The sequence below is a fragment of the Pinus tabuliformis genome, chromosome J (assembly GCF_031772625.1).
Source record: "Pinus tabuliformis cultivar Carrire ecotype Pingquan chromosome J, CPIR1, whole genome shotgun sequence".
NCBI classification, from domain to species: Eukaryota; Viridiplantae; Streptophyta; class Pinopsida; order Pinales; family Pinaceae; genus Pinus; species Pinus tabuliformis.
The window spans coordinates 1,337,485,982-1,337,558,070 of NC_142295.1; positions in this window are offsets into that span (position 1 = coordinate 1,337,485,982).

Below are 72,089 nucleotides of genomic sequence, written 5' to 3' on the forward strand. Positions count from 1 at the left end.
ATGATTCCAGAGTGGAAATGAGAGGTTATTTCCATGGACTTTGTCACCGAGTTGCCAAATATAGTGAGACAACATGATTCCATCATGGTTATTGTGGACAGGTTAAAAAAGGTTGGTTGCACACTTCATTTTGGTTAAGTTTACATTCTCAGCTAGTGATGTAGCACAGGTATTCATCATAGATGTGGTCAGATTGCATGGTGTTCCAAAGAAGATTGTGTTAGACAAGGATGCAAAGTTCACTTCCATATTTTGGAAGGAGATATTTACAGATTTGGGAAAGGAGTTGGCCTTCATCACAACTTATCATCCACAGATAGATGGATAGACAAATAAGGTCATCAGGATATTGGAGGACACGTCGAGGATGTATGTGATGCATGAAAAACAGAAGTAGGAAGAGTATCTCCCTCTGGTAGAGTTCGCATACAACAGCGGTTATCAACAATCATTGATGATGAGTCCTTTTGAGGCATTGTATGGGTAGAGTTGTAAACACCCATCACTTGGAGTGATATAGATAACAGGGTGTTGATTGAACCAGATATGTTGGCAGACATGGAACGGGAAATGCAGGTACTCAATAAGAATCTAAAGGAAACATGGCATAGGTAGAAGAGTTATGTATATAGGAACAAATTTTTCAAGGAGTTCTAGGTTGGGGAATAGGTGTACTTACGCATCAAACCAAAGAATATCTCCTTGTTCATTGGATCATGTGCCAAGATGGCATCATAGTTTTGTGGACCCTTCAGTATCATTAAGAGGTTTCACCTAGTAGCCCATCGACCTGCACTGCCACCGACAATGAAATTCCATGATGTTTTCCATGTGTCATTTCTTAATAAGTATGTTAAGGATGTTGATGTTAGGTCCCTATACTAATAGTGTAACCCCTTGTCATGCCCATGTAGTCCCCATATTGTTATTATTGTGCCCCCTAGAAGCCCACTATTGTTATTATTGTGCCCTTACATTATTTGGCTCTAGTTATATTATGACCCTTTAGACAACTATATATAGAAAGGAGGTCTTGTGATTTGTATCATCCAAGAATTATTCATTTCTGTAATGTAAAGGAGGTTGCCCCCTCCAAGAGGCTGAATTCTAAGGTGTTGATCTATATTTTCTATCTTTTGTGAGCTAGTGTTTATAACAATTGAGAAAAAGGATGTGAAAGGTCACATGTTGCATGTGAGGAGGAAATTGAAGGAAAATAATGCAAAATGAAGAAAACATAGGCCTCATCCATAAAAAGGCTTATGAGGATCAGTTGGTAACTTGTCAATTAGTGTTGGAACTCTCTTCTATTCTCTCTCTCTCATACTCTTGAAGACTTAGAGTTTCATTGGAGAACTCTTGGAGTGTGTGGCATACTTGGATTTTTGGAGAAAGAAGGCAAAGGAAGTGAAGGAAAGCATAAGAGGGAATCACGATTAGTAGCTACATCATGTTTGCTTGGAGGTACCAATTTGCATGTTTGTTTCCTTCACTAGTTTTGTCATCCATCACAAATGCATGTGGTTTCCTAGCTATGATCTGTCATTGGCATGGAAGATTGCATGGATTGACAGTGGATTTCCAATCCTTGGCATTTCCTGGATAACCATGGTGATTGTGGGCTTGTTTTCATTGTTTGGTTTTAGTTGGTTCTCATGTTTCCTTAGGTTGGGTTGAGTTATTACTTCCTAGAGCCTTGGTTGGACAAATGATCTGAAGCCCTGTAACATATTGGGTTGAGTTACTAGTGCTTTAGCCTTGGTTGGAAAAATTGTCTAGAGCCCTTGGTGGGTTGAATTACTAGTCCTAGAGCCCTTGGTGGGTTGAGTTACTAGTCCTGGAGCCTTGGTTGGACAAACACTCTAGAGCCTGGTGGAAGCTCTGGCTTGGAGTATTAGTCGTGGAGCCTTTGTTGGAACAAACGCTCTAGAGCCTTGGATGGCTGGGATATAGAACAATCAGATGATGGTTTTGTTGGAAATAATACTGAGAGGGGGGGTGAATCAGTATTATCAAATTATTTTAAATATGCCTTCCAGATTTATACTTTAATTTATTCTTCAGATATTGATCATTAATTTGTATGTCAGTACCATATAATAATGAACAAGAACAAGAAAAATAGATAAGCACACCAAAGAACACCAGATATAAGGTGGAAACCCAATGTGGGTGAAAACCACCTACTGCAATATGTCTCTATCTTCTTTCAATTAGAAACTTCTTTTACAAGGATTTTGTACTGGTGCAGTCCTTTACCAGTACGCAGGGTGCAACCTGTAGAGAGCTACAACTCTCTCTTGTTTTCCAGTCTCTCCTGGAAGGGAGCTACAACCCCCTGTGCTCTTCTTCTTCTTTAAGGACCACGTTTCATTAATTTTCAAACTAGACCCAAGAAGATCCAATAATCATCAAGTACATGCAAATCACCCAATCTCCTTATACAATCAACCAATGAATCACCCAACTTCTCAGAATGCTGTAAATAGAAAAGTGATACCAGAAATCTAAACCTAGAACTTTGCAGCAATAGATAAAAGATAGCCAACAAATGTTTCAAGACAGGTCCGCAACTTCACCGATATAACCTTGCGGATATCCACAGTCTTTCTGTGCCTGAACTGCGCAGATCCGCACTGTATCCTTCTGCTGCTCTGCATACCACCGCACCTTCCCCTTCTGCTGAATTGCGTACCTCAACTCAGATATGCACTGCACTGTGTGTCTGACCACATACCTCCACACTGTTCCTTCTATTCCTCTGCGTATCTCCACACTTTCCTTTCTTCTGTGCTGCATACCTTGCACTGTGCCTTCTGATGCGCTGCGTACCCCCACACTACGTCTTCTCCTGCACTGCGTACCCCCGCACCTACGCCGTGGATCGCCTGCGAACCTCTGATTAGGGCCAAATTAACAGTCCTCCAATGTGCCACAGTTAGTCAGATCCACAGATCTGATCATGCGCCCGAGAGTTCACGACTTATCAATAGATTCGCCTTAAGATTTCTCCTTGATTTAGATCTAGCTTTGTAAAACCAAACACCCAAAATTTCAGATCTTAAGATATTCAATTTTCACAAGTGTCTAGCCAAGTGATCTCCTTCCCCTTTTTATAGTCAAACCCTTATCCACACCATGGGACAAAACCATCAAAAATCAATACAAGGGACCCAAAACCGGGGTTCAATAAATTAAATCCTATACCACGGGCCAAAACCATAGGATGGTAAAAGATGGGCTAAATACCAAGGGCCAAACATAGGTTACCCCATGTGAGCGCGCTTCTCTGCATTGGAGTGAGTGAACTGGGGGACCGCACCTTATGAATGGTGAACCTGCGGGTATGTCCGCACTCCCTGGATGGTGAACCTGCGGGTCCGCACCTTTTGAACGATGCACCTGCGAACCTCTTATTTTCCATCATTTTAAGAGCCTGAATAGAGATTTGCCACTTGAGTGAGTTGCCATCAAGTACAACACCTGTACCATAGAGCCAAACCAGAATCATAATGCCAACAATCTCCCCCTTTGGACTTGATGGCAACCTCAAGATCCTCATCGTCATTCTCCCCCTTTGACATCAAGGGCAAAGGGTTATGCTCCCCCTGAGACCATGCTTAATTCTTTGATCATGCTCCCCCTGACGGTAAACCAGATCTACAAACCATAATCCACCATACACCATAAGAGAAAGAGATAGAGACATATTGCAACAATATTTAGATCAGCATCCATGTTCTCCTTCTAAGCTACCATAATGCCAACAATGCATTATATGTGCTCCCCCTGAATCTGAGCCATTCGATCTTCGACCAATCCATAAGCCAACAAATGTACGCGTATACCCCATATGAACCTCACGTACAACCAACAATCTCTAAAACAGATGAGATTCAACAACAAGATGATACATCAACAACCCCCAGCTTTTGCCTGAGGTATTCAAAGGTCTCCCTAGGCAATGGTTTGGTGAGTATATCAGCAACTTGTTCCTTAGAAGGAACATACTACAACTTGACCTTTTGTTCAAGCACTTGTTCCCTGAGAAACTGATACTTGATCGGTATGTGCTTTGTCTTTGAATGCATGACTGGGTTCTTTGAAATGTTGATTGCACTTGTATTATCACATAAGATGGAGATAGGTGGAGTACAAGTGATCTGAAAATCCTGCAAGGTATGCATCATCCAAAGGAGTTGAGTGCAACAAGATGCAGCAGCCACATACTCCGCTTCAGCTGTAGATAAAGCAATCGAACTTTGTTTCTTGCTTAACCAAGATACTAATCTGGAACCCATAAAGAATGCACCACCACTTTTGCTCTTCCTGTCATCCATGCTTCCGGCCCAATCTGCATCTATATAAGCATGAAGTGTGAGATCTGTATCTCTAGGATACCATAAGCCATAGTTTTGAGTTCCTTGAAGGTACTTGAAAATTCTCTTCACTGCCTGAAGATGAGTTTCTTTTGGATTTGCTTGAAATCTTCCAACTATTCCCACTGCATGCATGATGTCCGATCGGATACCTGCTAAATAAAGTAGACTTCCAATCATAGATCTGTAGGTTGGTTGATGCACTACTGCTGATTCATCATTTGCACTGAGGCTACAACCTGTGACCATGGGGGTACATACTGGTTTTTCATCTTCCATGCCATATTTCTTCAAAATCTGCTTGAGATACTTGGTTTGAGACAAGAAGATCCCGCCTTCATTTTGTTGGATTTGCAATCCAAGAAAATATGTCAGTTATCCAAGCAAAGACATTTCGAATTCTTTCTGCATCACCAAGGCAAAGCTTTGACTGATAGCTTCTTCATTGCTGCCAAAGGTAATAGCATCTACATACACAACAAGTATTAGTAATTTGTCATTTTCAATTTTTATGTAAAGATTGCTATCTGCTGATCCCTTTGAAAAACCTTGTTGATGAAGATATTTGTCCAAACGGTAGTACCAAGCCCTTGGAGCCTATTTAAGACCATAGAGAGCCTTCTTTAGTCTGCATATGAGATTTGGATCATTCCCAAGGATGAAACCATCTGGTTGCTCAATGTACACTTCTTCTTCTAAGTCCCCATTCAGAAAGGCTGATTTCACGTCCATTTGAAAAACTTTGAACTTCTGAAAGCTTGAGAGAGCAAGGAACATTCGGATGGCCTCAAGTCTAGCAACGTGAGCAAAAGTTTCTTCGAAGTCTATTCCTTCTTGTTGAGCATACCCTTTACACACAAGTCTGGCCTTGTTTCTAATTACTTCTCCATTTTCATTCAACTTATTTTTGAAGATCCATTTTGTCCCTATGACATTCTTATCTTTTGGTCTAGGAACCAATTCCCAAGTGTTGTTCTTTTCGATCTGCTCAAGTTCTTCATCGATCGCCTTGACCCAGCATTCATCTTTGCATTCCTCTCTTACATTTTGTGGTTCAGTGGAGGAGAGCAATACCAAATAGCTTGAGGCTTCTGCAATTGTTCTTCTTGTTTGTACACCTGCTTCTTTCTGCCCCAAAATCTGAGATTCTGGATGATTCTTTTGAATGTAGCTGGATGGAGCCTTCTCTTCTATCCTTATTTGCTCCTCAGGTGCCTCCTGAGGTTCTTCTTCATCATTTGTCTGATTTGGAGAGTAGTCTTCATCCTCTTTGATATTTTCATGATTTACTTGCCTAGGGATGTATCCTTTTTCATCAACCACTACATCAATGTTGTCAACAATTCTTCCAAGTGTTTTATCGTAACACTTATATGCTTTGCTGTGGGGAGAATAACCAAGGAGACTGCCTTCATCTGCTCTAGGTTCAAGTTTGCCAAGCTGTTCATCAGTGTTCTTGATATAGCATTTTCTCTCAAAAATTTTGAAATGCTTTACCGAAGGAGTCTCACCATACTAGAGCTCATGAGGAGTTTGAGTGCTGTTCACTCGGACATTTGTTTTGTTGAGGATAACAACCGCAACAAATGCTGCTTCACCCCAGAAGGTTGTGGGAGTCCCAGATTCATCAAGCATAGCACGAGCCATTTGTTGGACCGTTCTTTTCATCCTTTCCACCACTCCATTTTGCTGAGGAGTCCTAGCCGTAGAGAATTCACTTCTTATTCCATGTTCTTAAACTCCCCACCTCTGTCGGACCCGAGGCACTTAATTTTGTGATCTGATTCATTTTCAGCCAAGGCTTTGAAAGATTTGAATTTTTCGAATGCTTCGTCCTTGTGTTTCATAAGTCCCAACCAAACCATCCTAGAGAAGTCGTCAATGAATAATATAAAGTATTCTTCTCCTCGAGGTGACCTTGTCCTAAATGGACCACATACATCTGTATGGACTAGTTCAAGAGGCCTTCTGGCTGATCCTTCCTTCTCAGGGAAGTTAGTTCTGGTTTGTTTACTAAACTGACATGATTTACATATGGTGTTGTCTGGAATTTTGATATCTAGAAGACCACGAACTGCCTGGTATTTGCATGCTTTCCTTATTTGTAAAAAGCTTAGATGCCCCAACCTCCGGTGCCATAACCAATGTTCATCATCCTTGCTCAAATAGCATTGTTGTTGTCCTTCTTCAATTATGTATAGATTATTTGGAGTTCTTCTGCCTTTGATCACTGTTTTTCCTGTATCAAGATCACAAACGCTACATCCATTTGATCGAAATATTACCTCGGTTCCTTGATCGCACATCTGACTGACACTCACTAGATTATGCTTCAAGCCATCAACATACAAAACATTTCCAGCTTTGACCTTTTCTTTCAAATGAGCAGTGCCTTTTCCTTTTATGGATGCAGGGGTATCATTTCCAAAAGAAACTGTCTTACCCTTTTCTAAAGCAATATATGATTCAAGTTTTTCTTTATCACCTGTCATATGCTTCGAACATCCACTGTCGATGTACCATAGATTTTCCTGTCCTTCTTCATAAAAAGCTATCCCACATCTTTCTGTTTGTGGTTCCTTTATTCTCCATGTTCGGGTGCTTGAGGCTTGTTCCTTTGTCTGCCGAAACCTGCTCCTACATTCAGAATCTTCATGACCGAAGTTATTACAAATAGAACATTCAATTTCATTTTCAAGGGCCGAAAAGTTGTTATAGGTCCTTTTCGTAATCCTGGTCATACTTCTTTGTTTTTGAGCTTCTCTAGTCATGATTGTCTTATAGGAAACACATTGAGCTACTTTGTGACCAATGTTATGGCAAGAGAAGCATTGGCCATTGAAGAAACTTCTGTGATGATTGTAATTTCTATTGTCATCCATTCTTGAAGTAAATTGAGAAGTTTTTACCTGTGGCTGGTTGTAGATTTTGTTCACCCTTAAGATGGATTGCCCCTGGTTTACCTGGTAATATCTGTTTGTTCTTGATGTAATTCGTCCCTGCTTTACCTGATGATCTCCATTGGGCTTTTGTTCATTCCTCCTTGCTGCATCAAGATAACTCTTTGAGGTGGATGATTGAGATGTTTCTCCATTATAACCCAGACCTGTCTTAATTAGAGGAGAACGCTGTACATTGATAATCTCATCCAGAGTTTCAGATCCTTTAACAAACTTAAGATTTAGAACCTTTGTTTTCTCAATTTATTTTCTAAGGCCAACAATTTCACATTCTAACTTCTCAAGAGATTTTTCTTTTTCATCAAGTTGAAATTGCAGAGTATCAATGATCACATTCTTTTCTTCTAAACATGTCTTGAGTCTAGTAATCTCTTTATAAAAGTCATCCACATCTATAGCATCCATGTAATCATCATCTTCAAAATCCATTAAGATTTTATAATCATTACCTTGTTCATCTTCATCACTATTTGATAGGCCATCACTGTCTTCATGAGTGTAGTAACTTTTCTTAGTTGCATTATGTTTCTTGTTCCATATAACAAGTTCCTTCCCTTTTTCAATCTTATCCTTGTTAGGACATTTGGTAGCATAGTGACCGACTCTTCCACAGACAAAGCATTTGAAAGGTAACTTACCTTGGAACCGTCCAGTACCCCGTTGAAGATTTCTGACAAAATTTGATTCTTCTTCTTCTTCTGACACGTGTCCTAACTCGTAGTACTCGCCTTTGCATGAAGCCTTGAAGGAAGCTTCTCTCCTGTCCAATGGACCTCCTTTCCTCATTTCATAAGCAGTTAGAATTCCGTGCAGCTGTGACATTTTAAGGCTTTGTAGATTCTCTTTTTCTTCTATAGCGAAAACTTTAGATTCAAACCTAGGGGACAAATATCTTAAAACTTTTTCAACCACAGCAGCCTCTTTTATTTCTTCACCCAAAATTTTCATACAATTAACAATCTCATCTACACGAAGAAAATAGTTAGCCACACTTTCATCATTATACAAATCCTGAGATTTTCATACTGAATCCTGAGGGTTTGAAGTTTTGCTCTTTTTACCTAATCATCTCCTTCATAGCTCAGAACAATCTTGTCCCATATCTCTTTTGCAGATTTAAACTGCATTACCTTGACAAATTCTGATTGAGATAGACATCCTAATAGAGTATTGACCGCCTTTTCATTTGTTTCATATTTCTTTTTCTCAAACGGATCTATAGGAGTTGCTGATGGAAAAGTATGCCCTATATCTATGATATCCCAGACTTCTATACCAAGAGATTGAAGATAGGCAGTAACTCTTACCTTCCAATAAACGAAGTTTGTCCCATCAAAAATCGGTGGCCTGATTGATGCTTCCCTCTCGTAGTTGCTCATGATGCAAGATCCTCCTTCAAGCGATCAAGCTTCTTCTGAAGAACCTGGCTCTGATACCAATTGTTGGAAATAATACTAAGAGGGGGGGTGAATCATTATTATCAAATTCTTTTCAATATGCCTTCTAGATTTATACTTTAATTTATTCTTCAGATATTGATCATTAATTTGTATGTCAGTACCATATAATAATGAACAAGAACAAGAAAAATAGATAAGCACACCAAAGAACACCAGATATAAGGTGGAAACCCAATGTGGGTGAAAACCACCTGCTGCAATATGTCTCTATCTTCTTTCAATTAGAAACTTCTTTTACAAGGATTTTGTACTGGTGCAGTCCTTTACCAGTACGCAGGCTGCAACCTGCAGAGAGCTACAACTCTCTCTTGTTTTCCAGTCTCTCCTGGAAGGGAGCTACAACCCCCTGTGCTCTTCTTCTTCTTTAAGGACCATGTTTCATTCATTTTTAGACTGGATCCAAGAAGATCCAATAATCATCAAGTACATGCAAATCACCCAATCTCCTTATACAATCAACCAATGAATCACCCAACTTCTCAGAATGCTGTAAACAGAAAAGTGATACCAAAAATCTAAACCCAAAACTCTGCAGCAATAGATAAAAGACAACCAACAAATGTTTCAAGACAGGTCTGCAACTTCACCGATAAACCTTGCGGATATCCACAGTCTTTCTGTGCCTGAACTGTGCAGATCCACACTGTATCCTTCTGCTGCTCTACATACCACTGCACCTTCCCCTTCTGCTGAACTCCGTACCTCAACTCAAATACGCACTGCACTGTGTGTCTGACCACGTACCTCCGCACTGTTCCTTCTGTGCCTCTCCATATCTCCGCACTTTTCTTTCTTCTTCGCTGCATACCTCGCACTGCGCCTTCTGATGCATTGCGTACCCCCGCACTGCGTAGCCCTGCACCTACGCCGTGGATCGCCTGCGAACCTCTGATTAGTGCCAAATTAACAGTCCTCCAATGTGCCACAGTCAGTCAGATCCACAGATCTGATCATGCGCCCAAGAGTTCACGACTTATCAATAGATTCCCCTTAAGACTTCTCCTTGATTTAGATCTAGCTTTGTAAAACCAAACACCCAAAATTTCAGATCTTAAGATGTTCAATTTTCACAAGTGTCTAGCCAAGTGATCTCCTTCCCCTTTTTATAGTCAAACCCTTATCCACACCATGAGACAAAACCATAAAAAATCAATACAAGGAATCCAAAACGGGGTTCAATAAATTAGATCCTATACCACGGGCCAAAACCATAGGATCATAAAAGACGGGCTAAATACCAAGGGCCAAACATAGGATACCCCATGTGAGCACGCTTCTCTGCATTGGAGTGAGTGAACTGGGGGACCGCACCTTATGAATGGTGAACCTGCGGGTATGTCCGCACTCCCTGGACAGCGAACCTGCGGATCCGCACCTTTTGAACGATGCACCTGCGAACCTCTTATTTTCCATCATTTTAAGAGCCTGAATAGAGATTTGCCACTTGAGTGAGTTGCCATCAAGTTCAACACCTGTACCATAGAGCCAAACCAGAATCATAATGCCAACTGTGATGTATGACCATGAGGTAGAATCATTGTTTGATGGGTTGATGTGGATGGCCTCTACAACCCCTGGATGCATTTTGAGTGATGTATTCTATGATATACCACATTCATGCTTGGAATATGGCACGGGGGTGAATGGCAAAAGAGAGATTTGGCTCAACCATTCTATAGTCGGGTGGAACGTGGAAGTCCCATCTCAAGTTTGTATTTTGCATCACTAATGAAAGGTTATTTCTACTTGTATTTCTATGCGAGTTTTGATGGATTGTATGTGGTCTATATGGTTGTACTTTCATGAGTATTTATGTCCCTATTATGCTGGCTATGTATGTGTTTGATGACAATAGCCATGTATGGATTTCCTCATGTTTCTACTTGTAATTGAATGATCAATGTCTCAATGACCTAATGGATGAAATGGCGGTTGATGTGTTGAGGCGTTAATGGTTCTTAGCGATTCTTATCTAAGTATGAGACCCCTTATGCTCAGAACTGTTAATTACACGTGTAGATTACACATTTGCAATATGTTTGAAGAAATGTTTGTCATGGCTAGTAGGGGTCTAGTTAAGATATTCAACAAGTATTTGATTTAGTACTATCATTGCCATGTTATTTTACTCATATGAAGAGATGGTTTAATTCTTGGCAATGACCTGGGCTTTAGGCCAGAAAAAGTTGCTCAAATAATGAGGTCATTGGTATAACACTAATAGTTTTTTTCCCTGGTCATTGGCAGGCAAGACTGTGAGAGCGACTTTGGGTTGCTAGTAGCACTCATGCCTATAGCATGGGAGCAACTAAGCCTTCAATTGTCCAAAATCTCAGTGGGACCCCAAGGCAAGCTGTCTAAATTATTTGATTGGTTCCTGAGGGTCCTATAGTTGATAATTAATGTTTGTATGGTGTGTTTCCATCGATTCCACTTCCTTAACATGAGAATCATATCATAGAGGCCTCTCGTCGCATGCTTACCTCAGATGGATGATTTCTTGGCTAGATGTGGGAGGAGGGTGTTACAAAGTGGTATCAGAGCATAGTTCACTGCTTAGACTAGATGGGATATGTGTTGGTCATGCATGTGTGTCTCTCACCCTTGCATTCCATGTGCTTGCTGCATTTACATGTTGTTTTTCATGGTTCTAGTTATGTCATCATGTGAAATTTGAGGTGTGATTGTGGAATGCATCATTGTGAGAGTATAACTAGTTACATGTTGATTTATGTTTCTTACATGTATCTTTGCAGTATGTTTGGTTACATTATTGTATGCTTGGTTGCATGTATCATTCTTTCAAGTTTGATTTCAACTATTGTTCATTCATGCTTGGTCATTTGTATTTATGCATATGTGTGGATGGCTATGCATCACTTACGCATGTTCATGGCTGCATGTGGTCAAGTGTATAGTGGTGTAATGATGGTCTTTGTTATGAACGTGTGTGTGGTTTTTGAGGTCATGCATTGATGGCTGGACCCTATCTAGAATGGTGATTGCCTGGTCATATGCTTATGTTTTATGTTTCTATATGTTGTCATGATTATGTTATACATGTGTCACACTGATTTGTTGATCTTGAAGACAAGGTATCCTCCCCGAGCTATACTAAGGTACATTAGTTTATTGTGATTTGGTTTAGGTTACATGATACACCTTATAGGAAGAAATATCAAATTGCTAGCAAGATGATTGACTACTGTTGATGGTGTTGGACCCACCAACATGTTCGGGGATCTCCCCGGTAAGAAGTCCCAAGTTGACCTCAGACTGTTTGGTGTAGTAGTCCCAGCAGTGGGTCGTACGGTATTGACTTGACCGCGGTTACGCGCAGAGGCAAGTAAGATGTCCATGTTGGTAGCAAGGGTGTGACACGTGTAGCAAGCCAAGGAAGGTGCATGAACGGTTATAAGACAAAGAAAGTGAGGTGAGTGTGCCCCTTGGACACCTGTGAAAGCACGCAGCTTGGAAGGGAACAGACGAGAAAAGATGCATCACAAACTAGAAATAAAGTTAGCTAACAATCCAATGTGATGGTTAAACCAATAGCACATTTCATTAAGATTCATACATAATTATACGGAAAGAGTCCATACATACATATGTAAGCAAACAATACATATATTATTAGAGTAACCAAGATAGTTGAAATACAATAACAACATATGCATGAAACGTGTTGGCTCTGTTATATTAAGAAGCGAAAGTTCCAATCATACAATACAACTACGACGAACCACTAGTCACGATGTGGAACATTACAGTCACTTCTACCTACTCCTCCAAAGAGATGTACTAGATCTTCACTATGGAGAAGCCAAGGCTCGTTACAATACTCTCCAAGCCTTCTCTAAGATATTCCTCTTGGAATATTGGTTGACAAAAAGCCTATATGATGAGTTATGAAGTACTATATATAGCAAAGGGTGGGGTGACCCTTGACACTCCCCTTTGTGACTATTCATTTACCTTCATGACTCTTCAACTACTCTATGAATGTTACATTTAGCTATCAACACTTTAATTGACAAGACATTACATACAATCTGCACATGTACCCATGTGAGACAAAATAGGCTTGAGAAAGCCATGCAAGACATCTTATGACTCGGATAAATGTGGGAAAACCAATTCTTCTACATCCTCATGATGGTCAAAAGTGGTGAACTGATGCCAAGCTCGGTAGTCCACAATAGTGTCTGTGTACTCTTTGGTGACATCTTTCTGGAAACGAACTCTTGCCTCTATTGCATCTGGGTACACTACTTTGGCTCCTTTTTCCAACTCGTCTGATAACATGTGAATCATTATATTGAGTGCGGTAAGACCAATGACATACTGATGCATGGTGTCAGCACTAATTGCTAAATCTACGCTCGTGGCTATCCACATCAAGTCGTCAAAGTACGAGTCTAGCTCCAGTCGGACTTGTGCCTTTGTCTTTGTCTTCGTCAGTGTCCCAACAGATGGGATCGCATGTGCATGCACAACAACATCCATGCTTCTGAATACCTGTGCATGGGAAGCCTGCAAACCAATGATGAGCTACAAGATTTCTTCATAGTTCTGGATCTTACTGCGAATTTGTGCCTTTAGGTCAACCGCTCTGGGCTTCATCATCTTTGGCAAGTGTAACGAGGCTCCCTTGTATCTCATTGTCCATGTTTTCATGTAATTGACAACATCACACAAGTTTGATAAGATACGTGCTCTCCTCTAACATCACTGCTGCCAACCATTGAGATGGACAACTACCTTATGCATGGTACCAAACCTGGAATACAACGCCCACATGACTATCTCAAGGGATGATATTTCAGGAAGTATCGCCTTCTTCAACTCTGATCGGGCGGGTTTTGTAACCAGTTCTCCTCCCTCCTTGGTTGTCTATAACTCCTTAGCCATTCGCTCATTCTTTGTTATCAAGAAGAGAACACTCGATCTAGTGGCTTCGGCATATGCTCTAGTAGCATCAGCCAATGTTGTTGAATGCTTGCACATGTCTGATACGATCACGCATTCCTCAAAATGCATAGGATATGTGTGGTCATCCAGAGTACACAATTTGTGTGATTGCACAACACGATGCTGCAACTCGTTGAATGATATGTTGTGCACTTCTTCTTCTGGATTGTCTCCAAGGATCTAAGTATCTCCTTGGTCGCTTCGGACCTACTCTGCTTCCAGATTTGGTGAAGCTGGTGGGTCGACCTCTTGGTGGTAAGGCATGAGTTCGATGTCCTGCTCTAACTCTGGCTACTCCATCTTTGTATCCATCTACTCAAATACCTTTTCAATCTCTTGAGCGAAGTCCTATTCCTGCGATTGATCACCTTGCTTGCTTCGTTCCAGCTGCCAGGATGAGTTTGCCACCTGTACAGGTGTAGTTTCATCAATCAGTGTATGTTATGCCCCCTGCTGTATTTTTCCCTGTTGCGCTTCCTTCTCATGTCGTTGTATCTCCTGTTCCTTCCAGAGCTGCTCCTTCAACTCATGAAACTCCTTCACTGTTTCCCTCATCCTCTATTTTTCTCTCTTCCTTTACGCAGTCCTCCTATCATGCTATTGCCTCTTCACCTCTATTTCAAAAGCTTCTTTCTGCACATGTGGGTCTGCTCTGAACTTGCAACTTTATTCTACCTCTGCACTATCGACAATCTTTCTCTTGCCTTTGTCACATGTCGATATGTTTACCTCTGCTGCTAGTGCTCTCCTGGATGCTACTTAGTTAACCATTTCACAACGATTCCTACTGGTTTATTGGGCCTGGAGAAGTGGTGACAATATCTCCATGGGTCTTCCTTACCCCAATGACATGCCCCGTGGATCCATGGAAAATGTACTCTTGCGCAACGATCCTTCACAAAACAATTTGGGTCATATGGATTGAAGCTTTGTGTGCCGAAAGTAAATTTATTGAACTCTTTTGTCTCAGCGTCCACATGCTTGAGATTCCATATCCCGCACAACCTGATCCGCAGCGGAAGAGTGGGACAAGGTGCCTTCTTCTTCTGGTGTAGTCTAGCAAACAATCCTGCCGAGATGTGGTATGAAATTTCTTGCATGACGAGATTGTCCATGGAAAAATTCAACAAAACATGAAGAGGCTTATGCACATTGTACATCCATATGAAGGTGCCAAGAGGCGATGCATACCAATCAACTATGGTGATCGATGCCTCCATTTATGCCTTCATCATGCAAGATGGATCATGCTCAAATATCATCTTGTACACTGGGGTGAAAAAATGGTCTAACAACTATGTGATGACTCCATTGAAGCTACATTCGTAAAACAATTTACAATAAGTGTTCACAAAGGTTTCCACTGATGTCCATGCCCACATAAAACCAGGGAACTACTGACAGGCATAGATTGCATCCAAGATGTAAGCAAACATGTAGATTTCTTCTTGCTGACCTTTGGGTGGCTGTCGAGCTCCTATTACCTATTCCTTTAGCCTGTGAGCCAACATGTTGGACTAGTAGCATGCTTTGCCTTCACTGGCCAATTGGTGCAATGTGATCACCCAACTCTGCAGGAAGGCCTCTATGCTCTCTTGTTCATACAAGCAACAAGAAAAGATAACCAAGTAGTGATACTCCTTCCACAGTATCTTCATCTTGTAAATCTGGTTGGGTTTCATTCTGAATTTGGTCGACTCCTTCACCCAGTTCTTCAAGATATCCCTGGAGTTTGCATTGTTGCTGGGTATGCTGAAGGGTGTCTACATGGTGATCACTCACTTCAGCAAGTGGTAAATATGCTGATAATATTCTACCCTGAAGGTAGCAATCTTTGCCCGGGTGACACTTCTCAATACCATATTCTTGGGGTCAGTGTGTGAGACGATTCAATGTATCATGTCGGTGCATGGGAACGCAATGTATCTACATGCAATCTGGTACAAGTCAGACTTTCGAATGTTCACCTAGACTTGAAGGTATTCACGATATTCCCCAAATGTGCCTGAGAATGCATCATTTACATCTTTCCATTTAAACTTGATGTCTTTGTCTATGATCAGCTTGGTGTCTTCGTAAATCGGCAAACTCATAGACACTCGCTTAACTGCATCTCCAGTTGCGCTTCCATCGTGTCTTTTGACCCTCCTCTCTTAGAGGCCATTGATCCTGAACTGATGAGAGATGGATGAAAACCTATTATTTTTGGAGGCATTGAGACATGCATGGCAGGAAATTTGTTAGTTAAAACCAAAGAAAAATTGAGGACTGACATCTAACATACCCGACGAAATGATGGCAAGGATTGCACAATTTTCACTAGGAGACTAACTTCTAGAACTGTGCAAAAGGTAGTCTACAGTATTGGGAGGCTGGTTGACTGCTCGAATTGCACAATGTGCAATCCAAACTAGCCTACTGGGTGTTGGGATTGCGCAATGCACAATTTAAACTGGCAAGTGATGTAGGCCCAGGGACTGCATTGCATAATTTTCTGGGATAGTAGGCACTGTCTCTCAGAATTGCACAAACCAAGACTGGAGGAAACTGTCTAGCCAAATTTGTGCATTTTATGGGAGGAAAGAAAAGCCTTCCCTCTCAGAATTGCGCAATGTTGTCCGGGCAAGGCAGGGTCCTAGTTAAGGTTGCCCATACTCGCCGACGGGAAAATAAAAGCATATGAAGATATAAATGCATTGCGATACTAAGTGTAAGTAGGAGTGAATGATCATGCATGCAAACAGTGAATGCAAGATTCAGAAAACGGAACAACATGCATGTGTCTGAAATGAGTCGTTAAATCAATGATTGTTCGTGAAAATGGTATCATGCATGCGGCAGCAATGAGATGCAAATGGAAACTGAAATGGTGCTTGCATAGGCTAATATGCATGCAAACGATAGCAAGTGTTCACCGAAATCAAACAGAAAACACTCACACAAGCCAAAACATACAAAGCAACATAAATGCTACAAAATAAATGTAAAGCAGACTTACCCAGATATAGTTGAGCTGGATGTGCCGAAGACTCCTGGATGTGCTGTGGGATGTCAGAGCTCGAAGATCGATGTGAAGAATGAGCTATGAAGCATCGAATAAATAAATTTGAGGCTCATGACGTGCATGCCAAAAATCTAGGAAAAAGCAACACTTAGAGGAAAGTTTCTAAAACGATGCTTGCATGTAACCTCTAGCTGCTAAAAATAGCTCCCTAAAATCTAGGGATGCTGTTTGCATTTTTCTTTTTTCTATTTTGGAAAAAAGAAGGCCATGCATGCAAATCAATTTTTCTGGGTCTCTTGTGGAACCAGTCAACCTGAAGGCACATGAAACAACCTACTTGACTAAGAGGGATCTTTGCGCAATTTCTGGGAGCAGATGAGCTGCCTGTTGAGAGGGATTGTGCAATTTCTAGGAGGAGTAGCAGACTACTGCCTAGAATTGCAGAATTTTTGGGTTGCGCTACACTGCTGGGTTAAATTACACAATTTTCCCAGGGAAGGTTGTCTGACTGCATTGCGTAATTTCTGGGATCAGCAGGCTGCCCAACAAATTTGTGTAATTTCTTGAGGGAAGGATGGCTCCCCTCCAAAATTGCGCAATTTTCTAAGGGAACTTCTCAGCCAGCAGAAGGTCCAGGTTTGGAAAGGCAGCCTATGAGGGGAGTGAAACAAACTATCATGCACACACTGGAAAGATGCTAAAAAACCAATGAAGCTTATGTACATGACAGAGCAAGACATGATGCTAAGGATGGTTGGTAGGGAGGCTCCAAAATGAAGCTAAGGAAAAATTTTGGAGGGTGGTTGTAGCTACTACAACAACTACAAAGACTCTCCCTATGAATCTTAAGATCATTATGGTGTTAATAATCCTTCTGACTTGGCAGTTACACTGAGAAGATTAAAGTAATAAATAAGGAGTTGTAAGGTAGATAATGACAAAATCATACTGACAAAAGAGAAACAAGTAGAGATAAATGCAGTAATACTTCAGAGTTTTTCATATTTGCAGGTACATGGACCACGTTGGATTAGTTATGAGAAGGAGGATAGAAGTAGTGTCCCATTTGGTAGTTGGTCGCATGGAGGTCATAGATCATATATAGATGACACAATTAGAGATGCCAACTTTTTTGGATACTCTGGATAGGAGAGGGAATAGACATAGCTATGACTCTAGCTCTAATTCAGATAAGCACTATGATGGTCATCGATGTCATCCTTACAAGAGGAGTGACATGAGATATTTTATGGATGAAATTGAGAAAGAAAAGCCACCAACATTTTATGGAGAGATGAAAAAACCACAAGATGCAGAGGCATGGTTGCTTGGCATGAGGAAATTCTTGAGGTTGCATTCCTATTTAGAGAACATGAAAGCTAGATTGGCTACATTCAGTCTCAAAGGTAAAGAAGACATTTCGTGGTAAGATGTGAAGAATGTCAGATTTACTCATGAGGAACATTTTAGTTGGAGTGAGTTTAAGAGATTATTTAAGAAGAAGTATTTTTCAGAAAGATAATTCGATGATAGGGAAAAGGAATTTTATGAGCTAAAAATGGGATCTATGATAGATGATGAGTACAATAGCAAGTTCTTGGAGTTACTGAGGTATGTGCCTTATCTCACAGAGGAAAATGACAAGATTCAAAGGTTCATTAGTAGGTTACCAATTGCATTTAAATATAGAATTGAGTTCGATGAGGCTAGATCATTGGAGGAGGCCATTCGAAAGCTAAGCCATTGCTATGAACAATCGAACTGCAAAACCAACACTAACCCAGATGGTAGAGGTAATGAAAAGAACAAAGGAAAATGGGATAGAAAGAGAGCAAGGCCTCAGGATATAGGTAAAAAGGAGAATGTCGCACCACCTACAAGGTTCAATACATTAGACAAAGGACAGGGACACTGATTTGAGGAATAGAATAAGGAGCCCATGTGTTTTTGCACTTATGGAGGAGATCATTGCAGGTGAGACTGTCCACAGTACCAGAGTGGTAGGCCTAAGATATACAGTGCGCAGGAGGCACAAGCCATTGGAAATGTTGGTCATCATATTCCACGTATCTATGCAACATTGGATAACAAACATGCAGAGCATCAGACATCTATCATTGAAATGGGTGGTAAGTTTTGTGATCAAGTTATTTCAATTTTGATTGACCTTAGATCTAATTATAGCTATGTTAGTCGTGACTTGGTGGATAAGTGTGGTTTTAGTAAGGAATTGCATGTAGAGTCTTTGTTAGTGTAGTTGGCTATAGGTACAAAGAAACGAGATCATCATTGGGTAAGAGCTTATGCATTTTACTTGAATGGTATGCATACTACAACACATTTGAATGTATTACTGTTGGGTTCATATAGTATGTGTTTGGAATGGACTAGTTGTATCTTTATAGAACCAAGGTGGATTTTTATGATAAACTCATTAAGTGTGTTGATGACAATGGGAACCAAGAGTCTTGTAGGGTAAGAAGAAAGCCACATCAGTTAGGATGGTGACAGTTATGCAAGCAAAGTGTAGCCGCAGGAAAGGGTGTATGTTATTTTCAGTACACATTTCTAGTAATAAGGGTAAGGAGGTTGAGGATATAGGTGTGTTGAGCAAGTACCCAGTTTTACAACAATTCAAGGATGTATTTCCTGAGGAAATTATAGAGTTGCCACCTCATAGGGAATAGAAGTTTCTAATGAGTTAGTGCCATGGGAATCTCCAGCATCAAAAACACCTTCCAAGATAAGAACACATGAGCTAGTTGAGTTAAAGCTACAGTTGAAGGAAATATTGGACAAGGGATACATTAGGCCAAGTTTATCATATTGGGGTGGACCGGTCTTATTTGTGAGAAAGAAAGATGGAAAACTTAGATTATGCATTGACAACAGGCAGTTGAGAAAAGTGACCATCAAGAAGAGGTACCATTTTCCGAGGATTGATAACTTGTTTGATCAGCTGAAGGGAGCAATAATGTTCTCCAAGATCGACTTTAGATCCGGATATCATCAGGTATAGATCAAGGAGGAAGACATTTACAAGACCGTTTTCTGACTAGGTACGTGCATTATGAGTTTGTTGTTGTACCATTAGGCTTAACTAATGCTCCAGCTACATTTATGTGTTTGACGAATAGTATGTTGCTTCCATATTTGGATAAGTTTGTTATTGTGTTCATTGATGATATAGTATTATATTCTAAAATTGAGGATGAGCATGTTGAACATTTAGCAGCAGTGTTGAGGTTGTTGAGAGAGCATTAGTTATATGCTAAGCTTAGGAGATACTCTCCATAGTACCAGAGTGGTAGGCCTAATATATCAAGTGCGTAGGAGGCACAAACTATTGGAGATGTTATTCAGAGTATTCCACGTATCTATGCAGCATTGCATAACAAATAGGAAAAGAATCAAACAATTATCATTGAAATGGACAGTAATATTTGTTATCAAGTTATTTCTATTTTGATTGAAACTAGATCTAATTAAAGCTATGTTAGTCTTGACTTGTTCGATAAGTGTGGTTCAAGTAAGGAATTTCATGCAAAGTCTTGGTTAGTACAGTTGGCTACAGGTATGAAGAAATGAGTTCATCATTGGGTAAGATCTTGTGCATTTGACTTAAGTGGTATGCCTACCGCAACACATTTGAATGTATTACCGTTAGGTTCATATAGTATGTTGTTGGGCATGGACTAGTTGTATCTTGATAGAACCAAGGTGGATTGTTATGATAAAACCATTGAGTATGTTGATGAGAATGGGGAACCAAGAGTCTTGCAGGGTAAGAAGAAAGCGACATCAGTTAGGATGGTGATAGATATGAAAGCAAGGAGTAACCATGGGAAAGGGTGGATGTTATTTTCAATACACATTTCTAGTGATAAGGGTAAGGAGGTTGAGGATATGGATGTGTTTAGAAGTTACCTAGTTTTATAGCAGTTCAAGGACGTATTTCTTGAGGACATGACAGAGTTGCCACCTCACAGGGAAGTAGACTTTTCTATTGAGTTAGTGCTAGGGCATCTCTAACATTAAAAACACCTTACAAGATGAGCATACCTAATTTAGTTGATTTAAAGCTACAATTGAACGAAATGTTGGACAAGGGATACATTAGGCCAAGTGTATCACCTTGGGGCACACCAGTCTTGTTTGTGAGAAAGAAAGATGGAACATTTAGATTATGCATTGACTACAGGCAATTGAATAAAGTGACCATCAATAATAGGTACCCTTCGCTGAGGATTGATGACTTCTTCTATCAACTGAAGGGAGCAGTAGTGTTATTGAAGATCGACTTGAGATCCAGATATCATCAGGTACACATCAAGGAGGAATACATTCACAAGAATTTTTTCCAGACTAGGTATGGACATTATGAGTTTGTTGTTGTTCCATTTGGCTTAACTAATGATCTAGCTACATTTATGTGTTTGATGAATAGTTTGTTGCGTCCATATTGGGATAAGTTTGTTATTGTGTTCATTGATGATATACTGGTATATTTTAAAAATGAGGAAGAGCATGGCTAACATTTAGCAACAGTGTTGAGCTTTTTGAGAGAGCATCAATTTTATGCTAATCTAAACAAGTGTAGCTTCTTTGAGACTAAGGTACACTACTTTGGGCATGTTGTCTCTAAGGAGGGAAATGTAGTAGATCCAGAAAAAATAAGAGCCATCATGGAGTGGGTACGTCCTAAGAATGATGATGAGGTGAGATCTTTCAATGGGTTTGGAAAACTACTATAGGAGGTTCATCAGGAACTTCTCACGGATTTATTATCCTATCACATCATTTCCAAGGAAAAGTAAGAAGTTTGAATGGACTAAGGAGTGTGAGGCTAGCTTTGAGAAACTCAAGCAGTTGTTGACACCTGCACCAGTGCTACAAATTGCAGATCCGGATAAAGATTTTGTGGTATGAAAAGATGCTTGCAAGAAAGGGCTTGGTGGAGTCCTTATGCAGGATGTACTAGTGGTATTATATGAGTCCTAGAAACTAAACAAGCATGAGAAAAACTACTCGATACATGATTTGGAGTTAGAAACAATCATACATGCATTGAAGATGTGGAGACACTATCTTCTTGGTAGGAGATTTGTAGATATGAGTGATCACATTGGGTTGAGGTATTTGTTTGACCAGCTGAATCGGAATGCTAGGTAGGCTAGATGGTTCTCCACGATCAGCGAGTTTGATTTTGAGATCAGGTGCATCAAAGGTAAATAGAACAGGGTGGAGGATGCTCTTAGTAGAAATGTACAGTTAAATCACTTGGCAGCTATGATCTCCTATTGAATGAACTTACAGGATATGATCTTGCAGGTAGGTTAGCATGATGTCAGGTATACAAAGATAGTGCACAAGCTATAGCAGGATGTTGGTATAGGTATAGGTGCAGGTACAATTATAGGTAGCGTACATGTACAGGTGGCAGTATAGGTACAAGTTTGGGTATAGGTACAAGTGCAGGTGGATAGGGTATGGATTATTGTCTTACACCAGATGGGTTGGTCAAGTTCCGAGATAGGATAACTGTGAGCTCAAGAAGGTGATATTGATGGAGTTTCATGTGAAACCTTATTCAGGTCACCCAAGTTATTAAAAGACATTAACTGTAGTGAAGAAATTTTATTATTGTCTGAATCTGAAGAGAGATGTAGAAGAGTTCGTGGTTAGATGTTTTGATTTTCTACGAGTGAAACCAAAATGTAAGCATCTAGTTGGAAAGCTACAACCGATCATGATACCATAGTGGAAATGGGAGGTTATTTCCATGGACTTCATCACAGGTTTGCCAAAGATAGTGAGAGAGAATGGTTCCATCATGGTTATTGTGGACAATTTGACAAAGGTTGCACAATTCATTCCGGTTAATTCTTCATTCTTTATTATCTTCTTTATTTAGAGTTATCGCCACACTAGACCCCAATTTATAATGGGATGGAAATGTCACCTATTTGATAACTGGCAGGGGGGTCAAGGAGGCGGCAACTATAAGGGGTCCAGGGGGGCGATGTAAAATTTTCTTATAAAATATTCAAATATCATAATCAATCTGAGGCATTCATTAGCCAGATGATCTAACGGTAGAAATTATGTTTAATTTAGGGTTTTTTCCCTAGAAGGGAACCCCTTACTATATATGAGGGAATTGTATTGCCGTTATGTATATGTGTATTCTGAGCAAGAAAGAGAGAGGATATTGTGTGAGAGCGAAGAGGGAATTACAAGGTATATGTTGTAGGTTTTATCTCTAGAAGGAAGGACTAGTTGTTTCTCTGTGGACGTAGCCCAAATTGTATGAACCACATATATCAATGTCTCTCTTGTTTTATGAGTTTTATGTGTTTATATTTCTGCAATATTTTATGTGTTCCATTGCACTATAATATATAATTTTCTAACAATTAATGTTTGTATGGCGTTTTTCCGTCAGTTCCACTTCCTTAACATAACTTAGGAGGTCGAATCATATCATAGTGGCCTCTCGTTGCATGTTTACCTCGACTGGCCGATTGCTTGGGTAGACATGGGAGGAGTGTGTTACAATGTGATACATAGTCTAGGATGCCTCACTCTAGGGGAGTATCATGTTAGGATTAGAGATGTTAAGAAGGTCTGAAAGCTCCATCTAATGGAATAAAAAAAATAGGTAGTACAAGTGGTAATCTTCTACCCCATTCCTCCAATTTCAAACGAAGGGGTCAAGTAATTTATAAAGTGGTATCACAGCATCCAGTTTCAATACTTGGATGATATGGGACTTTTCATAGCAAAGTGGGGAGGTTTCATTAAATAATTATAGAATACTAACTCAATTTGGAGTATGCTTGCTGATTGTTGCTAAAATTATGCTAGGATAAGTTAGTTGATGGCTAACAGCACTATGGGAATAGGATGGTGATTTTGGATACATTTTTTCATTAATTTTGTACCAATTACATGATTGAATGACCGTCGGATATGATTTTTAAATGGTTTGTATGTTAACATGGATGTTTTTTTACCACGGGAAGCCCCATGATACTTCGTGAATGCAAATTCATGACCCTGAATTGTGTTTAAATGTTGTTTTAAAATGTCTAACAATGTCTGTGATTGAAAACACATCAGAAACAAAATAAAATAGAAAAGATATTGTGATGAGAAACAAAATGGTCGAATATCGTTCTGATCATTCCCGACATGGAATTTGATGGAGTTAGAACCTGTGAAGAAGAGAGATCAGTTAGAAAAGGGGGAGGAGATCAATCCCTCAATTGGATGGACACCCTAAGAAGTACTTGAGATGAGGTGAGGAGATTTCAGGCCGATAATGGGAGGCTAGTAAGATCCCATGAGATGAAGGCCGAGATCAATGCAGTCATCCTGCAAAATCTCTTGGCCTGGTAGAGGAAAAGGCAATCTTAAATGATGACCAGTCGTACAGATAGGAAAATCCATTGAGAGTCAAAAGAAAACACCAATGGATAAGATGGTAGTGGATCCCGAAAGAGGCCTAGGAAAAGAAGTGAGTACATTATGCCAGGGGAAAATCCTTTGAGTACTCTAAAAGGAAGGGCTAGAATGTAGGTTCCTTACTCAAGAAAATTATCTAGTTTTTCCACCTAGAGACATCATCACTCTCACCACCACTGTCGCTCAGAGAGAAATGAAAGGGAGCATATGCCTAAAGAGTTTAAAAAGGAAATTCCACCCACATTCGATGGGGATATGAAGAATACAGAGGACGTAGAATCATGACTATGAGGGATGAAGAAGTTCTTTAGAATACATGACTACTACGAGAATATGAAATCCAATGTTGCCTCTGATAGTTTAAAAGAAAGAGTTGACATTTGGTGGGAGGACCTAAAGAATAATAGAGCCATCACCAAGAAGGATCTGACATGTGAAGAGTTTGATAAGATTTTCAGAGAATATTACTTGTCTCAACACTACTATGACAATAAGGAAAAGGAATTCTGTGAACTTAGAATGGGTCACATGACTAGTGATGAATATGTCACCAAGTTTTGGGGACTATTGAGGTATGTCGCATATCTCAAGGATGAGAATATTAATATTCAGAGGTTCATAAATGGGTTACCTATGGTATTCATAGATAACATTGAATTGTTAGAACCCCAGAATCTAAACAATGTGATTAAGAAGTTAGACAATTTCTATGAGAAATGAAGGCATTAGCCTAAGACTAGGAGTAACTGGATTGTAAAAAGTGCCACTAGACAAAATGTGAGTTGGACAAGGAAGAACCTAGAAGGAAAGGAGATGAAACACCCAAATTAGATAACACAATTTCAGGAGAAGGCTAACATTTCCATTAAGGGAAATTTATTGCAATCGGTGTTATCACCACCCATTGTAGCGGATACAAACACCCTCCAAAATGTTTCCTTATCTTTGTTTTGGAGCCTCCCTACCAACCTTTCAAAGTAGCATGTCTTGTCTTGTCAAGTACACAACCTTCAATGATTCTCTTGTAGAATGACAACCTGTCCATCAAAGCTTGTTGCATCCCCCTCACAGGCTATTTCACTAGACTCAGTCCAGCTGCAGGCTGAGAAGATCCCTTAAGAAATTGCACAATTCTGGATGGAAACTAGCCTTCCCTCTAGAAATTTCACAATTCTGTCTAGCAACATGGTGGGCTCTAGAATTGCGCAAATCTGCCTGTCACTGTTCATTGAGGAAATTGCACAATTCCTCCCAACAAGGTTGCTCAACCTAAAAATTGCACAATTCTGGACAACAGTTAGATACTCTACCCAGAAATTACACAATCCCTCTGGGTAGACAACCCATCTCCCTCCCAGAAATGCGCATTTTTTCCTCCCAGTTGAGCAGACCATTGCATGTGTAGTTGAGTTTACTGATTCGCTCCAGGACCAAATAAAACTAATTTGCATGCATGGGCTGCTCCTCCGAAGACAAGATGCAAACACATCCCTTATTTTATGGATCTGTTTTTAGCAGTTGGAGGTTACATTCAAGGATCACTTCAGAAACCTCCCACCAATTGTCGCCTTACCTATATTTGTTGCATGCGCGTCGCAACCTTGATTTTATCAAAACTCATCAACCAGATGCTGCAGAGCTCATTCCTCAGATCGATCTTGTATTTTTGACATCCCACATTGCATATAGGAGTCGTTGGCACATTCAACTCAGCGATTTTGGTGTAAGCCCACATTGCATTTTTAGCACTTTTTGTGTTTCGATTCATATGAATGTTGTCTATTTGATTTTAGAGAGCTCTTGTTGTCGTTTTGATACATACCAACTTGTACTAGTGTTGGGCAAGGGATCCCCCAAGGGAATTTTTGGGGCTAAAAGCCCATATTTTGACTAAATCCGATGTAAAGAGTCCGTGTTCTATGGGCGCGGAGTGCGAGCTTGTAAATGAGTCATATGGTTGTCCACCCTCATTTTTGTAATGTAGTGTCAGCTTTAGAGATCTACCCTTGGTCCGCGGACCATGGGATTGTATAAATAGAGCAAGGCTCTAAGTAGTAAATTAGTTAGAAGACAAAAGGAATTCATGAATGAATGATGAAGAATTGAGTCTTATCTAAGTGTAGAGTCAAATCTTGCGTCGCAGAGTAGGAGAAGGATCTGTAGCTGAGTGCACAGAGACATAGTAGTCTGCAGCTGAGTGTGCAAACCCCTGCAACTAAGTGCGCAGGGCGAGTCGAGTGTGTAACCTTTGGAGAAGTAATAAAGAGAATTTTCATATCATCTCTGTCTATCTTTTTCCTATTTTGTACATTAAACGTATTAGGTATAAATTGCAATTTCACTGTTCATATGGTGCACAAATTTATATGAGTGTGTTGATTAAGTGAATATAAGATAAAGTATCTATTACGCAAAGTTAACTAACAGTTATAAGAAGATAAGTAAGATCTGTGGTGTAACTTGGGAAAATAATGCATATCGTTGTGTTAGCAGTGCGAAAGCACCTCAGCCCCTGGTAAGGGCTACGCGAAGGAGATTATAATAGATCATGAAGGTATCGCAGGTCAGGATAGTGTGCGAAGTGACTTGTGCAGAGGTATTTATAGTTGGACTAAATTGACCACTCAAACATCTCTAGGGTGCAGAAACTTGGTTCCAGCATACCCCATACTACTTTGGGTGAGACTTCAGTGCACGCTCAATGGGCTGATGCAGAAAGGGCCAGTAGTGTAGGGATTTGTTTGGTTAATTAAATCCGAACCTGGGTTAGGCCCCCTCAAGCCAACAAATGGTTTTGTTTCTGGGACCAGAATCTGCATAGAGATGTCTGATGTTGTATCATTGGAATCCAACTAAGAAGGAAATTGAAGGTTGGTTGGACAGAAGAATTCATGAGTTCGCGGCACAGGAGAACAGGGATCCGCGATTGACAAAATGAGAGTGGTTAGATTGCTACCTATACACCGAGATCCACGAAATCTTCTTCGCATCTTTCCCTACTAAGCTGTACGAGTGGATCGCGAAGCTAGAAGATAGCTAAGGAAGGTGGAAACTTGACAGTCCTATTGTGTTCCCCAGACTTGGTGTGCAGATTGGAAGCATCAGAGGATCAGATCGTGCGTTGATCACTGGCTCGATCGGATTATAGGAGGATTCATTACTGAGTTCCCGGTAGATACTTCAATCAGCTATAGCGAGGTACATCAACGCTTTCTCAAAGGACTGCGAGGTAAGTACGTAAAGTCTTTGAATACTTGGATTAAAATGCTATTGCATGAAAAGATGGTTATGCAATCACCTTCATGTTCAGAGCTACACAAAGCAGAAAAACCTACAAAAACGAAGGAAGTAAGGGACCAGAGAATAACCCTTTGATTTCACCTCTGTAAGGGGATGAGGAAGAGCTCGCAAAGGTCTCACCATGAAGTGTGATCCATTTGATAAGGAAAAGGATTCCACACATACCACCCCCACCCACACCGCCACCAGCTTCACCACCATCACCTCCATATTCACCCGTACCACCTCCGCCACCACCACGAGTCAATATGGCAAGCACAATAAAGTTGCATGTGTTCAAGGGAGTGGGAAATGGGGATCTAGACCAATTTTGTTTCATCATAAGAGCCGTATGGGAAACGCAGGGAGTTAGAAATGACAATATAAAGAAAGCAACATTGGTTAGCACCCTGAAGGACCATGCATTGACTTGGTATATTAAGCATTCTAATGAAAATCTGAATGTGGGAATCGCGAATATCTAAGTAGTGCTAAACAGAGAATTTAGCAGGCTGAAGTCTGAAGCACAGTCAATCATTGGGTTCAAAGAAATCACAATGCTACTGTTATGAAGCCAGCTCAAGAAAAAGATAGTAAAGATAGATCAATGCCTTAGAATTCAGCCTCTTCGAGGGGGCAACCTCCTTTACATTACATAAATGAACAATTCTTGGATGATTCAAATGACAAAACCTCCTTTCTATATATAGTAGTCTAAGGAGTCACAATATAACCCAGCCGACCTAACAATAATAATATAAAGCCACAAAAATAACAATAGAGGGATTCTATGGGGCACAGTAATAACAATATGGGGATAATAGGGGCACAACAATATTAATAAGGGGTACAACTACAATAGTAATGGGGTAATCACTAGTATTATAGGGACCCAACATGCCCCTCTCCTTCCAAATAGTGTTGTCCTCAATGCTTGAGAAGTTCTAGATGCTTCTGTATAAAATTCTCATCCTCCCATGTGGAATCTTCAACAGATAAGTTCTTCCACTTGACAAGATACTCTGAAATTGATCGATTTTGTAGCTGTCGAGTTCTTGTTTTTGTGACTGCTTCCGGTTCCAATATAATTTTTCCTTCCTCGTCAAGTTCTGGAAATATTGTTTGAACTGGGAGCTTGTCGCCTATAACCTTCTTTAAACATGAAACATGGAAAACTGGGTGCAATCGAGAAGCTGCAGAAGCTCCAATTTGTATGCCATAGTACCAATCTTTTGCAACACCTTGTATGGACCATAATACTTTGGTGATAATTTATTATCCTTCTTAGCTTGCTTGAGGGACATTTGCTTATATGGTTGTAGCCGTAGGAATACCCAATCACCTACATCAAAACTTCTTTCACTACGATGTTGATCTGCATGTTGTTTCATTCTATTCTGTGCCAACACGAGGTTATCCTTTAAGAGTTGGAGGACTTCTTTTTGATGTTCAATGTGATGTTCCAGTGCCTGAACCTTAGAATTTTCTCTTAAATATGATGTGATGGATGGTGGCTGATACCCATAAAGTGCCATAAATAGGGTCATTTTTGTTGCTGTATGGAAGGAAGTGTTATACCACCATTCAACTAGAGGCAACCATTTGACCCATTGTGTCTGTTTATCAGATACAAAGCAACGAAGATATCCTTCCAAACATTTGTTTACTATCTCAGTTTGCCCATCAGATTGAGGATGATAAGATGAGCTATGAGCTAACTGAGTACCAAGACAAGAAAATAATTATGTCCAAAAATTTCCAGTGAAAATGGGATCTCTGTCACTTACAATAATCTTTGGGTTTCCATGTAGCTTTTGAATTGTTTCCATAAATGCAGTAGAAACTGTACTGGCTTTAAATGGATGTGATAATGCACAAAAGTGTGCATACTTGGTAAGTCTACCAACTACCACCATGATGACACTCTTTCCCTCAGACTTGGGTAAACCTGTGATAAAATCCATTGAAACCTCCTCCCAACGTTGGCTTGGAATGGATAAAGGTTGTAATAGACCTGGTGTCTTAATTGTTTCAACTTTATTTTTTTGGAAAACCAAACATTCCGCCACAAACTTTTGAATATCTGCTTTAAGGCCATCCCAAAAAAATTCCTTCTTAACCCTGTGGTAAGTTTTTAAAAATCAAGAGTGCCCTCCTAAGGGAGAAGTGTGCAATTCCATAAGAATCTTTTGTTTTAGCTGGGAATTCTTACAGAGGTATAAGTGATCTTTGTACCATAACGAATCATTTTGCCAGCTAAATGTATCAGAAATACTGGAATCTTGTTGTAACTTTCGAATAAGTGGCCACACTTCTTCGTCATTCTTCCATTCCTCCCTTGCTTCGTTTATCCAATTTGGTTGGATAATAGAAATGGCGCACAACAATGCTTCCACATCCTCATCCTTTCTTGAGAGTGCATCTGCCACCACATTTTGCTTCCCTTTTTTGTAGATGATTTCAAAGTCATAACCCAACATCTTTGTGACCCACTTTTGTTGCTCTTCAGAGGATAATCTTTGTTCTAAAAAGTATTTAAGGCTATCATGATCCGTTTTTACCTTGAAGTGTCTTCCCATTAGGTAGGGTCGCCATTTCTTAAGTGCATGGAGTATTGCCAACATTTCCTTCTCATAAATAGCTTTGTGTAAAAATTTCCCTTGATTGGACGACTTCCAAAAGCAATGGGTCTTTCATCTTGCATTAAAACAACACCAATTCCATTTCCTGAAGCATCACATTCCACAATAAAGGTTTTTGTGAAGTCCGGTGTAGCTAAGACCGTTGCTTGGCACATTGCCTCTTTAAGATGTTTGAATGCCTTTATTGCTTCTGGAGTCCATGAAAATGCATCTTTCTTAAATAATGTTGTTAGAGGTGCTGCTATTCTCCCATAATTCTTAACAAACTTGTGATAATACCCTGTCAACCCGAGAAATCCTCGTAGATGCTTTATGGATGTGGGAATTTTCCATTCCTTAATGGCTTTAATTTTGCTAGGGTCTACCTTAACTCCTTCATGAGATACAATATGACCCAGATATTCCACCTCTTGTACTCCAAAGAAACATTTGGATCTTTTTGCATATAATTGTTTCTCCTCCAATAGTTGTAGCACCCTGTCAACATGTTCAACATGATCCTTCCAAGAGTTGTTGTAGATTAGTATATCATCAAAAAATACTAACACAAATTTTCTAAGGAATGGTTTGAAAATTGAATTCATCAAACCTTGAAATGTTGAAGGTGCATTGGTAAGGCCAAAATGCATGACCAAAAATTCATAATGACCCTCATGAGTTCTAAATGTTTTTTTCGGAATGTCTTCAATCTTCATTCAGATTTGATGATATCCTGAACGAAGATCCAACTTGGTGAAGTAAATTGATCCATGCAATTCATCCAGTAATTCATCAATGACAGGAATGGGAAACTTATCTTTAATAGTGAGCTTGTTGAGCTCCCTATAATTCGGACACATGTGCCATGATCCATCCTTCTTGTGCACCAAAACGACTGGAGCAGAGAAAGAACTTTGACTTGGTTGAATTATACCAGCCTCTAGCATTTCTGCAACCATACGTTCAATTTCACTCTTTTGGGCATAGGGATATCTGTACAGCCTGATGTTTGGAGGAACACTTCCTGGAATCAGATGAATAGCATGATCATGATCACGAATAGGTGGGAGACCTTTGGGAGTCTCAAATACCTTGGAATGATTGTCCAAGACTTTTTGGAGATCTGGAGAAATAGATGATTCCACCGTGGACACATCTAGCGAACATAATTGTGCAATTACACCTCTTTGTTCCTTTTTTAGAAGCTTTGTCATACCATTAGAGCTGATTATCTTTCCCGGTTTCCCTGCAATAACCCTTAATTCAACTTCCTTTCCTTCCATAGAAAATTTCATGAAAAGTTCTTGAAAATTAAAAGCTATTGTACCCGAGGATTGTAGCCATTGGACTCCTAGTACAACATCAGCACCTCCCATTGGAATGGAAAGCATTGGGCTAGTCAATACATATTCTCCCATGGATAGCTTGATATTATGGCACTTTCCCGAGCAATTTATTGTTCCTCCATTTGCAACCATCACTTGACACTCTGGTGCTGGATATAAGAAGCAATTCAATTCTCTTGCTACCTTACAATGAATAAAATTGTGGGTACTTCCTGAATCAATCAACACTATTACCTTTTTCTTCTTGATTTGTCCTTCTATCTTGATGGTTTGAGGAGTGGTAATTCCCGCCAATGCATTACAAGATATGGTCGGATTCATTTCTTCTTTATCTAGGCTTTGTTCCTGGAGTATATCCTCTTCTTTTGCCTTTCTTGCTCCTTTTCTTCTTCCTCTTCACAATCTATGTAGAATAATTTCTTCTCAGCACACTTATGACCTTTAGTGTATTTGCTATCACAACTGTAACAAAGCCCTTTTGCTCTTTTTTCTTCCAATTTTTGTGGTGTCAACCTTATAGGTTGTGGAAGACTAGCGGCAACAACACTTCCGTCTTTATAGTTGTGAGTGGTATGCTTCCTGGTTGCCATAATTTTGCTCTCCATTTTTCTTGCTAACCTGAATGCCTTCTCTAATGAATCAGGTTCCCAAAGGCGAACATCATGTTGGATATTATCCTTTAAAGACCCTATGAACACATCAATCCTATGCTCCTCTGGAATATCTTTTACCCTTATGTTCAATTTTTGGAACTCCTCAATGTGCTCCATTATTGAACCCTTTTGTTTGAGACTTATCAATTGGCTAAAAAAAGTGTTGCTTTTTATATCCTCATAATGTGCTATCAATTCTTCTGTAAAAATTGCCCAAGTGATAAATTGTTTACGAGAGCAAATCCATTGATACCATACAAACTGATTTGGTTCCAAATATAATGTTTCCATACGTACCTTTTGTGTGTTTTGCACATTATTGAGATCGAAAAATTGCTCCATCTGTAATATCCATGTTGCGGGATCCTTGCCATCAAACTTCCTCATATCGATTTTTGGAATATGCTGGGTGTTTGATCCAACATTAGAGTCTATGGAATCATGATTAACATTTATTTTGTTCTCATCATGAGTTTCCTTTACTACCCTTTCACCATTAGTGACCCTTTCTTGTAGCAACTTATTCATATTTATCTTCAATTCTTCCATGTTTGTCTTCAAATCTACCTTCAAATTATCCATCTTAGCTTCCACGTCATTCATCTTAGCTTCTACACCTTTCTTTAGACAATCCATATTAGCTTCTACGGCTTTCTTTAAACCATCCATCTTAGATTTTGTTCCTTTTTGTGCAAGGGACAGTTGTTGCACTTGGTCTTGTAATTTTGATATATCATGTTGCATTTCTTCCTCTTCTTCATGAGTCATGCTAGAGCTTTTAGGTTCCTTACTAGGTGTTTGCATTTTCTTTCCTTGAGGCATTAGTTACCGATAATAATTCTCTACTATGCCCTTTGAATTCCTTCAAAATAAATTTTCAAACCAAGCTTAAGCAAAAATTTAAGAAAATCTACACACCTTTTTTCACTTTGTAGGAGCTCGATATTGCCTCTGATGTATCTCTGTACTTTCCAATCATCTAGATATGAATTTGTGATCTGCAGTAGCCCTATATGTACTCTTTCCAATGCCACAAGTCTGACCTAAATTGGATTCTCCAAGGAAGAGTTATGCGAAATCTCCCACAGTGACTTGATTATAGACAAGTTCAGTAGAGCGAACTTGTACGACTTGCCACGAGTCACTGTTTCGACCTTTGGATCTGAAAAATGCATAAAAAAATTGCAGTCTGTCCTCTTTCTGTACCTTTTTACGCAATTTCAATATGATCCCCAGAGAGAAAGTTATTATTCTTTTCCCCAGGTCACCTGTTTGGAATTTAATTCAGGGGTCTGCAAAAAGGCCAACTTCCTCAGATCATATCTCCGCAAATATAGTGCGAATAGCTCTAAAATTTGGACCCGAGGTTCAGAGCGATTTCTTTTCAAATGGGGTTTTTTTGCAACCTCTGAAACATCGCAGAAAAAAGTTATAGTGAAAATTCCACGATGACCTGTTTGGAGCAGCGAAACCCTAGAATCCAAAGCTCTGAAACCAAATGTTATGAAACCAGCTCAAGAAAAAGATAGAAAAGATAGATCAACGCCTTAGAATTCGGCCTCTTCAAGGGGGCAACCTCCTTTACATTACATAAATGAATAATTCTTGGATGATTCAAATGAAAAAACCTCCTTTCTATATATAGGAGTCTAAGGAGTCACAATATAACCCAGCCGACCTAACAATAATAATATAAAGCCACAAAAATAACAATAGAGGGATTCTATGGGGCACAGTAATAACAATATGAGGATAATAGGGGAACAACAATATTAATAAGGGGTACAACTACAATAGTAATGGGGTAATCACTAGTATTATAGGGACCCAACAGCTACCAGGCGAAACTCCTTGGGAGTTGGATCAGAGGTTGAAGTGTACGATTCGCGAAACTAATATGAATGTGATGGATGGACAACATCGCGAATGGTTTATAGCATCGCTAATGCCAGATTTAAGGAGCACACTCTCATATTAGAAGTTAATGACTCAGGCACAGGCCTTAGAGATCGCAATGAGGCTGCATGAGACCTTGATGCAGGATCCTAACTTGGAAGTTTAGTAGATCCACGCACAACTGAAAAACTTATGCCTTGAGATGTAGAGACTGAAACAGGATAGAACGGCTCAACCATAAGTGTACGAAGACATGTGGTGTGTAAAGTGCAAGGGTTAGAGTCATGATAAGGACCACTTCCTGATGTTCATGAATCACCTCGAGGGAGGAGGATCAATGTCGTTAGGGCCAGAAGAAAAAGTAGGACCCAATGCAATGCCTACTTCGTGGTGCACGATTTGTTAAATAGATGGAAAGCATGCTACAGACAACTACCATTTATTACAAAAGTACACGCAGACCTCGCAATAGTTGTTCTATAATTTTTGTAGGTCAGTGGGACATGATGAGCGCACTTGTAGGAGCTATAAGATAATGATGGATAGAACTCCCACCTATAGAGTTTGGGTAGAAATGCGACCCCTAGACTAGAACATAGGAATAACATAAATAGGATTTTAGGGACGCGGATGAGGCTGAGGTGGAAGAGGACCTGGAAGAGGTCGTTGTTAGCTAAAATGTTACAACTACAGAGGGCCGGGACATTATGCTCACGATTTTACGAACCCAATGTGTCCATCGTGTCTGTACTAGACCTTGTTCGATCATGAGATGGAAGATTGTCCTATGCTGATAGCTAGGATACGCGACAAAGGAGTGCTACCACCTCCCTCGACTCAGAACCTACATATGATGAGGTTTGAGCCACACGAGGAAAGTCCAAATGTAAAAATTGTGCTCTGAAGTGGAATTGCGATGGGAGATGATAAAGGCAAATAGCCTGAAGATAGTACATGGGTTCACAAAGCTCCAACGAAAGAAGCAGAGTTTGATTTGGAGCGTGCTAAGGAAACCTTCATGGAAGCTAAGAAGAGCTTTGCTAATTCCTCCACTTCAGGAAGCAAAGATACACCGAAGTCGGAGATGGACCCATCTATGCTCACGACATTCCTGGAAACATGCATGAAGTTACTGTTCGAGAGTAAAGTTGTAAAGGGATTGCAGGAACTGATTAACAGATGCGTTGGGACCACTCCAGGAGAACTTCGCGTACTCTAGAATATTGGAAAGCATAAGACGAGCAAGAAAACAGAAATGAGGTTAACAGCACGGATTGGAGAAAATGAGATGGACCAAGTAATTCTGGATTTACGATTAGAAAGAATGTTCTACTGAAGCAGACATGGGAGCGCATGGGGAGGCCTATGCTACAATGGTCTCCTATTCGGCTGCGAATGGTGAACCAACAGAAGATAATACCCGTGGGGCGATTACAGGGAATTATAGTGCATATTGGGGGAGCAAGCGCGTTAGCAGACTTTGAAGTGATAGAGATTGTTGATGACAACAATCCTTACCTCGCGCTCTTAGGAATTGATTAGGCCACCGACATGAATGGGGTGATTAATCTAAACAAGCGCAAGATGATTTTTCAAAAGAAGTCTTTGCACATAGTTATACCCTTATACCCCGGTGAAGGATTGCAGTACATAGAGCTAGTGCGCGACTATGAAAGTGACGATGATTTGAACTACATCTACAAGATAACTGCGTGGGAGCAAGACTGGGTAAATCCTACCATGGATGGGCGAATTTCATGGGAGAACGAGAGCTCCTATACTTCAGATTCAGACGAGGAGATAGAGCGATGGTAGAACTAGTTACACAAGGTAACCATGTTAAACTGTAATATGATGACAAGATCACTGTGATGTGTATCGACGAAAGTGAGGGATCTACCTAGTTATGATGGATTAGGTGAGGTAGATACTTTCCTAGATAATTTTGAAAGGGAGGTTCCGGAAATGAAACGTTTCTAGGCCTTGCACTAGGTACTGCGCACTACACCCAAAGATGGTGGGGTACGCACAAAGGGAGCTTTGAGGATTGGCACGAATGCAGGAGAATAATGTGCACATGGTTTGGGAAGCCTAATATGCGACTAGCAAACAAGTATGATGGATGGGATAATCCTTGCGCACACCTGGCCAAGTGGACAAAGGTCTATGGAGAAAAGCCACAACCTGAGTGGGTGCACCTGTTCTGTCATACCCTAGATGTTATACCCATGAATTGGTATATAGAGACGGAGCTCCGCCATGGGATAGGTGAATGGGATATCCTACGCGAAGGGTTCATGATGACCTTCAGTTTTGAGGATGGATGGTGGGACAACATTGATGAAGTGCTACAAGAGGTAAAAGTAGCTCTCTTTAGAATATATCGGGAGTTGGTAGAATTGATTCAACCTGAGTGGGCTACTCAGCTGAGCCGCACGCTGGAATGTTATAATGTAATTACTAAAGAAGAAGACGAAGATCCGTGGAAAATTAACATTCCAGAAACAGAAGGCCATTATGAGGTTCAAGGACCACAGATTGAGAATCCTGACATAACCATGCTAGTAAAAACAAAGCAGGTGAACATTGGTACGGAGGCTGAACCTAAGTTTGCAATGCTCGACACCTAATGGGACAACGTGACGATGAATAAGGTCACTGAGTTACTCCGCAAGTGTCAGGACCTATTCCCAACCAGGTTTACGGATTTAAAGGGAATCATCAGAGGTTTAGGAATGATGAGGATCATGTTAAAACACGATGGGAAGCCATTTAAGTAGAGGCCTTACCACTTAAATCCAAAATACAAGGAGAAGGTCCGCGTAGAACTAGACAAAATGCTCCCAGCAGGAATCATTGAGCCAGTGGAAGAATCTGATTGGTTAACTCCAATGGTGGTGCAGGAAAAGAAGTAGAAGGACGAATGTGGATCTCAAAAAATTGAATGACGCTTGTGTGCATGATCCATTCCCAACTCCGTTCACAGATGAGGTGTTGGACAATGTCGGTGAGCAGGAAGCATATTCTTTCACTGATGGGTTCTTAGGGTACCACCAGATCAAAATCGCATTGGAAGATAGGAGTAAGACAACCTTTGCGACTAAGTGGGGTTGCTTTCAATACACTGTCATGCCATTTGGGTTGAAGAACGTGCTGATAATCTTTTTGCACGTGGTTGTTGCAGCATTCAAGGAATATATACACAAGTTCTTGGAGGTTTATTTTGAAGATTTGACTGTATTTGGGCTGGTTAAGCATCATGTAGCGAGCTTACACTTGATGCTGGATACCTACCAAAGATACCAAATCACGCTTAACCTCAAGAAGTGTACGTTCCTCATTCCTTTTGGGAACCTATTTGGACATGTGATTTGCAGAAAGGGACTGATGGTAGATCTCGCGAAGATAGTGGTGATTCTGAATTTGCAAGTGTCGTGAAGTGTTAAACAACTGTGTGCTACTCTGGGACATATCGGGTACTATAGGAAGTTCATCAAAATCTATGCCCAGATCAACACGCTAATGGAAAAGTTGTTGAAAAAATATGTCATGTTATGCTGGAACGATGACTGTAAGAAAACCCTGGATATATTGAAAGAAAAGATGGTCACTACACCGATTCTTGTCTTCCCGAACTAGGATGAAGAGTTTCATGTCCATGTTGATGCATCGAGTATAGCGCTGGGGGCAATATTAACACATGAGGGTGGAGAAGGCTTAGATCACCTTATAGCATTCGCAAGTCGCAGATTATCTAAAGCAGAAAAGAATTATTCTACCACTGAAAGCGAGGGACTGTCTATGGTCTATGTGCTCTAGAAATATCGGCACTACTTGCTAGGGGGACACTTCAAAATGTATACAGATCATTCCACGTTGAAATACTTGGTCAATAAGCCTATGTTGGGGTCGCATATGTAGATGGATTTTATTCCAAGAATATGATTTTGAAGTTTTTGTGAAACCTTGACGACTGAACACAGGACCAAATCACCTGTCACGCATTAAGACAGGAGAGGAACCTACTAGTATGGATGAAGGATTACCTGACACACAACTCTTTGTTGTGTGCATAGTGGATGGACATTTTGAAGATATAATCCACTTTCTTATGACTGGAACTGCGTCGAAAGAGTACTCCGTCCAGCAGAAGAAGGAACTAGTGGTGTGCACGATAGATTTCTCTGTCATTGCAGGGAACCTATATAAAATGGGGAATGATGAGATACTGCAAAGGTGTGTACTAGAAATTGAACAAAGCTATATCCTCACGGATGCTTATGGGGGTTCTGTGGGAGGACATTATGTAGGGAGAGAGACTGTGCAAAAGATTCTCTGCTCAGGGTTGTGGTGGCTGACCCTTCATCAGGATTCAAAAGCACATTATAAGGCCTGTGATGTATGTCAAAGAACAGTTAAACCATTGTGGAGGGAGGAGATGCCTTTGAATTCGCAAATGACGTTGCATCCCTTTGAAAAGTGGGTGATCAATTTCATAGGACCTATCAAACCTCAAGGAAAAACGGGCATGAGATATATTATCATTGCGACAGAGAACCTGACTCGTTGGGCAGAAGCGCAACTGGTAAAAGATTACATGGCCATGATGCCCACGAATTTTCTATTTGAACATGTATTCACATGATTTGGATGTCCAAATATCTTGATGAACGACTGCGGTACACATTTCTTGAACAAGATAATTAACGCGCTGACATAAGAGTTTTAGGTGTATCATCAGAAAATCACACCGTATCACCAACAAGCTAATGGGATAGTAGAAGCGTTTAACAAAGTACCAGAGACTATGTTGACCAAGGTATGTAATGCATAGTGAAGTGATTGGGACCTACATATACCTACAGTATTATGGGCTTATAGGATGGCATGCAAGAAACTGACGGGACAGACACCTTTCCGGTTGGTCTATGGAGTGGAAGCCATTATGCCGATGGAATACATCGTGCCTAGTCTACGAATAGAAGTGCTCACAGGTATGACAGACAATAATGCCTTGGAGGAGAGGCTCACGCAGTTGGAGGAACTTAAGGAAGAGCGATGTTTTGCTGGCTTTCACCAACATGTACAGAAGCTACGTGAAAAGGCTTGGCACGATCGACATATTAAGTTGCACACCTTCAAGGTGAACGATTTGGTGTTACTATATGATAGTAAGTTTGATAAATTCCCAGGAAAATTCAGAATGCATTGGCTGGGACTGTATGTTATTAAGGATGCCACAGACAGAGACATGGTGCAGCTGGTAAAGTTAAATGGATAACCTTTCCCAAGAAAAGTGAATGGCAGTTGGTTGAAGCCATACACGGGTGGCCTGACTATCTGACTAGCTGACAGAAGCATAGTCTTATCACTCCAGGTAGCTGAAAGGAGGCGCGGGACTATAAACAGGTTTTGGGAAGTAGTTCAGCTACAACATTCTCTGAACAGCATGTCCCGGAGATACAACAGGTAGCCGCTCAAAGCGTTTCCGACCTTGCAGCGGTCCGGGCAGAGTTGGGAGGTCTCCGCGCAAATATATCCACACGATAGAGTGACTCGAGGGCGAGTCATGATGTTTGTGTTGGGGGCTTGCTGGGAACGGGATCCCCAAAGGGAACTTTTGGGGCTAAAAGCCCAGATTTTGACTAAATATGATATAAAGACTCTGTGTTCTGTGGGTGCAGAGCGTGAGCTTGTAAATGAGTCATAGGGTTGTCTGCACTCATTTTTGTAATGTAATGTCAGCTTTAGAGATCTACCCATGGTCCGCGGATCATGGGATTGCATAAATAGAGCGAGGCTCTAAGTAGTAAACCAGTTAGAAGATAGAAGGAAGTCATGAATGAAGGATGAAGAATTGATTCTTATCAAGTGTAGAGTCAAATCTTGGGTCATAGAGTAAGAGAAGGCTCTGGATCCGAGTGCACAGAGGACTAGTAGTCCATAGCTGAGTGCACAGATCCCTGCATCTGAGTGCGCAGGTTGAGTCAAGTCTGTAACTGTTGGAGAAGTAATAAAGAGAAGCCTCATATCATCTCTGTGTATCTTTTTCCTGTTTTTTGCGTTAAATGTATTGGGTATAAATTGTAATTTCACTGTTTATATGGTGCACGAACTTATATGATTGTGTTGATTAAGTGAATATAAGATAAATTATATATTATGCGAAGTTAACTAACAATTATAAGAAGATATGTAAGATCCGTGGTGTAACTTGAGGAAATAGTGCAAATCACTGCCTTAGCAGCGTGAAATCACCTTAGTGCCTCGTTAAGACTACAAGAAGGTGATTATAATAGATCACAAAGGTATTGCAGGTCAGGATAGTGAGCGAAGTGACCTGCACGAAGGTATTTACAGTTGGAATAAATTGACCCCTCAGACATCTCTAGGGTGTGGAAACTTTGTTCCAGCGTCCCCCCATATTGCTTCGCGTGAGACTTTAGTCAGTGCTCCACGGGCTGATGTCAAAGGGCCAGTAGTGTAGGGATTTGTTTGGCTAATTAAATTTGAACCTAGGTCAAGCCCCCTCAATCCAACAACTAGTACCGTTTTAGTTTTCATTAGCATCTCACTGCTGTCGCACGTATGGCACTGTTTTGCACGGACGATCATCGTTGTGGCGACTCACTTCACACACATGCATTATTTCCTATTTTCTTAATCTTGCACTTTTTGTTTGCATGAATGATCATTAACTCTTGTTTGCACTCATCTCATCATGCTTTCACACTTCTCATGTTTCCAGTGACCTGTCAGCTAGACTAGGCTGCCTTGGCCTGGACTGTGCCTTGCCCGAATAGCACTGTGCATTTCTAGAAGCAAAGGCTCTCCCTTCACCCCAGAAATTGCACAAGTCTAGCCAGGCACTGACCTCCAGGCTTGCATTGCATAATTCTAGGATGTAGTGTCTTGTTGGCCCCAAAACTACACAATGCAGTTTGTTGGTTGCACGTCACTATTGATTGAAATTGTGCATTGCGCAGTTTCAGTCCTCAGCAGGCTAGACTAGACTGTATATTTCACAATTCCAGTAGTCAGTCAACCTCCTGATAACCTAGACCTTGCCTTGTGAAGTTTTGGTAGTCAGTCTCCCAACCTCCTAGCTGAAATTGTGCGACCTTCATGATCAGTCACACAGGGATGTTGCAAGTCAGTTCTCAAGTTTATTTTGATTTCAAATTGACATATTACTTGCCATGACTGTTTCCATGTCTCCAGGAATCACAGGTGTTAATCTGCCTCTCAGCAACACACGTACAATGGTTCCCATGAGAACAGAGTTGAAGACACCATTTAGAGCACACTTGGGGATGCAGTCAATCAAGTGTCTATGAACTTTCCTACCCACGAAGACATCAAGTTGTTTGTAGACAATGACATCAAGATATGATGAAAACAACATCATAACAAGAAACAAAATGAACAATAGTTGAAGGCAGCACACCGGATGCAACGAACGTAAGAGGAAGGTTGTTGACAACATAGAGGTGGAACAAAGTTGCAATCTCAAGCAGATCCACTTGTGATGAAAGAAACTTTGGAGACTCAGGCTATCAGGTGACAACGTGACATGAAGATCGCATGATGATAGAAAATGAAACAGAGAAGGAGTTGCATGTGCTGAAGAAAAAATTCAAGGAAGAATAGGAGTTACATAGATGAGAGAACGAGTTGCAGCAGGAATAGGTACAACAGCGGGTGCAACATGCACTCACGGATGAAACTGCGTCCGTACAAGTTATAGATCCATCCCAACAACTAGAACAGAGAAGACATGGTGAGAAGTGTTGTTGATCGCATGCAAGGGAATTCATCAACATGCATGTCATTGTGCACACGAATGCGATCCTACCCATTCAACGCACCCATCAAGGCAAATTGAAGAAGCAAGTCCGAATGGAGTTGAACATGCAGTTCATAGTTTATGCACATAACCACCAGCACACACTAGAATATCAACATGGACACTATGCATCAGTTTGTTTCCGGTTTGGCTGCACCTAAGAAGACCATGCGCATGCTAGTAGACGAGTTGGATGCAAGAGCCAAACCAGTGGACCTGGATGCAATGGAGGCAAGAGTTCACTTCAGCAAGATGTCACCATGGAGTGCATGCACACCATCACAGATGACCAAGATTGGCATCAGCTCACCACCTTCACCATCACAAGCATGTCAAAGAGTTGGTCTCACTACAACAGACCGAGTGTCAGTGATGCCTTGCATGGCTTTTTCAAGCCATTTTGTCTCACATGAGCACATGTGCATTGTAATGTAACGTCTTTTCAAGTGGAATTTCAAGTGTCGATAGTTGGATGTAAGAGTCATAGAGTAGATGAAGAGTCATGAGGGTAGATGAACTGTCACAAAGGGGAATGTCAAGGGTCACCCCACCCTTTTCTATAAATAGAACCTCATAACTCATTGTAAATGCTTTTCATAAGCCAAGCTTCTGATAGGAGTATCATAGAGAAATCTTGGACAATATTGTAATGGGCCTTGGCTTCTCTACTGCACAAAGCTAGTATATCTCTTTGGAGGAGCAGGTGGTTGTAGTTTTAATGTTCCACTGTCAGAACTAGTTGTTGGATATGGATGTATTGTATTACTGGAACTTACACTTCTTAATATAATAGAGCCAACACTTTTCATGCATATTTTGAATTGTATTTTAGCTATCTTGAGTAATCTAAATGATATATGTATCTATTTTCTTACGCATGCATGTGTAGCTATTTTTGTATATGTAAGTATGAATCTCTCTGAAATGTGTTGTTGGTTTAACCATCACTTTGGATTCCTAGCTAACTTGCGTTCCATGTTGTGATGCATGTTTGCTTGTGTGTTCCCTTCTTAATTCCATACTATCACAGGTTTCCAAGGGGTGCACTCACCTCACCCTCTGTGTGTTAGAACCTCTCATGCACCTTCCTTGACTTACAACATTTGTCACACCCTTGCTACCAATAAGGACATCTTACTTGGCTCTGTGCAAAACCATTGTCAAGGCATTACCATACGACCCACTTCTAGGAATCCTACACCAAATGGTCTAAGGTCTAATTGGGACTTCTTACTGAGGAGATCCCTTCACATGTTGGCGGGTCCAGCACCTTCAACATTTTTCGGCTAGAAGGAGGGCCAAATGACAAGATGATTCCTCACATTTGTTTTGAATCTCTACATATCTATCATGCCTAACTATAGAGTTGCTCTTCCGGAGTGTATGTTTTATGGAAACGACTTGATTATCTCAGAAAAGCTCTTGGATAACTTGTCACATAAAATATTTGATGGTGGAGGTGATGTAGCCTTGGCTAGGCATGCAGTCGGTGTTGTAGGCTCATGCAAAAGACGTGGAATATTTGAAGAGTACATGACCTACGCGCTGTTCGTCTACACCCTTCGAGGGCACCCCATGCACTAGTGTGCCATGCTGCCCAAAAAATCTATTCATTCTCTTGCTCATCTGGTCACAGAGATAAACAGTGCTTTCAATAACTTTAGCCATAAAGCACTCGATCAAGAAATTATGAAATTACGAAAAGCACTCGATGAATCCGTTGATCAGTTTTACACACACTTTTGTAATCTTGCATACTGATTTCCCGAAGATGAAATTGATTGGGAATTTCTTTATGGAAGATTTGAGTATCTTCTTTTCATATCCGAACCCCACTCAGCACACTTCGATGATGGAGTTGCGCAATCATAGGTAGGCATAGCTGCTGTCGCAAGTGATTGTCTGCCTTCACCTCCTCAAACAGCTCCACCACCATAGAGTGATGTGGGAGATCATGCACACACATCTGCTTAACTATCACATCCTCCCACCCCACCTACTCTTGATATATGCATATATTTGGCTTGCAAGCCTGTTGATTGCCATGTGGATTTGTTCCCGCAATCTCCATACTCGCATTCTATTGATCCTTCGAATCGTATTGTCCTGTGTTTTCCCATTCCAGACTCTTCATCTATGGGGAATGAGGATCAATTTGTCGTCATAGTTGGTGTTATGCAGCCAACCTATGCCACCATTCATGATGAGTGTGTGTGGGAATCTAAATAACAACTCCTGGTGATGGATGACTCTCTTCGAGTCACACCTCATTCGCTTTATCCTGACATCCCTTCAGATTATACCACTGCTGATTTCCCCTATGGAAACCCATTTCTGTATGTTTCTACTTCTGATGATTCATAGGACACGTTATATGTTAGTCTGTCATCATAGTGTGGAAAAGAAACATCTTCCTCCGAAAATCTATCCAATCTATCATCTGTCATTTCTAAAAGCACAAAGAGGTGATGCAAGTAACTGCACCAAGGTATGACCAGGCTCGCTCGCAGCGGATCCATGCTTGTGTTCCTATGTGACTCCACCAGGGTATTCTCCAGGCTCGCTGGCAGCGAAGCAACACCAGAGATGAAACTAAGACTCTGACGACTGCACTTCTTTTGCATCATATAGTCCTCAACCCTAATGAAAACAACTATGTTGGCTTGGCTTGGAATGTGTGTTGATCAACCAAGGTCTTGGCAGATGCTACATCCTACAATCAAGCAGTGTGGAAACCAAGATGAACTAAGAATTGAACAATACTTCTGGAGGTGTTAGACTTGATTTTCATGAACAAAGTCCATTCAGAAAGTTGGAGTTCTACTAGTGTTTCGCCAAGTGTTGTAGCGGCTACAACCACCCTCCAAAACTTTGCCTTAGCTTCATTTTGGAGCCTCCCTACAAACCTTTCACAGTAACATGTCTTTTCTTCTCAAGTACACAAGCTTCTGTGATTCTCTTGCAGAATGAAAACCTGTACATCAAAGCTTGTTGCATCCCCCTCATAGGTTGTTTCATCAAACTTAGTCCAACTGTAGGCTAAGAAGCTCCCTTAAGAAATTGCGCAATTCTGGAGGGAAACCAGCCTTCCCTCTAGAATTACGCAAATCTCCCTGTCACTGTTCACTGAGAAAATTGTGCAATTCCTCCCAATAGGGCTACTCAGCCTAGAAATTGTGCAATTTTGGGTAGTAGTCAGCTGCTCTTCCTAGAAATTGCACAATCCCTCTGGATAGCCAACCTAGATTCCTCCGAGAAATGTGCATTTTTTTCCTCCCAGATGAGTAGACTGTTGCACGTGCAGTTCAGTTGACTGGTTCCCTCCGGGACCAAGCAAAATTGATTTGCATGAATAGACTGCTCCTCCCAAGGAAACATGAAAATACATCCCTTGTTTCAGGGATCTTCTTTTACCAGTTGGAGGTTACATGCAAGGATCATTTCAGAAACCTCCCACCAAGTGTTTCTTTCCCTAGATTTGTGGCATGCACATCGCAACCTCGATTTTATCGAAACTCATGAAGTGGACACTACAGAGCTCATTCCTCACATCGATCTTGCAGCTCTAACATCCCACATTGCATGTAGGAGTCTTTGACACATTCAACTCAACTGTTTTGGGGCATGCTTTCTTTTCATGTCTCGCACTGCATTTCTGGCATTTTTTGTGTTTCACTTTGTATGAATGTTGTCTACCTGATTTCAGTGAGTGCTTGTTTTGGTTTGATACATACCAACTTGTACTAAAATCATTTAATTTTTCATTAACATCTCATTATTGTCGCATGCATTACACTATTTTGCACGAACGATCGTCATTGCGGCCACTCACTTCACAAACATGCATGATTTCCCATTTTCCGAATCCTGCACTTTTTGTTTGCATGAATGACCATTCACTCTTTTTTGCACTCATCTCATCATGCTTTCACACATCTCAGGTTTTCAGTCACCTGTCAGCCGAATTGGGGTGGCTTGGCCCAGACCATGCCTTGCCTAGCTAGCACTATGCATTTTCGGAAAAAAAGGCTCTACCTTCCCCTAAGAAATTGCGCAAGTCTAGCTAGGCACTGATCTCTAGGCTTGCATTTCACAAGTCTTGGAGGCAGTGTCCTGTTGGCCCCATAGCTGCAAAATGAAGTTCGCTGGTTGCATGTCACTGCTAACTGAAATTGCGCATTATGCAGTTTCAGTCCTCAGCAGGCCAGGCTAGACTGTGGATTGTGTAGTTCCAGTAGTCAGTCAGCCTCCTGATAGCCTAGACTATGGCTTGCGCAGTTTTTGCATTCAGTCTCCCAACCTGCTAATGGAAATTGCGTGACCTTAATGATCAGTGACATAGGTATGTTGCAAGTCAGTTCTCAAGTTCATTTTGGTTTTTGATTGACATATTGCTTTCCATGAGTGTTTCGATGTCTACAGGTATTGTAGGTGTTCATCTGCCTCTCAGCAGCACAGGTACAATGGTTTGCAGGAGAGAAGAGTCGAAGACACTGTTTAGAGCACACTTGGGGATGCAGTTGATCAAGTGTCTATGAACTTGCCTACCCACAAAGAAATCAAGTTGTTCGTATACAAGGACATCAAGATATGACGACAGTAGCATCATAACAAGCAACAACATGAACAGTAGTTGAAGGAAGCACAATGGATGCAATGAACACAAGAGGAAGGTAGTTGAAAACACAAAGGTGGAACAAAGTTGCAAGCTCAAGAGTATCCACTTGTGATGAAAGAAATTTGGAGACTCAGGTTATGAGGTGACAACACGACATGAAGATAACGCGAAGATAGAGAATGGAATAGAGAAAGAGTTTCATGTGCTGAAGGAGAAACTCAAGGAAGAGCAGGTGTTGCATGGACGAGAGAAGGAGTTACAGTAGGAACAAGTACATCAGTGGGTGCAACATGCACTCATGGATGAAACTGCACCGGTAAAAGTTATAGATCCATCCCGGCAGTTGGCACGGGGCATACATGGTGATCAGTGTTGTTGATCTGATGCAAGGTAATTTAGTAGCATGCATGTCATTGTGCCCATGCATGTGATCCCACCCATTCAGTACGCTCACTGAGGCAAACACAAGAAAAAGGTTCAACTAGAGCTGAACATGTAGTTGACAGTTGATGCACATAACCACCAGCACACACTGGAAGATCAACACGGACATTATGCATTAGTGTGTCGTTGGTTCGAATGCACCCAAGAATACCTTGCACATGCTAGAAAATGAGTTGGATGGAGGAGCCACACCAATGCACCTGGATGCAATGGAGGCAAGAGTTCACTTCAATAAGATGTCACCATGGAGCGCATTCACACCATCATGGACGACCAAGCTTGGCATCAGCTCACCACCTTCACCATCACAAGCATGTCAAAGAGTTGGTCTCACCACAACAGACCGAGTGTCAATGATTTCTTGCATGGCTTGCTCAATCCATTTTGTCTCACATGAGCACATGTGCATTGTAATGCAACGCCTTGTCAAGTGGAAGTTCAAGTGTTGATAGTTGGATATAACAGACATAGAGTAGATGAAGAGTCATGAGGGTAGATGAACTATCACTAAGGGAAATGTCAAGGGTCACCACACCCTTTTCTATAAATAGAACCTCATACCTCATTGTAAAGGCTTTTGGTTAGCCAAGCTTCTGATAGGAGTATCTTAGAGAAAGCTTGGATAGTATTGTAACAGGTCTTGGCTTCTCCACTATGCAGAGCTAGTATATCTCTTTGGAGGAGCAGGCAGTTGTGGCTGTAACATTCTATTGTCGGAGCTAGTGGCTGGACATGGATGTATTGTATGACTGGAACTTACACTTCTTAATATAATAGAGCCAACACGTTTCATGCATATGTTGTATTGTATTTCAGCTATCTTGAGTACTCTAAATGATATATGTATCTATTTTCTTGTGCATTCATGTGTAGCTATTTATTTATATGTATGTATGAATCTTTCTGAAATGTGTTATTGGTTTAAACATCACTTTGGATTGCTAGCTAACTTAGCTTCCATGTCATGATGCATCTTTGCTCGTGTGTTCCCTTCTTAACTCCATGCTATCACAGGTTTCCAAGGGGCACACTCACCTCACCCTCCATGTGTTATAACCTTTAATGCACCTTCTTTGACTCACTGCATATGTCACACCCTTGCTACCAATAGGGACATCTTACTTGCCTCTGTGTGAAACCGCGTTCAAGGCATTTCTGTACGACCCATTGTTGGGACTCATAAACTAAATGGTCTGAGGTCTAATTGGGACTTATTATCAGGGAGATCCCCTGACATGTTGGCAGGTTCAACACCATCAACACCACCCAAGATCGAAGGTCAGGAACCACTCAAGTGTTGGACCCAAAATCTACAGTGTTTAGGAGGCAAGCACATTGGGCAATGTAGCTTGGAGTATTCCAAGCGTTTACACAACATTGGATAGCCATAAAATAGACCACTAGGCATCCATGACTGAGATGGAAGGTAAGCTAAAAGAGAAATTTGTTTCTATTTTTATTGATCCAGGTTCTAATTATAGCTATGTCAGCCCAGAGCTTTTTGAAAAGTGTAGATTAAATGAGGAATTACATATAGCACCATAGTTGGTTCAATTGGAAACATGGACAAGGAAAAGGATTAGCCATTGGATGAGGTCATGTGCATTTGGACTCAGTATAATTCCCATAAAATCTCACTTGAAAGTACTAACATTCGGTGGGTATGGCATATTGTTGTGAATGGATTGGTTATACCTACACTAAACCAAAGTGGATTGTTATGAGAATGCAATAGAATTCTTGGATGAGAGAATAATGAAAAGACTATTAAAAGGAAAGAAGAAGCCCATATCAATGAGGTTGATCACTTCCATGCAAGCCAAACACAATTGCAGGAAGGGATGTACAATTTTTGCAGTGAAAATTTCCAAGAATGAGGAAGTCAACAAAATAAGAGACGATGATGAAGATCAGTTGCTTCAAAGGTACCCTATTGTGGATGTCTTTCCAGTAGAGGTTCCTGCAGTGCCCCCTAACAGAGACAGATTTATTTATCGATTTGGTAATTGGAGAAACACTAGCATCTAAGGCCCCATAGGGAATGATCACCAAAGAGTTGGTTGAACTGAAATTGTAGGTGAAAGAAATGTTGGACAAAGGGTACATAAGGCCAAGTGTGTCTCCTTGGGAGCACTGATTTTTTTTGTGAAAAAAAAGATTCAACCCTAAGATTATGCATTAATTATAGACAACTAAACAATGTAATCATCAAGAATAGGTACTCATTACCAAGGATTGATGATCTTTTTGGCCAGTTAAGAGGAGAAACACTCTTCTCCAAAATTTCCTTGAGTACAGACTACCATCAAGTAACAATGAAGGAGGAGGATATTCATAAGGGTGCTTTTAGAACAAGATATGGGCACTAAAAATTCATATTGGTACCCTTTAGGCTTACTAATTCTCCTGCCACGTTCATGTGCCTGATGAATGAGGTGTTGCGATTATACCTGGACAAGTTTCTCATTGTATTTATGGATGACATATTGGTTTATTAAAAAATGGAAGCAAAACATGAGCAACATCTAGCAGATGTGTCACAGTTTTTGAGTGAACATAAGATCTATGCAAAGTTTGGTAGGTGTGAATTCTTCCAGAAACATATAAACTACTTAGGGCACATCGTATCTAAGGAAGGTGTATCATTTGATCCAAATAAAGTCAAATCCATAAGGGAGTGGCAAATTGTAAGGAATGTAGATGAGATCAAACCATTCATGTGATTGGAAGGATATTACAAGAGATTTATTCATAATTTCTCCAAGATAGGACATCCCATTACAACTTTAGAGAGGAAAGGGAAGATATTTGAGTGGGCTACACAATGTACCAACAACTTCGAGCAGTTAAAGCAATTTCTCACCAGTGTACTAGTGCTGGGAATTGTGGATACTGGCGAGGATTTTGTAGAATGTATTAATGCATACAAGGAAGGACTTGGTGGAGTATTAATGCAGGAAGGACAAGTTGTGTGCTATGAGTCCAGGAAAATGAACAAACATGATGAAAATTACATGATACATGACCTAAAATTGGCTACTATCATTCATGATTTAAAATTGTGGAGGCACTACCTCCTTGGCCGGAAGTTCACGCTCATATTAGATCATAGTGGCTTAAATGCTTGTGTGGACAGTCGAAGTTGAATTCTATGCAAGCCAGATGGTTTTCCACACTCAACGAATTTTACTTTGAGATTAAGCATATAAAGGGTATGGAAAACAAAGTTGTTGATGGCTTGAGCGGGAGGATCCAAGCGAATCACTTGGAAATTGTAAAATCGTGTGTAACAAATGTGGATGAAAATATCAAAAGCGCTAGACAGTAGGATGAAACATACCAATAAGTAAAGGATGGGTTGTGACAAGGTGGCGAGGATGGATAATACCATCTCACTAAGGACAGATTAGTCCAATTTAGAGGAAGAATCTATGTGCCTAACAATGATGAAATGAAAAGGTTAGTAAGGAGATAATTCCATGATAAGCCCTACTCAGGACACTCATGGTATCAAAAGACCCTTACAACCATCAAAATATGCTACTGTTAGCCAAACCTGTAGAAATAAATAACATACTTTTTGGAAAAATGCATGGAATGACAACAAGTGAAGGTCAAATGCAGGGAACTGAAAACATTGTTACAACCCATATCTATCCCGACTTATGGTAGTGGTGAACAAGTTTAGCAAGGTAGCTCATTTCGTGGTGGTAAAAACCATCCATTCTACTAGTGAAATAGAAAAAAAATTCATAAGAGAGATCGTGAAGCTGCACAGAATCCTCAAGAAGATCGTGTGATAGAGATGATAAATTTATTTCCACATTATGGAAGGAGCTATTTGTGGGCTTGGGAAATCAATTAACATTCAGTACTTCCTATAATCCACAGACAAACAGGAAAAATGGAGAGGAATAACCGGATCCTTGAGGATATGTTAACAATTTTTGTGATGAATCAACCCGAGAAATGGGAAGAGTATATTCCGCTTATGGAATTTTCATACAAAAGTGGGCACCAAGAATCCATAAGGATGAGCCCCTTTAAAGCATTATATGACAAGAGATGCAATTCTCCTATTAGTTGTAATAATCCAGTTAATAGGGTTCATGTAGGACTTGATATGCTTAAAGATATGGAACAACAATTTTAGATTGTAAGGAAAAATATAAAAGTGCACAGGATAGACAGAAGAGATGTGCAAATAAGCATAGGATTCACAAGAGTTCCAAGTGGGAGAACATGTTTATCTGAGGACTAATCCCAGAAGTATTTCCCTAAGGATGGGGACATGTTCCAAGATATTATGGGCCATCTGAAATATTTGAACGGATAGGACTAGCAGTGTATAGACTAGTATTACCTCCATGAGTTAGAATTCATGATGTTTTTCATATTTCCTTGCTTCAAAAGTATGTATAGGATTTTAATCATGTGATTGATTGGTCTATGCTACAGGGGAAATTAGACGGAGAGTTATAATTAGAGCCAATATCCCTTCTCGAATGGAGAAGTCTCACACTTTGGAACCAAGCTATACAGAAAGTGAAGGTATAGTGGAAGCACGTTGGGCTAGAGGAAGCCACATGGGAAATAGATGATGCCATGAAGGTTAATTATCCTTTCTTTTTTTAGGGTTAAAGCGAGTATGCAAAATTCTAAATACTGTATAGAGTTGTGTGAATAAAGCTCCCTAAGAAAACATTATGTGTTTCATTTTGATCTTGTGATCATACATAGAAAATTGATCACTGAGGATGATGTTGCCTCAAGGGGGAGGGGATTGTGATAGCCCCACCCAAGTCCTCGTACAAGTAAAATTTGAAAATATATTGTAAATATTTCACAACATTTAAAATCAAACAAAACAGGACTAAGTCAAGGGACATGGATTCTAGAGTTGGAGGAGGTTGTTTCTTTCTTAGGACATCATGGTTTCTTGTGAAAAGGAGAGACCTGAAATGTGAGAGAACAATCAAAGGTTAGATGCTCCAAGAATTGAAAAAAAATAGCTCTTGAAAATAAATGAGCTGCAAGAGGAGGTATGTAGGCCCGTGTTGCTTGAGAAGAAACCAAAAGCAATAAAGGAGAATAATTTATGAGGGGACTGCATGCTACAGGCTAGGAAGGATGTAATAGTAGTAATGGTCGAGGAGAAGACCAAAAATAGGCTGGATGTGGAAAGAATAAGAGAAGGGCGGAATTCAGAAGAAGAAAAATGGAGGAAAAAAATAAAGGAGTGGACAAGGGAGGTGAGATTTGGCCCAAGTTTCTAGCGGGAAGCATTGAAGAGAACAAAAGAGAAGATAAGGGGATTGTCTCTTGATCCACAGAGGTTTTGGGTTGAGTTTCTAGTCTCTAGAGCCATGTAATAGCTTAGGCTCCCTGAAGGTTATGGGTTGAGATAGACTCCCTAGAGCCGTGTAACAACTTGGGTCTCGTGAGGCTATTGGTTGAGATAGAAGTTTTTGGATCCCTGTAATAGCTTGGGTCCCTGGAGGCTATGGGTAGGGATGAAATATTTGGAGCCCTGTAATACCTTAGGTCCACTAGAGGTTGTGCTTTGAGATAACAAACTCTAAAGCCCAGTAACAAATTGGGTAGAGGTAAACCTAAACAAGAAGCTGAGGAAGACTAGAATCAAAACCAATGGATGTCACCCTATTGGCACAGTGGATTCTAGACTCCCAAGAAGGAGGTGAATCACTTTGTGAGCACATGGGAGTGAGTTTTGGCACCTCCAACTCCAGGTGTTGATCAAGTAAGAAAATGCCAGTTGGTGGGATTGAGGAAGAAATTCCTTTGGAATCCAAAAATCTGTGTCACATTGGTGAGCCAATACCTAAAGAAAGTAACCCCCCATACCCTGGAAGTTTTCTTAGGGATGACGGATTGATGTAAGTGGCTGCAACTTGTGTAGATACCAAAACTGGAATCCTATTGCAGCAACTGGAAGGTATTCTCCTAATTGTTAATCAACTTTAACAATTTATTTATTGTTTCCCACATAATATAGTGAATATCTCACACTACAATCCGTACAAATAAACCTGTGGAAGAATAAACACTGGAAGAAATACTAGCACACACACACAAAATAACATAATTATTTTTGGACCAATGTCCCGAGAAAAACCCAACTTGGGAAAATCGATGCAACAATGATGGTTTTATTTTATTATGAAAAAATGAAATGTGAGTACATCTATGGATTCCCAATTGGAAATCCAAAAAAAAAGAAATGTCCAAAATATTGAAGGGAATTACCCCTCCCACAAGCAATCTCTGGAACAACTTTCCATAACAAAACTTGACCTCATGGAGCTTTGTGTTAGGCACTACACATCTCTGTGTATCTAGCTAGATTACTTGCCTCAAACTGGGCTCTGATAAAGTCATTTTGCCTTTATATTATGTGGAAATCATCTCTCCAGCTCTCTAGGACTTCTTATTGACCTTTGGAACTAAGAACAAATTTCCCTCCAAATCGAACTGATTGACTGAAGCAACTACGCAGTCCCTCAACATTTCCTCTCTGGGGTAGTTCAGCCCTCTTGTTGCTGCCTCTTGAGACCTGGAAAATATTTCCTCTGGATCACCATCCCTACCCCTCACACAATGTTTCGATCTCTATCTCTCTCTCCGAGAACTGACTACTGCTACTCTAGAAATCGATCTACTGAAAAATCGAACCTCTCAAGTGTCTTCTCAAAGTGCCCATCGACTTCTTCTTATAATCCTCTCATGGGACTCCAAAGAACAAGATTAAATAGGATTAACTTGAAGTCAATCTATGTGAGTTTCTATATCATTCACACATTGACTTAATTAATTCTAATTAATTAACCATATTCCCTAAGTTCATACATAGGAAATATTTAAAAATTGGTTAATAATATAATTAAGTCATTTATATGCGGAATTTCCATAAATGTTTTCTGGGTTTCAGATATCTCATGTATTCTAGCCTCTCCACCAAATTTCGTGGCTAGAACACATTCGATGATACAAAATCTAACACTCCCTCTTAGCAAGGAATGTGTTCTAGTGCTACTACGCACCCTAAAGAAGCACCCTTTCTCTTCATCATCTCCTGTTACGTTGTTGACGTCCGTCCATATTCCACCAACCATTGCACAAATATGATATACATTGCATATGTGCTGCTATTGACTCTATTGTACTGCTGCCAACACTTCATCTACATTGCAACTCCCTCTCATCTGTTGCTACTGCAATTCCAACAACTGTCACTGAAAAGCATCGTAAATATTGAATCAGTTGTGATCAGTATGATGCATCTGTCACCTGAGTGTCTAACTGTTGCTAGTATCTACATTGTTGCTGACTCTGTACTATGCCAACTGCACTACTGCTAACTCTGCACTATGCTTGCAAGCATCCAACTTCTAATAGTCTCTGCAACTGTCACTTTGGAATCTGACTGCATCTACTATCACTGATCCATCTTGCTACTGAACACCGTGGCCCCGCATAGCAAGGTATTGATCCAAGAGGTGGATGCCTCAAGGATACTTCCCATATCTATTGCTCTGGGGCTACAACACCAAATATCCCCACCTCACTCGTGGGGTTATGTCAGTAAACATGGCGAAGTCTTCCTCCATCCCTAAGGAAATCTTATCGATCTATGTTGATGTTGCCTGCTGGTCCTTCTTCTCCTCCTTTTCCTTCTTCTTGAGAGGATAGTGGGTACTTTAGTGACCAATATCACCACATCTCATACCTCTTTAATCCTGGTGAGGAAAGAGTATACTCCTTTCCCCTTCTACATCTATATGAGCCTCGACTTCTCCTCTAAGAACATCTTCCACTACTCAAAAGTTTCCTGGTACAACGTGGAAAGTGTATCCCACATCTCTTTAGTCATTCCCTTGGTTGCTATATGTGATACAACATGATCCCGAACACCATCTAGGATTAATATTTTTTCCCGCACCATCTCCTTTCTGTACTCCTTTAGCTGATCTTTACCTTCGGGTACTACTAACACTGCATCAATATATGGCTTCAGGACATATTCATTTAGAAGGAAGGACATCCTTGCCTTCCAAATGACATAGTTGGAAGCTCCATCCAACCTGTGTCGATCACGAAGTCAAGCAGTGCCCATATTAACAAATGTTGAAAATATCCTCTTCCCTTCTGCTCAACTGTTGCTCAGCTTGTCACACTCCCTTGTAGAGTCAGAAACTCTACTCACAATGACTCTTGATCTGCAAGGAAAATCAAACTTCTTGAGACTAGAAGTTTCCTGGGGAAAATTTTCCCTCACTGTGTGCTCTTATTCCTTCCACCTGACGCTAGCTCTTCTCTAATAACCTGTTTGATCCGAACTTGAACATGAAAGCAAAAAATTACAGATATAACCATAAATTTAGAGATGCAGTAGAAATAACACTTCATTTCATTAATATCAAATATGCTTACAAACATAATGGAAATAAACTAGCTCGGGCGATGGTAGATTATCTCTGAGAAGATATGTGTTGGGTTGTGTTATATTCTTTCTACGACTAGCTCACGTAGTTAACCGGGGGGTTAGAGGGGGGCAGAGCACCCCTTTCATTGCGCCGATTGTGTAGCGGGGGGGTCACAGGGGGTTTGAGGTGTACCCGTAACCCCACTTTATGGGGTCTGGGGTAGCGCGTCGAAAATTTTGGTTTTGGACCCTATGTTAGGTTTGGCAGACCCACCTATGGTTTTGTGCATGATTTTCGCACATGTTTTTTGGACGCGATGGTTTTCGGTCCATGGTATTAGACGCGATGATTTTTCGGTCCATGGTATTGGATGCTTCGACATGTATAAATATGTATTATAACATTGAAAGGAAAATGATGAAAAATCAAGGTGGTAGTCCCAGTTTTGGGATCCAAGGGAAAATCTCTATGTATATGTGTTTTATGTGTTATGATCTCACATTATTTATTTTGTGTTTTAGAATTCATATGTAGGTAATTTCTGTATGGGGTTAAAACCTACATTTGATATTGGAGTTGTTTTGGCTTAAAGGGGATGCATTTTTTGCTGAGGGGTTTTGCTCGGGCCTGTGGTAGAACCTGTTCAGTGGGAGATCTGTGAGATCGATTCTAGTCGTGAAAGAAGATGGCGAGCAGTGGAAATATAGAGATCAAGAAATTTAATAGTCAGAGTTTTGAGTTGTGGAAACTCAAGATGGACGATCTATTGGTGGATAAAGATCAGTGGATCGCGGTAGATCTAGGTACTAAACCAACGGGAGTGTCTGATGAAGAATGGAAGAAGTTGGATCGAAGGCAAAGAGCACAATATGATTGTGTGTCTCAGATTCAGTATTGCTGAATGTATCACGGGAAGCTACGGTTAAGGCTTTATGGGACAAGTTAGGGACTTTGTACCAATCTAAGTCTCTGGTGAATAAACTGTTCCTGTGGAAAAAGCTGTATAACCTGAGGATGAAATATGGAGACTCAGTGACAGAGAATCTGAATTCATTTAATACTATGGTAAGTTAGTTAGCACCTATTGATATCAAAATTTCAGATGAAGATAAGTGCATCAGTTTGTTGTGTTCTCTACCAGATTCGTGGGATAGTCTGGTTATTGCAATAGGTAGCAATGCAAATGCCTTGTAGTTTTATGAAATAGTCTCAGCCTTGCTGACAGAGAGATGAGACAGTGAAATATGGAGAGCCAGAATGGTGATGCCTTGTCTGTACGAGGATGGTCCCAGAACAGAAACAAAAATAAGTCATCGAGTGGGAGATCTAAATCTAGGGGGAGATCTAAATCTCCAGGAAAACCTGTAAAGGTGGTGTGCTGGAAATGTGGAAAGGAATTCCACTTCAAAAGGGACTGTAAATTTAAAGCTCCTGACAAAGGAAAGGGATTTGATGAGGCTCCTTCTGCAGAGGCAAAAACCACCTCAGATGAAGGTGGGGATGTATACTTGCTTCTTCAAGTATGCATGTAGATCATGAGGCATGGTTGATTGACTCAAGTGCATCCTTTCACTTCACTACCCATAGAGAGTGGTTCTGCGAGTATGATAAATATGATGGTGGTAATGTCTTCTTGGGGGATGACAGGAAGGCTAAAATCATTGCCTGCAGAAAAGTAAAGTTGAAGTTTCAAGGTTGAAGGGTTAGAACGCTTCCAGGTGTTCTACATATTCCTGCATTAGCCAGAAATCTGATTTCTGTATGCAAGCTAGATGATGCAGGTGTAAAAACAGTGTTTGAAAAGGATACCTGCAAAATGGTTCGAGGAGCACTGGTATAGATGCAGGGAGTTCGAATTGGAACTCTGTACAAGCTGCAAGGTACCACTGTTATTGATGGGTGCAACAGTTATGTGGTTCCTGAAAGTAAAGCAGAAAATCTAGTGGTCTCTGGAGAGAAGACCATGTTGTGGCATCAAAGGCTTGGACATATTGGAGAGAAGGGCCTTCGAATATTTCATGGTAAAGGTATGGTAGCAGGTATGAGTAATAGCTCTCTGGATTTTGATTTCTGTGAAAATTGTGTATATGGGAAGTAGAATCGGGTGAGTTTCCCCTCTGGTGGTAAGAGGGCGAAACAGATATTAGAGCCTGTGCACAGTGACGTGTTTAGACCTGTTAAGATTCCATCACTGGGTAAGTCTGTGTACTATGTATCATTTATAGATGAATTCTCAAGGAATACATGGATATATTTCCTTAAGAATAAATTTGAAGTCTTTGACAGGGTTAAAGAATTTTAGGCTCTCGTGGAAAACCATACAGAGAATAAGATAAAGGTGCTGAGGACAAATAATGCTGGAGAGTTTGGAGAGTTTTGCAGTAAGAAATTTGAAGAATTCTGCAAGAAGTGTGGTATATCATGGCAGAAGACTACTCCATATACACCTCAGCAAAGTGGAGTTGCAGAAAGAATGAACAAGGCGTTGATGGAAAGGGCAAGAAGCATGCTTAGTGGTGCCAGGTTAGGACAAGAATTCTGGGCAGAGGCAATGGATATTGCATGTTACCTGGTCAATAGGTCACCTTCATCAGCGTTGGAGGATAAGACTCCACAAGAGTTATGGACTGGTAAGAAACCCACTCTTTCACATCTAAGGGTATTTGGATGTGATGCATATGTACATGTTCCAAAGGAGAAACGAACCAAGTTGGATAGTAAATCTAAAAAGTGCATCTTTATTGGGTATAAGGATGGTTTAAAAGGTTATAAGCTTTGGAACCCAGTAACAATGAAGGTTGTGTATAGCCGAGATGTGGTGTTCAGAGAGGTGAAAGATGTTATTAAACATGAAGTCCAACCAAAGGAACCTGAGAAGATAGAGTTTGAGCTAAAGAAGGAAGAATCAGACTCTACAGCAGAGGACGAATCTGAAGATGAAGAGCCACAAACTCCGGCTATGAGAAGATCAGTTGGAGAAAGAAGGTAGCCAGAAAGGTATAGTCCATCTGCTTTCTGTTCAAATTTTGCTTTGTCTATTACTGATGATGATCCTAGAAATATGAAGGAAGCAGTGGATTTAGAGGATGGAGAACTCTAGAAAGAGGCCATGGTTGATGAAATGGCATCTTTGCACAAAAATGAGGCTTGGGATCTGGTGGAGTTGTCGGCAGGAAGGAAACCCATTAGCAGCAAATGGGTTTTCAAAAAGAAGACAAATGCAGAAGGAAAAGTGGAGAAATACAAAGCTTGGTTGGTAGCAAAAGGTTATTCCCAGGTGCCAGGAATTGATTTTGGTGATATTTTTTCTCTTGTTACCAAGGTAACTTCTATTAGATTACTTTTATCTGTTGCTGTTGCTTTTGGTTTTGAGGTAGAACAGATGGATGTGAAGACAACATTTCTTCACGGGGATCTAGAAAAGGAGTTCTACATGAAGCAACCTGAAGGCTTTGTGGTGAAGGGTAAGAAAGAACTGGTATGTAAGTTAAAGAAGTCTTTGTATGGGTTAAAACAGTCACCAAAGATGTGGTATCAGAAATTTGATACATTTATACGGGGACTTGGCTTCACTAGAAGCAAAGCAGATCACTGTGTGTATTTTAAATTAATTGGTGACCGTATCATTTATTTGGTCTTGTATGTGGATGATATGTTGCTAGTTGGGAATGACAAAGAAATTATCCAGGATTTGAAGACCCAATTGTCCTCCAAATTCGAGATGAAAGATCTTGGTGTTGCAAACTATCTTTTGGGCATGGAAATTAAAAGAGATCGTACAAAGAGGAAGCTCTGGTTAAACCAAAGGAAGTATGTCGAGACAATACTGCAGAGGTTTAATATGCAGGATAGTAAACCAGTGAAGGTTCCTATTCCTATAGGTGTGAGGTTATCTGCTGAATAGTGTCCTAAGACACAAGAAGAGGAAGAGGACATGTCCCGTGTTCGATATGCAAGTGCAGTCGGTAGCTTGATGTATGCAATGGTCTGTACTAGACCAGACATTGCACATGCAGTGGGAGTATTGAGTAGGTTTATGTCAAAACGATGGAAGGAGCACTGGACAGCAGTGAAGCAGGTTTTCAGGTATTTGCATGGCACTAGTGATTATGGTTTGTGCTACCAAGCAAGATCAGTATTGGACATAATGTTGGATATTCGTGACTTTTTTCATGCAGACTGGGCTGGATATTTGGATCAGAGAAGATCTACAAGTGGGTATGTGTTTAACCTATTTGGAGGCGCAATCAGTTGGATGAGTAAGAAACAATCTGTAGTGGCACTATCAGCTATAGAGGCAAAATACATGGTTGCCACTCATGCAAGCAAGGAAGCAGTTTGGTTGCAGAGATTGTGTTCAAGTATGGGGATAGTACAGGAAGCTATAAGGATAGACAGTGATAGCCAAAGTGCAATTTTCTTGACAAAGAACCCTGCATATCATTCAAAGACAAAGCACATTGATGTTCAGTATCACTTTGTGAGGGATATTATAGAAGACAAAAAGGTGTTGCGGGTAAAGGTGGACACTTAGAAGAATACTGCAGATGCATTGACAAAATCTGTGAGCTCTGAGAAGTTCTCTTGGTGTAGAGAAACAATGGGTGTTTCAGGGCTAGAAAAATGACTAAGCTCTCTTGTGGCCCCCTGTGGAAAGAAAATAACAAGTGGGAGAATGTTGGGTTGTGTTATATTCTTTCCATGACTAGCCCACGTAGTTAACTGGGGGTTAGAGGGGGGGCAGAGCACCCCCTTCATTGCGCCGATTGTGTAGCGAGGGGGAATCACAGGGGGTCTGAGGGGGTTTGTGCGAAAATTTGGGTTTTGGACCCTATGTTAGGTTAGGTGGACCCACCTACGGTTTTGTGCATGATTTTCGCACACGTTTTTTGGACGCGATGGTTTTCGGTCCATGGTATTGGATGCGATGGTTTTTCGGTCCATGGTATTAGATGCTTTGGCATGTATAAATATGTATTATAACATTGAAAGGAAAATAATGAAAAATCAAGCTAGTACTCCCGATTTTGGGATTGAGGGAAAATTTCTGTGTATATGTGTTTTATGTGTTATGCTCTCACATTGTTTATTTTCTGTGTTTTAAAATTCGTATGTAAGTAACTTTTGTACGAAGTTAAAACATACAGAGGCTACATGCCTCTGAACTATGTTACAATTAGTCTAAAGGGCCTATTTATTATTGAACAACATAAAAAAAGTCTAAACAACCAAAACCCTAATGCCAATATATGGAACACCAAGAGTTTGTGGGCCCCGTTGGGGTTAGTTGGGCAGCCAACTTTCCGGGGTGGTAACTTGGTCATATTATATATGTTTGGTGCGTATGATACTTTGTTGGAAATATCTCTCTGAGTACTATAGGATTTGTGGAAGGATCCTACTAATGGATTTGGGCCTATTGCGGACCTCAAAAAAATACCATTTAGGGGGTCAAAACTGCTTCAGAAGTTCAGGACCTAAAAAACTGTTAAAAATAGTAAACATTGAACTAAACAAGGAAACAAATAAAAATTACTAGGGGTTGAGTTGGAATAGGCAGTGGCCACCAATATCCACTTGGATCAGTCCTCGCTCCTTAGGAAATAATGGTGCCCATTGCGTGTAGAGCCTCGATGATGTGAGGAAATTTCTATTGAACCTAGTTCATGGTGAACCACTTCCCCTGGTGAAGGCATTGGTCTACTTTGACAAATCTATATAGTTGGATCCTCTATTGTTGAGTGCTCTTGATCTTCATGTCCATGATCTGATTAGTTTTAGCGTATTCCATGCAATATGGGTTTAGCTCTATTGTTGTGAGTTATTCTGCAATGTCAAATGTGTGCAACAATGGTGCAAAGTATGGCTGAAGGCTGTCTATATTGAACACTAGGTGCAGACCAAGGAACAGTGGAATTTTAAGCTCAAAGGAAATGTCCACTACATCTTTGGTGATAGTGTATGACCCATCACAGAGTGTGCGAACATTGCGGTGCGGTCGATCGAGGTGCTCTTTTTACAAATGTAGCCAAACTTTGTCGCACACATGGAACTTGTGTGGCACCTGATGTTGATCATGGCGTTTCTTGTACTTAGCATTAGCTCTATCCAATATATCATGGACCTCATGGAAGATCTGTTGAATGTGCTCAATGAATTTGTTAGCCCTGTCAGCCTCAGACTGGACGTGAACTAATTCTGCCTGAGTAGCTACAAATGACATGGAAACATCAATCGGACATAATGCATGAAATCCTAGCCTTACCTGAAAGGAGTTGTGGCCCATCGAGCTATGAAATGATTTTTTGTAGCTATGATGGACATAAGGGAGGATTTCATCCCAAGTGCACGGATGATTTGAGTTGTACATGTACAAAATGTGCACGACCATCTTATTGATGACCTCAGTCTGGCCATCAGTTTGGGAGTGGAAAGTCGTGGACTTAGTAAGTTTGGTATTCATCATTGACCAAAGACATGAACAAAATGCACTTAGGAATGTTCTATCCCGATCTAAGGAAACAGACTATGGAATCTCAAAGTGTACCCAAACTCACTCAAAGAAGAGCTTAGCAGTGTCCTCTACTACGATATTCTTCTTGCAGGTCGCCATAATGGCCATCTTAGGGAATTTGTCAACAACCACAAAAACATAGTCATTTCCATTCTTATTAGAAGGAATGATCGACATGTAATCCATGGAGATGGATTCCCAAGGTCGAGTAGGAGTAGGAAGAGGAGCATATAAGCCTTTCTTCTTGATGGTTGGTTTGGCAATGGCTAGGCATTACAGGATCTAATGTACCTCCCAACATCCTCACGAAGGTTTGGGAAATAAAAATACTTATGTGGTACTGCCATTGTTTTCTCTACTTCGAAATGTCTAGCGACTCGATTGTAGTGTGCCTCCAAAATTATCTTGGCATGCTCATTCAAAGGAACACATATGTGTACCAAGTCGCATAACAGTGCATCATGGAGGTGAAAATTTGGAACTTTCTTACCTTTCAGGAGTGTCTGCTATATGCTGCCAAATTTTGGATCACTCTTGTAAATATGTGGCCACCCCGAAGTCTCGTGCCAACAAGGCTCGAGCATAGTGATGAGTACCAGGATTGGTGGTCAGCTGAGGCATTCTGTAACGTTATTGGTGCTTCCCTTCTTGTACTTAATGTTCAAATGGAATTGTTATAGGCATGTTGACCATTTCTGATGCCGATCATTCTGTAAATTCCCTTGTGCCTTTATGAGCTATAGGGGTCAGTGGTCTGTGTGGATGAATGTTTCCTTCCCCAGAATGTAACACTTCGATTGATGAAAAACCTGCAAAATGGAATACATTTCTTTCTTTTAGGTGGGTTACTTTCGGATTGTGTCTGAAAGTGTCTCACTGTGGTATGCCACTAGATGCCCATGTTGAGTAAGAACTACACCAATAACATAGTCATAGGCATCTGTCTCAATCTCAAATGGTTGTTTTAGGTCTCGTAATTTGAGGAATGGTGGAGAGAAGAGGTGATGCTTCAACTCAATAAACATATCTTGTTGAGTTTCAAAGAAAAATAACTTTGCTTTCGATCTGCCCTTTGTGACTTGACTTAGAGGCCAAGTGATGTGAGAGAACCCCAACATGAACTTGCAGTTGATGCTGGCCAATCCTGAATGGCTTGTATCTTGGCTGGGTCCACATGCACACCCTTCTCATCAATGATGTACCCCAGATATTGAACCTGGGTCATGCAAAAAGTGCATTTCTCCAAATTGGCACAAAAATTGTGTTGTTGCAGGGTTTGTAGGACCTGTTGAATATGGTGGAGGTTCTCATCACATCCCTAGCTGAATATCAAGATGTCATCTAAATACACCACCACGAATGCATTGGTGAAGGATTGAAAGATGTTGTCCATCAATTTCATGAAGGTTCTGGGGGCATTCGTCAAACCGAAAGGCATGACCAACCATTTGAAAATGTCCTCCTTGGATATAAAGGCATTCTTCCACATATCAGAGGGTTTGATAGCAACTTAGATATGACCACACTTCAAATCAATCTTGCTTAAATATTTGGCCCCTTGGGCTAGTCCAGAAGGTCATCAACCCATGGGATTGGGTACCTATTCCGGAAAATGATCTTGTTCAACACCCGATAATCAATATAGAGTGTCTAAGGCCCATCCTTCTTCTGTTAAAGTAAAATCGGGCTCTCACAGGGTGATCAACTTGGCCTAATGTGCCCTTTCTAAAACAACTCCTGAATCTGCCTCTTGATCTCATCGTTCTCTAGAATAGAGTGCCAATAGATTGGTCAGTTGGGTAGCAGCCAGCTTGGGGTCAGATCAATGTAGTGCTTGACCTGAAAGTGGAGAGGTACCCCCTATTAGCCTCCTGTTGCAACAGGTGTTCATCTTTCATGATTGACAGTTTTACATGCCAAATATGTCATACTTTGCATGCTGCAATGCTCCATATTTCCAGAAGGAGGTCAAAAAAGAGACCATGAAAGTGTGCCAGTCTAAATGCCACTAATGTATTCCAAATTTTGATGAGTTAACCATTTTTGAAGAATTTTCTATTAAGGGAACTCCAAACAGCCTAATCTTGGTTTCCCTAGGTTTCAATTTCTTGTTTTAGAATATAGAGAATGAATATCTGTCTAAACATATTAATCTTGGCAGATTTGTAGATAGGTAGAGAAACAAAGGAGCCCAACTGCTTAATCTGGGCCCTTGGAAGAAATAAGTGTAGATTTAGATAGGATGGCAGTCAAAAGAAAAAGGGATAAGCAGGGTCTACAAGTCTAAGTGCACCCAAACCAAAAAGAAGAAAAAATGCTAGGTAAGTAGGCTGGGTAGGTAGTTTTGAAGTTGTAGAATATGGATCTATGATCAATTTCATGTTTCAAAGTGATATTGTACTTTAGATCATAGGTACAAGGCAGGTTTCATTTGGAGGTGCTCAAGTGAGGCATGGCTAACACCCCTTTCTTCTCATTCCCGAAATCACTAACTAATTTCCTGAAGAGGTCAATATCTGCTTGATACCTCTTAGTTTCATCATTTATTTTTCATATCATTTTCCTTGGTAAAGATCTACTTTACTCAAGGAGTGTCCATACTTCCTCTATGAATCATTTTCCCCAAAATATCCTAAGATTCACACACTTAGCGCTTTCTTATCACTGGTCATATTAACTACTAATTCTTACTATGTAGCTCCCTATATATTCCCCCTTCCCCTACTAAAAATATGTTAATAAATCTCCCTATGTACATATTCCCATCCCCTGGCATTTTAGCCCTATAAATATCAGTTTGGGAAATGTCGAGTTCATCTGGGACTCAGCATTAACGTTTCGCGTCCTAACCGTGGGATTAACTTGACAACTGGTTAAGTTAATAACCTTTTTCTCACCCCTTTACCCATAACATTTCATCCCTCTTAACCCGTCGCACTCACAGGTTCGGGCTTAGTTTAAAAAATATTTGATTAAATTATGACCCCAGCGCTCAAACCATGAAAAACCCACAAAAAACCCACTAAACCAAAGTCTAACCCCCCCCCCCCCCCCCGCGACATTATACAAATTCGAATATTCGCGCAGGCCCCATCCATTATCCCTCCGCCGCCTCATCTGTTCCGCCAGCCGTCCGATCGCTTGCGCCCGAGATCTATGGTGGGCGGGTCCTTTCCCCTCCGAACCTGTCGAGGGTTAGCACCTGGGAGATGGGCGGTTTTACCGTCGTACTCCCGCCACGCATCGCCCTCTCGACTGTGGCAGAGCCCCCTCTGCCGAAACCACTTCTGCTCAAAGGCAGTGCGCCCAAAACCGGATACCGTTTTTCCCCCCTCCTGCGTCAGCACCACGTCATGCTGACGTCACCATCCCGCGTCGGCCTCCTGCCACCGTGAACCTGCCACGTAGCTGCCACCGTACTACCACGTCACCTCCTCCGTCGTACCGCCATGTCACCCGGCCGTACTGCTGACGTCACCCCGCTGACATCACCCTGCCATGTCACCGACGTACTAGGACCCGCCTGCTAACATCATGCTGACGTCACCATCAAAAAGTGCTAAAGGCACAAATCGCAGCCTAGGAAGCCCGGAATCAGAATCTGAGACAATTTTTCATGCGCGATTAGTGCCTAGCACTAATCACGCATGGCTATAGGAAATAGGCCAAAGTGGAAAGCCCCTTCGTGGCTCGGCCTCTAGCAAGCCCGAAAGGCGCAAAATGACCAGAATTTCTTCGCGAAGCATATAGAAAGGGGCAAACGCAGTTTTTAAAGCAACAGAGGGCCGAACAGCTGCCATGAAAGGTCGATGAGACAGTCTAAAGCACTCAAAGACGTTAAAGAGGCCAGGTTCAACGCCAAAGTGTACCAGAGGAAGCGGCAAAGAGTATCAGTCGAATGTTTTTAATGAAAACTTTTATTCCCGATGCAGGTGAACATTAAATGACCTCCAACAAAGTCAAAGAAAATGGTGGAGCTCTAATCAAGGCTCTCCCATCATAGTTAATGCACCTCAGAACCACTCAAGAGCATGGATCAAAACCCAAAGCACTGTTATGGCTAAGTGATCAGCACAGAGCCATAAAGGCAATACATTAATTCCTTTTTGTTACAGCTGCACCCAGCGCAGCTCGAGGATATTTTCCCGCATTTATTTCAGACATGTGTTAGGTTTAGGACATTTATTACAGCAGATCTATCTGAGATCTGATTAGTGTAGATATTTTTCTTATATAAACAACCCTAATTCACTGTTTAAAGGGTTGGTTGGTTGATAATCCTCATGAGAGACTCGCACTGGATATCTGATATGTTTTTCTTAATCAAAGATTGCTGAAAGCTTGGAGAATCGACTGTTTGATGTGTTGTTAATGGTTTCTGAAGGATGAATTTGGAATTCTTGTGCTGCAATATGAATCAATAAGTGTTTCTCACCTCTGTTATTTCAATTTCATATATGCTCAAGTTACAGAATGAAGGATTGGTTTAGAATTTGCTTAGTTGCACTCTATGCTCAGTTTCTGTGGCTTATTAATGTTTTTCCTCTTGATTTAGGCAGAAATATGAATTCTTTTATGGCTCATGTTTGATCTATTTCACATATGAATGACTGTTATCTAGGAATTCTTAGCTACTCCTAGATAGGGCTCATTTATCTTCCCCTTGCTAACCTGAATGAGAGATTCTTAGTTGCCTCTCATTCCTTAGCCTTTCAATCCATCTCTTTACCTTGAATGATTGTTTCATATGCAGCTGTCTTGCTCCATTTTCCTCTCTTGTGACCAAGAAAACGCACCAGCAGTATTACTCCATGACTCCACGCCCAATGGTTCTAAAACCTTCATGCTATCTCTGCCTCTCTACTTGAAAGCATCAATCTTCCCACCAAAATCAAAACAAAATCCCTTGAACTCAATAACTAGCCTAAAATCATCTTCAACAAAGCTAAATTAGAAAGAGAGAGCCCTCTCTGATTGCAGGTGGGCTAGAACCTGCAGTCCAAAGATTGGTTTGTGGTTACCTCGGTCGTATCCTTTCAGGAGTTTAGGGACAACCTGAGTGATAACATAATGCTGACTCCACTGGGGACCATCCTCAGTTAATTTCACAAATCAAGTTGGAAAACTCCATGGGAACAAAGATCAGTTGTTCAAGTGTTGTCTATTCATTAAAACTACAGATGAAGTCTCAATGTCAGCCAGGAAGCCTTTGAAACTATTCTTGCTTTGCATTTACAGGAGTAAATAAATGCTGCTTCAGCCAATATTCATGCTAGTTTTAAGCTGCAGATAGCTGTCCCAAAATTTGATCATTTCCTTGCTAATTCTAAAAAAAAAAAAAACATTCACAGAAAATACCAAAGCAAATTCAGAATCTGGCTCCCAAAAAGAATTCTTGTTATACAAGGACAAATCCAAACCCAAATGCCCCAACTACTTTTGAAAATCCGAACTTAATCCCAAAGATCCTTAGGAAGCAAGAACAAAGAGAAGATTTTGCTGATAATAGTCCTGAAGCAGTTCACCCAAGCAGTGTTTCAACCCTTGTTTCCCCTTGTTCATCATCCACATCTCAAAGCACTCCTTCCACACCTTCATTCACTGCACATACTACCACTACCACCACTGTTGTTACAGCTGTTCCCGCCGTCCCTGTTGTCCCAGTTGTTCCACTTATCCCTGTTAACATGGCTAATAGATATGCACCCCTGCAATTACCTGCAAATCCTGGGGCTATGCCTCAGGATTATCAAACTAAAATCACATATTTTGATGGAACTGGTTCTTGCACAGCCCTTCAGCATACAAAGAAAATGCAAGACTATTTTGAGAACTACGAAATAGATGATGATAGCGTAAGAATGAAAATTTTTGTCCAAAGTTTAATAGGTGATGTAAGAACTTGGTTCAGAGCACTTGCTGCAAATTCCATAACCAATCCGGATGAGCTTTACCAATCCTTTACCAACAGATGGGAGAAAAAGAAAGACCCTTTGCACATACTAGCTGAATACGATACAATAAAAAGAGGCCCTCAAGAGTCTGTCCTAGATTACTGTGCAAGATTCAACAATGTCTATAATGCAATACCACAGAACCTAAGACGTCCACCTTACCTTGCCTTGTATAAATTCCCTGATGGATTCGACCCAGATATGGCCTACCAGTTAAAAGAAAGAGCCCCTCAAACCCTTGCAGACATGCAAAATGTTGTTGTTAGCGTAGAGGCCAACCTAATTGCCAAAAGAAACAGAGCTAGAATGGAGAGGAGAACCACCTTCAAAGAAGAACCCTCAGCCTTAGATCAGAAACTTGATGCTATTATCAATGGCATGCAAAGGCTAGGAGACAGAGTAGAAAGTGTTGAGAGGAAATCATCATGGGAAGGACCACAGTCCAATACCATAAGGAACCCAAATTTAGGAAAACGCAGAACACAAATGCTGGTAGGTCTAGCCTAGACCATGATATAAGACCCCCTTTTCATGAAAATTATGCGGAAGCATATACATCTAGTGAGCCCCCAGAGGACACTCACATGAACTTGGTGGATTCGAGGGCTAAGCAACAAATTTTCCTAACTCAACAAGACCAAGATGAGCATGACTTCAATCAATTTCAGACTAAGTCTGGTGAGTCTTTTGATTTTAAACAAGGCTATAATGCTGCTGTGTATGAGGTCCACAAACAATATAAGCTGAGAACTAGGACCATTGACATTTCTGAACCTAGCAAAGCAAAGGATGGCAAACAACCCAACAAGATTAAAGGCAAGGCTGTCATAACAGAACCAGCAGATATAGCTATCCCAAACCCGCATCAAGTGACTGTAGAGGACATAACAGAAATGCAACCTTCTATAGATCAGCCTCTGCCACCTTCTTCCTCGAAAGAGAATTTGAACAGCATTCCAAAAGGCCCCCCTAAAATAGAAAAACCGCAAGCAATTACTTCCCTTAACGCTAATAAACAAGTCCAAGTTGCTGATACTCCAATGGAAAAAGGACCTGCCTCTCAAAATACTAAGACCCAACCTGAAAAATCATTTGACTTAGAGGCAGAAATAGGTAAATTGAAGATATCCATCCCCTTATCTGAACTTGCCAAACATGATGTGTATAGGCAACAAATTCAAAGGTCACTTCAAATGCCGGAGGTTAAGGATGATGTGAATGTTCTTGATGATCAGCCTGAACTACTGTTCGGTCCAGAAGTTAATGGAAAATCAACATATGGATCTGTTCTACCTTTTTATGTCAGTTTGCACATACATGACAAAGTCTTACACAATGCCATGTTTGACTCAGGTGCCTCACACAACCTTATGCCCAAAGCTGTAATGGAAAAGCTGAACCTTGATGTTACAAGACCCTACAAAGATCTATTCTCCTTTGACTCAAGTCAAGTCAAGTGTTTAGGCCTCATCAAAGACCTGTGTGTCTCCTTAGTCCAATTTCCTAACAAGACAATCCTCATGGATGTGGTGGTTGCTGACATTCCACCAAAGTATGGCATGTTATTGTCGAGATCTTGGGGAGAAAAACTCCAAGGATCCCTCCAATTAGATCTCTCTCACGCCACTATATCTGTCTTTGGGCAACCAAAGAGATTGTATAGAGAAACACTGATGAAATATGTGGTAACTAGTGAGAGCAAGCCTGAAAATTTTCCAATTTACTCAACCCATTCTGATATGCATTCTTTTATTTTATTTAATGATGAAATAAGTCCTCCCATTGATGACAAGCCGTTGGATTTAGAACTGAACACGCACATCAATGAAGAACCGGTTGCCCATACTGATGAAACTGTCAAAACAACAGATTCAAGTAGCATACAAGAAGAACCTCCCCAAACAAAATTTCAAATCTGTCCACTACAAAAGTGACTGAAACTCTTGATATTAACCACAACCAAGAAATCACATGGTATCTAGAGTTTGATGGCTCTATTAACAAGTTAGGAGCATGGGCATGTGTCTGGATTCACAATACACATAAAAATCATGCAGAAGTCCATGCCTACAGACTGAACTTTAAATGCACCAACAACATGGCAAAGTATGAGGGTCTCCTTTTAGGCCTTAAACTGCTCAAAGCTCTAGGAGCTGCAAAGGTGTCCATCCTAAGTGACTCCAATTTAATCATACAACAAATTAAAGGTAATTTTGTTACCAATGATAATAGAATGAGGGCCTATAGGACTGCTGCCACTAATATACTCAATGCATTCACTGAATCCAAGCTTGCCAATATTTCAAGAGAGCATAACATTCATGCACACAGCCTAGCTACTTTTGCTAGTACATGCAAGCTTCCTTTTGAGCCAAATCACCATTTTACTGCTGAGATAAAACATAGGCTTGCTATCCCAAATAATGTTAAAGATTGGCAAGTGTTCAAAAATGATGCCCAGATTAACAACTTCCTCACTCTTGAGCATGAGTTTTCAAATATTAACATTGACATGGATGCCATGACAGATGAGCAACAACAAACGAATGAAAATCAGCAGGTTGTAACTGCTGTAACAGCCAAACAAATGTTAAACCCAACTTTTTTTTACAAAACCAATATAGAAGAGCTGAGACAAATGCATTTGGAGGAAATAGCCAAAATAGAGGCCGAGATCATTGATCTAAAGGATAACTTTCTCCCTACTGGCCTCACTCCATTAGAAGATATGTTTGATGCAAATGATGTTCCCAAGAAGCCAAAAATGCAACCCTTAAACACTGCTATAGAAGAACATAACATCGGGACAGCAGAGAAGCCCAAAATGATCAAATTATCCAAAAATTTGCCACCCGATCAGAAGCCCAAATATGTTGATTTTTTCAAATAATTCCAAGATGTATTTGCTTGGAGTTATGAGGACCTGAAGTCCTATGACACCTCAGTAATCAAACACACCATTCCCTTAAAACCAAACCAAAAGCCCTTCAAACAGAAACTGAGGAGAATCAATCCTATACTTCTCCCTTTGATTGAGAAGGAAGTGAAAAGAATGTTTGAAGCAGGTATCATAGCACCCATCAGATTTTCTGAATGGGTATCCAATCTTGTTCCCACAAGAAAAAATACAGGTGAGATTAGGCTATGTGTAGACCTAAGAAATTTAAACTAAGTCTCCCTAAAAGACCACTACCCATTGCCAAAAATGGACCACATCCTACAAAGAGTAGTGGGGCCATCTAGAATCTCTTTGCTAGATGGCTTTTTAGGTTTTAATCAAATACTGGTTCACCCGGATGACCAAGACAAGACAGCCTTTACCACACCGTGGGGAACATTTAAGTATGTGAAGATGCCTTTCGGACTTAAAAACGCTGGTGCTACCTTTCAAAGGGCAATGGATGTTGCATTCGCCAAGGAAATACATGATTTCCTAGTTGTCTACCTTGATGACTTAACCCCTTTCTCTAAATCTGATCAAGAGCACCTAAAACATTTGAGGCAAATATTCATGACATGTAGGAAATATGGCATTTCTTTGAACCCTAAGAAATCCCTCTTTGGCCTTGAATAAGGCAAACTCCTTGGCCATATCATATCAAAGAATGGGATTAGAATTGATCCTGAAAGAATCCAAGCCATCCTCCAAGTCCCATATCCAAGAAACATAAAAGAGTTGCAAGCATTCCTTGGAAAAATCAACTTCTTGAGGAGATTCATTCCAAATCTAGCCGAGCTAATAGGACTGTTAAGTAACACATTAAAAAAGGATGCTAAGGTAAAATGGTCTCTTGAGACCAAGCAAGCCTTTCAGAGTATCAAAACTGCCTTAACCCAAGCCCTTGTCCTCACAAGTCCGCAATTTGATAGGGACTTTATCATATTTTCTTTTGCATCTGATCACACCATAGCTACTGTCCTTTTACAAAAGGATGACCAGGGAGATGAAAATCCAATTGCATTTTTTAGCCGAGCCTTAAGAGATGCCCCTCTGAAGTACCCAATCATGGAGAAGCAGGCCTATGCCCTGGTCAAAGCAATCAAACATTTCCGAGTCTACATTTTATATTCACATGTGATTGCTTATGTACTAAACCCTGTTGTAAAGGACATATTAACCCAAGAGGGATTAGAGGGCAAAAGAGGCAAGTGGATTGCTAAAATCCTTGAGTACCACATAGAAATAAAACCAATCAAACTGATAAAGGGACAAGGTTTAGCCAAACTGATGTC